Source organism: Blastomyces gilchristii (genome assembly GCF_000003855.2).
Source record: "Blastomyces gilchristii SLH14081 genomic scaffold supercont1.12, whole genome shotgun sequence".
In the NCBI taxonomy this organism is placed as follows: domain Eukaryota; kingdom Fungi; phylum Ascomycota; class Eurotiomycetes; order Onygenales; family Ajellomycetaceae; genus Blastomyces; species Blastomyces gilchristii.
In genome coordinates, this window is record NW_003101671.1 from 10,361 (window position 1) to 74,638 (window position 64,278).

A 64,278-nucleotide genomic window follows, 5' to 3' on the forward strand; every position below is an offset into this window, starting at 1 on the left:
TTTCAAATTTTTCAGTTGATCAGAAATCTCACATCACTACTGATAATAATCTTATCAGATTCAGAATGTCATAGACATATATTATATATCACTGAATTCAATGATATGATAGAAATCAGCATATGAAGAGAGCTTATTCATGAGCTTCTGAGATTCATGTAAGTGAATAAAAACCTCTGTACTTAATCAGTGAAAATGCCTCATATTCAGCAGAGTATTCATAAGTGCATATCAAGAAATCTTATATAAACTTGAAATCATGAGAGTCTCTGCAGTAGAGAGTCAAAATTTCAAGTTATAAAGAACTGTAGATGTGAGAGTATTATTAATTATTGTAATCACTGTCTCTAGAACATCTGTTCAGAACTTCTTAGTGAGATTATCTTTCAAAAGAGCAGCTCTAACCTGTCTTATAATAGTGCAGATCTCATGTTCAGAAACATTATTCTGATGTAATAAAAATAATGCTGTTGATTCTCATTTAATATTATATGAATTCATAACTGTGTGTATACATGTGAATTGAAAAACATCATCAATATCAGTCTGTAGAAAAGCAGAGACTGTATATTCAAGATTACTCATGAATCTGAGTCATAACTCAAAATATTGAACAGCCTCATTCATGAACTTTAAAAAATATATTTAACAGTAGTGAGTTGCATTACAGATGATAAGTATTCAGTATTTAATTCTCTGATGAGACTCTAAGAGATGATCAGAGAGATCTTTCAATATATATTCATTATCTGTAAGATTAATATGAATCTTCTCAATGAGTTAAATAGATCTAGATATCAGTGTTTTCAAATAATCTTGTATTATATCTGTCTTGACACATTCTTTATAAAAGAACTTAGTCTTAGAATCTTTAATAATGACTTCAGTATGAGAATTCTTGATCATAGTAATTATAGTATCAGTGTGAATGTGACTGAGATTGTAGTATCAATTTAAAAGAGTCTTTGATATCTTTGATATCTGTGTTCTTATGTCTGTAGAATCAATATTATTAACAGTAGTAGCAGCAGTCACAGAAAGATCAACTTTTCAGTCAAAATCATACTTATAAGACATTATTGCAATATACTTAACTGCCTTGTTCAGATAATTGAAATTCTTATTGAACTTCTACTTATCAATCTGTAAGAGGCCTACGCCGAATAGATCGGTATTATATTAATAGATCTTATATAACAAAGAGAAAAATGTTAGAGAAGGAAAGAAAGAGAAAGTATGAGAATCAGCAATCAGAGTGAATATTTATACATGTATGTAATGATGTATGCAGTGGTGCTTCGAGACGGAAGAATATACCCGTGTTCATAGCAGCCGAGGATCAGCGATCAGAACATACACATTTGTTGCAGCTGAGAATCAGTGATCAGGAATGAGACAGTAGAGATCTATGAAGTGTACAGAATAGTCTATATAATTGATCAGGCACAGCCTGCTACATTAATTCTCTCTTTTCAGAAGCAGTTCTTATCAGTTAAGAGCTGCTGTTTCAGATAACACAGAACTCAGAGTTCAGATCAGTTGATCATAGTCAACTTATTTTATAAGATATTATTAACTGCAGCTGCATAATCTCTTATTGAGAATATCTTCAATCTCTCACTCAAGCTCATTATCTTCTTCTATGATCCCTGGCAGTTGTCAGTCAGAAGTTAGTTGAGAAGAGAACAGATCAGTGATAACACAGTAGAGTAAGCTTGTATAAAAGACATTATAAATCTCTGATAATATGTCAAGATAGTAGTTATGACTATCTAGAACTTCTATCACTTTATACTTAATATAGCAGTAATCTAGTATATGAGATGAATGTGTGATTCATATATTCTTAAGATTCAATCATACTAGATCTTCTATCTTATATTATTCAGTGAGGTCTCAGTGAACATTGATTTGATTCTCTTGATCTTGTTTCACAGTTATTATAGAGACCTCTACTCAATCACAGACATCTCAGAGTTTTATTACTATATTATTAGCAATCTGAATTGAACTGCAGAGATTCAGTGTGAACTGTGTGATCTCTAGAAGATTCAACATCTTCATGTGATAATTATGTGTAAGAAAGAACAGACTTATATCTGTTGAAACAGCATCTTATTCATTAATAGTAATCTCTGTGTATAGAAGCAGGTTATATCAATCATCTTGTAAGTAATTACAGAACTTATAGAGATAGTTCTTTACAGTCTGAATTATCTGTTCTGATGTATTCATTGATCTCAGAGTGATAGATAGTTGACAGACAGTATATAATCTTAAGAACTTGACATATTCTTGTTCAGAGAGTACTCATGAATTGACAGCTCTGATTCAATACTATAGATCTCAGTAATTCATATATCTGATAGAACAGACTTCTTAGAAAAGCTTCAGTAACTTATTCAGTATTCATCTTATCACAGAGTTTCAATATAACATTCTTACTCAATCAGTTCACAATGATCAGAACATTTCTACAGTTCTTACTCTCAGAGAGATTAATAGTAAAGTTAATAGCTATATCTTATCAGATTCTATCAGAGATATCAAGTGATTTCAGCAGGCCTTTTCTATAGTTCTTTCACAAGATGATGAAGAAATAATAGTTACAGTTTCAGACAAAACATCTGATGCTGTTTAATATCTCAGATTAGTAGAACTTCTGAGAGATTATTTAATACAGTTATTCACAATCTGAATGACTAATTATATCTGAATCATGCATCTCTTACATTATCTGAGTGTGTAAGAGTTCAGAGTAGAGAACTCAATGTCACTTGCAGAATCATAGAGTATTATTGTCATTAATTAAGCATTCTGAGATGTCAGTTCTTATATGTAGTTCTGAGGAAAATCAGAGTGCTTCTTGATATACTGCTTCAGTGAGTGCTTGAAGAAGTTCATCAGTTTAAGCTGTTACATATCATAATTCATTCAGTGTAGATTCAGAAGAAGTCAAGATATCAGTATCAGTATCAGTGTCAGTTCAGAGAGAGAGTGATCTAATTAAAGAAGTATATATAGTATCATGAGTTGTTTCATCTTAATTAACTAGTATCTTTGAATTCAAGAGTCAGTACTCTCTAGACTGGCCGCCGGGACCATGAATTTCACGTTTGGTCTCATTTGGTCTGGTCCCATACATTTCTTGGTGTGAATCCCGCTGGGACTGGCTATTAAAAAAACATGTAAAGTGACTATATATCAGATCTTAAAATGAAACTATGACTTGAAAAAAATGAGAAAGTGGTTCCATTTGGTTTCATTTAGTCTCATTCTTGGCATAAAGTTACTATTTTTAGACATTTTAAGGTTTTTTTTAGACTATTTTTAATTTTTTAAAAAGTAACGCTTTTTGGTAACACTCAAATGAGATTTAAAGTCATTTAAAGCAATAAAAATAATTTAAATTGAGAAGTGGAAATCATGGTTCCATTTGAAAAATGTGACAAGAGTAGACAGTAAGTCCCACTGGGACAGTATGGAACTACTATCTAATGTTAAAACCATGTAATGGGATCAGTCGAATTGGTAATGAGACTATCAAAAAATCTGGTCCTGGTCCCAGACACGGTCACACGGTCAGTCTAGTAAACTCAGTTTATTCAGCAAGTATCTGTTACATTGAATAATATATCTTACTCTCATTGTGAGAGAGCATCTGTCATCAAGTTCTGACTGCCAGAACAGTAGTGTATTGTAAAATGAAAGTGACTTAAGAACTCAGATCATTGCATCTATTATTCAGTGAGTTTATAAGTAGTTATAAAGTATTTAAGATTCTTATAATCTGTGACTATCTTAAATTCAGAGACAGTTCAGAGTTCAGAGTCTCATTCTTCTAAACAGTGTATAATTATGAGAAGTTTCTTATCATAGATCTCATAATTGTATTCAGCAGAACTCAGTTTCTTAAACATGAATATACATGATTATAGAATATCTTCATCATCATATTATAATATCACTTCTTCTATTACATAGTCAGAGAAATCAGCTTCAATAACTATCTCACAATCAGAATTGAATATTATTAGCAGAGAAGTATTAATGAACATCTTCTTCATCTGTATAAATGCAGCTTCAGTGTCTGCTGATCATTGAAATACTGTATCTTTCTTAGTAAGTTCTGTAAGTGATCTCACAATATCTGAGAAGTTTTGTATAAATCACTGATAAAAGTTAGTAAATTCAATGAAGCTTTGTACATCTTTCACAGTGTATAGAATCTCTCATTCAAGAATAGCAGAGATCTTCTCAGAATTCATTCAGATTTTCTTATCAGCTTCTATGATGAAATCTAAGTATTTAGTACTCTTGACTTTAAAATCACACTTATCAATATCAATTAATAGTCTTACTTCTTGTAGTTATTGTAATACTCTTTGCACATACTCTTGATATTTCATTCTGAATTCATCAGTGAAGATGAGAATGTTATCTAGATAAGCAGATACAAATTTATCAAGAAAGTCTCAGAGTGCTCAGTTAATATACTTCTGAAATGTACTGAGAACATTGATCAGTTCAAAGAGTGTAACTACTCATTCAAAGAGATTATATCATGTTCAGAATACTGTAAGTCACTCATCTTCTTCAGTGATATAGATCTTATGAAATACAGTGATGACATCTAACTTTGTAAATTATTAAGCTTGTTCAATACAAGCTAGAGTTTCATTGATAAGAGATAAAGAATAACAGTCTTTCTTTATTAATCTGTTTAATTCTTAATAATTCACATAGAATCAGAGTTCTTTATCTGATTTCTTTGTAAAGAGAATAGAGGCTGCAGCAGAAGAGTTGCTAATATATATAAATTCTTTATTTAACAGATTATTATGTGTCTTTCAAAGAAGAAGAAGTTCATCTCAGAATATATTATAAAGAGAGTATTATAATGATTCAGAATTCTTATCATTCTTTTTCTCTAACTTGATACTGTGATTCACTTCAGAATCTTGTAAGAGAGATATATTTATAATATTATTTTATCAGAAGATATCTAGATATTCATAATAGTATTAAGAGAGTTTTATACAAGAATCTGTTATTATAATACAGAATAACTTTTCTAGAGTCTTTTTAATAATAGTCAGACTGACAGAATAGATTGATATATGATTCTACTGTCAGTGAACTTATCAGTGACTCTATCAGTGATTTTAATAATGACTTCTTTTTCAGAGTATTTTATAAGTATTGACAGAGATCTGTGTAAGATTCATAGTCTTATGAATATCATCTTCATGAATTCTGTCATTATTAGAGAATATCAAGCTTCTGTTTCAAGCATTCAGTAAGATACCTTGTTCAGATAGTTGAATAAGTTCTAATATAAGATTATAATCAAGATTATTAACTTTATATGTGTAGATATCTTCACATTGATGTTCTCTCACATCTATGTTTAGTTTCACTATATAACAGATACAAACATTCTTCAGATCATCAAATTCTGTGAGAAGTTAGAATTTTGATAAAGAAATATACTGAAGATTATAATATCTTATAACTGAAGATTTTATCATTGCATAGTGACATAGATCACTGTCTATTATGACTTTTATATTATATATATTATCAATCACAGTAGATATAAGAATTGTATTCATTATCATTTTCTCTTTAAATCATTGTTATCTGACCTCTTTAAGCTTCTGTTTATGAATTTGAATAGAAGTTAATCTTTTCTCTGTTTCACTGAGATATTCTTATAGTTATCTTCAGAATCTTTCTTCACTGTAATATGATTAACACAGACAGACACTGATTTATCTTTTAAATAAGAAAGCACTGATCTTTCTCTTGATTAAGAAGGTATATAGATTGATTAGTAGTTGAAAGCAATATACTCTGATCAGTTACAGTTGATATATACTTCTTATTAACATTGATCAGTAACTTCTTCAGAAGTGATACTAGAAACTCAGAAGCCTGTTCAGATAGTGAAGATTCTTGCTTATATATAGACATTTGAATCTACTCAATTTATAACATCTGCATCATTGTTATTCTTTAACACAGATATATAAGTTACTAAGATATAACATCTTCTATCACTGTTCTATATACTCTTGAGCTTGATAAGACAGTTATTCAATGTCTGAAGCTGTATGTAGAAGTCTTTATAAGTCTAGTCTTCATCTACACTTATAAGAGTCTGTAAGAGTTTGAAAGTTAATGTTTTCTTAAGTATACTAATCTTCATTCAATTCTCTCAAGATTAATCTCCTACTTCTAGAATTTTAATATTGAAGTCAGGAATAAATGTTGTAAGAGAAGTGTTTCTCTGTCAGATACTCTGTAATTCATCTAATACTTTCTATTATATGATAGTATCTTAGAACAGAATATCAAGATATTGAATAATATTATCAGATATTTGTAATACTGATTCATATACTTTCATTCATGAATGAAACTTCTGTTTCATGTAATTCTTCAATTATTCATTGATATATCAATCTTGATTAATTAGTGAATTAATGACATCTTTATCTATACTCAGTTTCATAAGTATTTTCATTCTTCATGATGAGTAGAGAGTGAGATTAAAAGTATTGAAATATATAAGAGTATCTAAGTATTCTTTCAGTGCTTTTGTATTTAATTCTGTAGATATTGAAATTATCTGAGTTCTTTATTATGATAATTGTTGAATCTCTTTATATTGATGTTATTGAGTTGTATATATATCAGCTATTTATTACTGTTGTAATTTCAATATTACTCAGAGTCAATGTAATATCACTTCTATACTCATGTTTAAGAGTTCTCTCATATTATTATTAGATATGATTATCAATTATTAAATGTGTAATTATATGAATATCTTATATATCTGAGTGTTAGAACTCTCAGATCTTTCACTGATATTCTCTTATAAGATCTTACTCTCTTTATAAGATCTTGTTATAAGGTCAGAGTGACTGATGAGCAAGCTTCTATCTGAGAACTCAGTGTCTGCTTTAACTGATTATTTCTCTTTTCTTATGTATTATTACATGTTCAGATATCTCTCAATAAATAATTGTTTCTAATAAGAAGACAATGAATGTTTTTCTAGTGTAAGAGGCCTACACTGAATAGATCAGTATTATATTGATAGATCTTATATAACAAAGAGAAAAACATTAAAGAAGAAAAGAAAGAGAAAGTGTGAGAATCAGCAATTGAAGTGGATATTTATATGTGTATGTGGTAGTGTATGCGGTGGTGCTTCAGGGTGGAAGGATATACGCGCGTTCGTAGTGGCCGAGGATCGGCGATCGGAACATACACGTTCGTGGCGGCCGAGGATTGGCGATCAGGAATGGGGCGGTAGAGATCTATGAAGTGTACGGAATAGTCTATATGATTGATCGGGCGCAGCCCGCCACACAATCTTATATATGTTGTTCTGAGCAGTCTGAACTGTATGAAAAATAACACTGTTTAAGACTCTGCAAATGAAAAATAAGAGAATTGTGAAAGATAATATAAATTGAAATTCCTGATCTTCAAGCTTCATAAATAAGAGCAGGTTAACTGTAATATTAGAAATATAGTGAATATTCTATAAGTTAATATCACTACTCTCAATCTTTAAGATAACAGTTCTAATCTTCTTAATAAACTCAGTTTTCTCAGTTGCAGAATTGACAGAGTAACCTGTAGAATAGTTGAAGATCATATTGATAGATCTATCTACAAGAACATAATATAGTGGTGGGTCACGTGATCTAGTGAATCGCTAACCGCAACGGCCGTAACGGCCAACAGTTTTCTGTATACACTATTCTTGCGAGATGTTAAAAACTAAGCGGATGGCGTAGTTAGGCATAGCCTATAGTTACGTCCGGTCTTAAATGTGAGCTCACGATTCCAGTAATTGATTTTAACAACTACGCCGTAGGCGGGTCAGCTGCAAGGAAACAGGATTGATTAATGCCGTTAACTCCAAGAACCACGTTGGGATCAAACATTGTTATGGAAAGGGGGGCTAACTATTTTATGCAAACGCTCTAGCATTAGAAGAAATACAACCAACATAACTGATGTGTTCAAGCCTCGAACCCCTTGTTGATGCAATCTTTCAAGAACTGCTCCAGCATTAGCGGCTATAAATATTCAAACAAGGCCTCTACTGACTTTTATTTTGCGAATAAGAGTCTTCCTCTCGTCTCCATGCTTAGTTAGAGATCAATGGGGCTACTAGGATCGTGAAATTTTGAGCAATTTGAAACAAAAAGATCTCTTCCATACACACAATAGTACTCTTGCTAATGTTCTTGATCGAATAGTGACTGGTTTATTTTTTGATTGCTCTTTTGACACACGAAACCAAAATTAGAATTAGATGTAGTCGATGGCAGTATAACACGTGGGGAGCTGAGCCTGACCCTGAGGCTCCAGAAAAGCCAATTTGCAAAGGCTAAAATGAAGTCTTGAAGGGAAGTAGTTTAAAAAACATTGCCTGTTGTCTGAGAACCTTCCTCTTCCTCCTGCTTCTTAATATTGACATTCTTCCAAATGACAATGGAAGCCAGGACCAGCGGCATCATGCAGACACCAGCAATAACCATTTTTCGTTGAACGTCTGCATACGCTCCAACTATAGCGTCCCGTTCGGGTGTGCCATCGAGATAGGATATCTGCAGCTCCAAATCTCTGAAAATTTGAGCGGCCAAGGACTTGCTTTCCTCCGGGAGTCGCTGATATAGCTGGCTGGGAAGAATGTTATTCCACATAGCACCTGCAATTGCGAGACCAACAGAGGCACCGATGGAGCCGAACAGGCCCCAAATTGCGAGCACGACTGCAACTTCCTGGTGACTGACGACTGACATGACGGCAAGCTGGCCGCAGACAGAGAAGAAGCTGGTACCAATACCAACAAGGACTTGAGTGATGGTTACAGGGCCGATATGAGTGTCAGGCTGCCGGAAAGGGATCAGGAGTGCAGTTCCGAGAAGCATAAATGGGACACCTATGTACGCGGCCCATTTGAAGTTTCCGGTATATCGAATCAAGCTACAACAAAGAGATAAGTAGCTTCCTGGCAGGGTAAACTCATGGTTGCGTGTCGTAGGAAGTACTCACAAGCCAATCCACGGCGCTAAGATAGCGGACGAGAGCGAGAACGAGTTGAGAACGTAGCCAGCAGTAGTGATGCTTAGCCTATGGACAACGATAAGGTAAGAGTTGAAATAGGCATTCCAACAACTAAATGGAGTGTTTAGCGTTCAATTATTAGAACTGTCAACTGGAATTTCTGATATTAATTATGAAGACGTTAGGGGAGACTAACAAAGCTGACGCGAACATAACACCGTATAGCAAGCAGGAGCCAACGATAGTAGGTTGCTTGAGATAGTGGAAGGGAAGAAATTGCACAGGGGCAAGAAATCTTTCCCAGCAGACGAATAGGGCCAAGCAGACAACCCCAACGACCTCCATGGCAATGATATACCCAGTCGCCCAACCTTTTGGGGCATAAACCACAATACTAAAAGGGAGGAGAATCAAGGCGAACGCAGCCGTAATAAGGACAATCCCCACGACTAGATATAATCCTCTGATCAGACTTCGACATGGCTGAAATAGCGTTAGGGACGAGGACATGCAAAAGAAATAGAAACATACCATCAAACTGAACGAAATGATATTTGATCGATTCCCACAGGGTGCGGCCAGATTTTTCTTTATTAAGAAACCCCGCCTTTACGGATTTTCGCTCCATGAATATCATGATAACTACGACTGGAAGGCTGACTCCAACAATCATAATAGAAAAGGCTCCAAAAGCCCACCGGAAGTTCAGGTTGGTATAAAACAGGTCGGCGATCTTGGGACCAGCAAATGTACTCGCGATAGTGGGAGTATTGTTAATGCTGAACATAATCATTCGGTTTCTCAGTGTAGTCATATCGGCCAACATGACATCGACACAATAGATCATACCGATGTGCCCAGTCCAATAAAGAGTATGGGCGCCGACATACGCTTCCATGTTTTGGCAAGTTGCCTTCATGATCAAGCCGACAATAACAAGGACAAGCATGAAAAGGTAACCTTCGATGCGGCCCCAGATGTCGACAATCTTGGCCAGCGTGAGTGTTGAACAGCCACTAAGGATTGTGGAGACGATGCTGACACTGGCAAGGAGTCCATGTTTCTCAAACGAAGAGGTGATGAACGGGTTGAGTGCGAATTGAACGGAAGTCAAGAGCATGTCAACAAAAGACACCATATAGAGCCTAATCATCGCGAGAATCAGTCAACACGGTCACACAAGCAGAGGCTACTCGGAAGGGAACAGGCTCACAGGGAGAAGGTGAGCCATAGAGTCTTCTTCGACCAAACAGAAGCGACAGCCCGAACCCGCTCAACACCGGGTTGAAAGTCCGCAGAAGACTTGTCTGAGTCATGTAAAGGATGAACATTTGCCCCAGGAACTCCCTTGACACAATTCTCGTGCGCACTGTTCTTCTCCATGTCGGGGGTTTCTTTTGAGACGGCCACCATGATGATCAAACCTGCGCAAAGAGTAGAAAGACAAAAAAGGTGTAGAGTGCGTCGAATGAATGTGGGAGAGCATTTTTCCTCCAGCACCTGGGTATTATTCTCTGCTATTAAAGCACGAAGAGAGCGGGGACCGCACTGAGACGAAAAAATCGAATATCACCAATCGGAAGATTCAAAGGAGCCAAACTCCCACTAAGGTTGATACCAGGAGAAGAAGCGGGAAGTATTTTGACTACAAAATAGTCTAGAGTTGGGGGAAACCAGTAGAAAAGCTCCGACTCATCAGATAATTCGCGCAGTGGTCATCAGATAAGATGAGGTGGGCCCATCTTATCTGATGGTATTCGCTTATGACAGCGGCTAGGCTCGCCGAAAACGCCAGCGGAACTGAGATTTATTCTCGTATAAGTGGGGGTGTCGGGGACTCGGGGCAGGCAAAAGCCTCTTCCGCGTGGTGGCATGAGCAGGAATTCATTATCCGAGGCACCATTTCATTGAAAATTGAAAATTTATATCTGTAGACAATACTACAGACATTCATCTCAAAAGTTCTTTCTTATATTGTGGTTCGGAAGAACGTGCGACTGCCGGATAATAACGCGGCCGCTTCTGAACATGCTTACGAACATAAAGGGGCCATAGCAGCCACTAATTAATTTAGTATAATGTATATAAGAAGCTGGTGTACACCTGTAATTGTATGCTGACTCACACAACCTTTGAATTATATCTGATAGTATGTCTAAAAACCAGTGAGAAGTGCAGACTTCTTCAGAATGTGATAATTTCATCTACAAAGTAATTCATAGTTATCATGTCAGAGTGGTTCTAAACATCTCAAAAGATAGTGTATAAAGAAGTGATAAGTGAAAGAGCATCTGATTGATACTGCTCTACTTGTTGAAGAAAAACTTCATACTCAGATGTAGACTAGTCACTGAGATAATAAATTTTCATTTAATCTCATTTAATCTGAGCTCATTCATTTCTTAGTATGAATCTCACTGAGACTAGTAGTTAAAAAAATATGTAAAGTGACTATATATCAGATCTTAAAATAGAATCATAACTTGAAAAAAATGAGAAAATGATCTCATTTAATCTTATTTAATTTCATTCTTAGTATAAAGTTACTAGTTTTAAATATTTTAAGGTTTTTTTTAGACTATTTTTAATTTTTTAAAAAGTAACACTTTTTAATAATACTTAAATAAGATTTAAAATCATTTAAAGTAATAAAAATAATTTAAATTGAGAAGTGAAAATTATAATCTTATTTGAAAAATGTAATAAGAGTAGATAGTATGTCTCACTGAGATAGTATAAGACTACTATCTAATGTTAAAACTGTGTAATGAGATGTAAGAAATCCCGCTTCTCACAGATTCTTTACCTCTATTTCTATCTCTTATGTAATCAATAGAGTTAGCAGCTCTTGACTACATACAACTATATAGAATGAAGTTCAGAAATACTATTTATAACTCAGCTTAAATACTATTATATATTTAATCTCTACATTTTATCTTTCTACTGTGAATACTTCTAGTAGTTAACTGTATATATTATATCAAGCTGTAAATACCTGAATAATTATCTATAAGCACTTATTCTTATATTTTAAGCTCAGTGAGTCAGTAATTACTTATTATAACTAAAAGAACTAGAAATTAATATACTTTAACATCTGTGAAGTCTACTATAGATACTCAGAAGCAGTTACTTAAATCATGAATAATCTTTATAAAAAAAGTCTTAGAGAACTTATTAATTATTTACAGATTATTATTCTCTACATTTATAATAGAGAAACTCTCTGAACTTATAAATAAATCAATCTCAGTGAAGAACATTCTTGAGCATTTTCTACAGAATCAAGCTATTTTTCTATAAGAAATACTTACTGTCTGTAAACACTCTTAAACTGAGTCTCTAAATATAATCTTCAGAGATATTTATAAACTGAAAAGAAACTTTCTTAAGCTGTGACTACTTAAGATTACTTACTGAACTACAATCTATAAAAGCTTTTATAAGTTTGTATTTGAAATTGACTCCCTAGTCTGACTATATAATATAAAAGATAAAGAAGCTGTTATTTATATAATAATAGATCTCTACTACACTAAAGTCAAGAACTGGTTGAATTATTTAGAAAATAATTATATAAGATCTCACTAATCTGTTCTCAAGATCTATCTAAAGAATAAGTTGAGAGACTCTGTAAATCAGACAGAGAATATCTAAACTGTAATTATTAATATTAGAAAAAGAGATGAGAAATCTGATAAAGATTACTTACAGTAGATTATAAAAATATAATATGAATTAGAGTCTGTGAAAACAGAACTCTGAAACAAGACCTGAATAATAATATTTATAAAGAGACTGAATAAAGATATACAGAATAAGCTTATTAAGTAAGACTCTAAGTTCTTAACTCTGAATAAACTGATAACTCTTATTTATCACTTACAGATCACTGTAAGAGTCACAGATCTGTAAAGAGTAAATCACTGATCAGCTCTGTAAGAGTTAGAATAATAGAGAACAGATTTACTGAGAAAAGATAATAAGATATAGAGAGATTCATATTTAACTACTAAGTAGAGAGAGAGAGCTTTATAAGCTTCTATAAACAGACTATATAATAGAGAAATTAAGAAAAACAGTCTTTACTTTATCTATTCTAAATCAGAACATCTCTGTACAAACTGTCTGAATAAATCAAAATAGAAATTTAAGAAGTGACAGACAGAGTCAGCAACAGTCTTCTAAAAAGTCTTAAAGCTAATACCTGAATCTGTTACTTCTTCAATGAAAATATATGATTACAGAGAGAGATTACACTGCAGTACTACTATCTTATCAGTATAAGAAGTATTGATAAACTCAGAATCTCAGATCACTGTAGTGTTTCTAAAGCTTATAAAATGAATAAGCTAAGTGATGAAAACTGAGAATCTGCTCTTATAATAAGCAGAGTGTGAGAACTCAGATCTGAGAGCTGAGAGACTTATAAGAGTGATCTTTGAATTACAAGATCTCTCTGAAATCTGGAGAAGATTTATAGAAACTGTGATTATCACAGACATCACAGATAATATATACTTGAAACTTGTATAACTTCAAAGACATAATTCATACATAGCTGTTTATGAGTCAGGTTTATACTTTCAATCAGTGTTAATAGACTTACTTATGAAGATAGAATCAGTTAATACTGCAGAGTTGATTAGAGAAAATAAGTCTATCTATATAATAACTTTATAAATGTCTGAGAACTTTATAATCATGAAAACTGAGCTTCAGATATCAGAGAAATACTGAGATCTTAGATATTCAGCTCAGTAAAGACAGCTGAGCTTTCTTCTCATTATAAGAAGAATCTAATAATAGATTTGATAGAAGAGTAGAAATTCTTCTAAGAATCAATCTATAAGCTCTCTCATTATGAGACAGAGATCTTATAAGTCTATGTAAAGAAGAATCTGAAGAATGACTTTATCTGATCTTCACAGATCTTCACAGAAGCCTCTGTGATATTTATGAAGAAGAAGAATAAAGATTTCAGATTATGTGTAGACTACTGTGACCTGAACTTCAAGATAATAAAGAGTCACTATTTTCTATCTCTGATTGAGAATGAAATCAACTGTCTTACAGAAGCTGTTATATTCATATAACTGAATATAATTAATATATATACACAGCTGTGAATACAGTCTGAGAATAAATGAAAGACTGTCTTTAGAACTGTACTGAGATTATTTAAATATCTAGTGATATCTTTTAGTTTGACTAATATCTCTACAGCATTTCAGTCTTTTATTAATAAAATACTTTGTGTATATCTGAATATCTTTGTGATAATATATCTGTATAATGGAATAATGTACTCTGTGAAGAAGAAAGAACACACTGAGTATATATAAAGTATGTTAAAGATCTTAGATGAGACAGAACTGTATATTAAGCTTATAAAGTGTAACTTCAGTATCTATTGAATTAATTTTCTAGAATATGTAATTATCACAGATAATATTCAGATGAAATCTTCACAGATTGAGACTACTCTATTATAATCAGAGTTAACTAGTATTCATGAGATTCAGATCTTTCTGAACTTTGTGAATTTCTATAGATATACTGAAGAGTGAAAATAAGAAGAAGTCATTCTATAAATAAAGAATGAAAAGATTGTTGAGAAGAAAGAACTGTGTAAGAGACCTACGCCGAATAGATCGGTATTATATTGATAGGTCTTATATAACAAAGAGAAAAACATTAGAGAAGGAAAAGAAAGAGAAAGTGTGAGAATCAGTGATTAAAGTGAATATTTATATTCATATGTGATAATGTATGCAGTGGAGCTTCGGAGCGGAAGAATCTACACATGTTCATGGCAGCTGTGAATCAGTGATTGAGAATGAGCAAGAATCAGAGCATACATGTTCAAGAATGAAGCAGTTGAAATCTGTGAAGTGTAACAGAATAGTCTATATAATTGATCAGGCACAGCTCATCACATTAGTCTCTTCTTTTCAGAAGCAGTTCTCATCAGTCAAGAGCCTCTGTTTCAGATAATATGAAACTCAGAGTTCAGGTCAGATAATTATATCTAACTCATTTTACAAGATATTGTCAGCTGCAGCTGCAGAGTCTCTCATTGAGAATATTCTCAATCTCTGACTCAAGCTCATTATCTTCTTCTATGATGTCTGATGACTGTTAGTTGAAAGTCAGTTGAGAAGAGAATGAGTCAGTGACAGTGTGATAAAGCAAGCTTGTGTGCAAGATATCATGAATTTCTGATAATGTGTTAAAACAGTAGTTGTGACTATCTAGAACTTCTATCACTTTATACTTGATATGATAGTAATTCAGTATATGAGATGAACATGTGATCTGTATATTCTTAAGATTCAATCCTATCAGATCTTCTATCTTATATTGTTCAGTGAAATCTCAGTGAACATTGATTCAATCTTCTTAATTCTGTTTAATACTTGTCATGAAGGCTTCTGCTCAATCACAGACATCTCAGAGTTTCATTACTATATTGTTGATAATCTGAATCAGACTGCAGAGATTCAGTGTGAAATGTATGATTTCTAAAAGATTCAGTACTTTCATGTGATATTCATGTATGAGAAAGAATGAGCTTATATCTGTTAAAATAATATCTTGATCATTGATAGCAACCTCTGCATGTAGAAGAAGATCATGTCAATCATCTTGTAAGTAATTGTAGAACTTACAAAGATAATTCTTCATAGTCTGAATTATTCATTCTGACATATCATCAGTCTTGAGATGATAGACAGTTGACAGAGAGTGTGTAATCTTGAGAACTTGACAGATTCTTATTCAGAGAGCACTTATAAATTGACAGCTCTTATCTGATACTATAGATCTCAGTAATTCATACATTTAATAGAATAGACTCTGTAGAAAAGCTTCAGTGACTTATTCAGTATTCATTTTATTACAAGGTTTTAATATTATATCTTTGCTCAATCAATTCATGATAATCAGAATATTTCTACAACTCTTACTCTCAGAGAGATTGACAGTGAAGTTAATTGTCACATCTTATCAGATTCTATTGAGAATATCAAGTGATTTCAGCAGATCTTTTCTACAGTTCTTTCATAAAATGATGAAAGAACAATGATTGCAGTTTCAGATGAAGTGTCTGATGCTGTTTAATATCTCAGATCAGTAGAATTCTCAGAAGATCATTCTATACAGTTGTTCACAGCCTGAATAATCAGTTATATATAAATCATGTATCTCTTGTATTATCTGAGTGTGTAAGAGTTTGAAGTGAGAGACTCAGCATTGTTTACAGAATTGTAGAGTGTTATTATTATTGATTGAATATTCTGAGATGTCAGTTTTTATACATAGTTCTGAGGAGAATTGAGATGCTTCTTGTTATACTGCTTCAGTGAGTGCTTGAAGAAGTTGATCAGTTTAAGCTGTTATATGTCATAATTCATCTAGTGTAGGTTCAGAAGAAGTTGAGATATCAGTATCAGTATCAGTATCAGTGTCAGTTCAGAGAGGGAGTATTCTAATCAGAGAAGTATGTATAGTGTTATAAGTTGTTTCATCTTAATCAACTAATATCTTCAGATCTAGAAGCTGATGTTCTTAGTTCATTCAACAGGTGTCTGCTACATTGAAAGGCATATCTTACTCTCATTATGAGAGGGCATCTGTTATCAAGTTCTGACTGCCAGAATAGTAGTGTATTATAAAATGAAAGCAGCTTAATAACTCAGACTATTATATCTATTATTTAATAAGTTTACAGATAGTTATGAAGTATTTGAGATTTTTATAATCTATGATTATCTCAAATTCAGAGACACTTCAGAGTTCAGAGTCTCATTCTTCTAAACAGTGTATTATTATGTGAAGTTTCTTATTATAGATCTCATAATTGCATTCAGTGAGACTCAGTTTCTTAGATATGAAGACACATGATTATAGAATATTTTTATTATTATATTACAATATCACTTCTTCTGTTATATAGTCAGAGAAATCAGTCTTAATAACTGTTTCATGATCAGAATTGAATATTATCAGTAGAGAAGTATTAATGAACATCTTCTTCATCTGTATAAATACTGCTTCAGTGTCTGCTGATTATTGAAATACTGAGTCTTTCTTAGTAAGATCTGTAAGTGATCTCATAATATCTGAGAAGTTTCATATAAATTGCTGATAGAAGTTAGTGAATTCAATGAAACTTCATATATCTTTCACAGTACATGGAGCTTTTCATTTAAGAATAACAGAGATCTTCTCAGAATTCATTCAAATCTTCTTATCAGCTTCTATGATGAAATCTAAGTATTTAGTACTCTTAACTTTGAAATCACACTTGTTAATATCAATTGATAGTTCTGCTTCTTATAGTTATTGTAATACTCTTTACACATGCTCTTGATACTCTTTTCTGAATTAATCAGTGAAGATGAGAATGTCATCTAGATAAGTAAATACAAACTTATCAAGAAAATCTCAGAGTGCTTAGTTGATATACTTCTGAAATATACTGAAAGCATTAGTCAGTTCAAAGAGTGTGACTATTCATTCAAAGAGATCATAATGTGTTTGAAATACTGTAAGTCATTCATCTTCTTCAGTGATACAAATCTTATGAAATTCAGTGATGATATCTAGCTTTGTAAATCATTGAGCTCACTCAATTCATGCTAGAGTTTCATTAATGAGAGATAAGAGATATCAATCTTTCTTTATCAATCTGTGCAGATCTCAGTAGTTCACACAGAATCAGAGTTCTTCATCTGACTTCTTTGCAAAGAGAATAGAAGCAGCAGTGAAAGAGTTACTAACACACATAAATTTCTTATCTAACAGATCATTGAGTGTCTTCTGAGGAAGAAGAAGTTCATCTTGAGACATATTATAAAGAAGATCTCACAGTGACTTAAGATTCTTATCATTCTTCTTTTCTAACTTGATACTGTGATTCACTTCTGAGCCTTGTAAAGAAGATATATTTATAATATTATCTTGTTGAAAGATATCTAGATATTCATGATATTATTGAGGAAGTTTTATGTGAGAATCTGTTATTATAGTACAGAATAACTTTTCTAGAGCTTTCTTGATATTAATCAGACTGGCAGAATAGATTAATACATAGTTCTGCTATTAGTAACTTTATCAGTGACTCTGTTGATGATTTTAATGACTTCTTTTTCAGAGTATTTCATAAGTATTGACAGAGATCTGTGTCAGGTTCATAGTCTTGTGAATATCATTTTCATGAATTCTATCATTATTAGGAAATATTAAACTGCTGTTTCAAGCATTTAATAAGATATCTTATTCAGATAGTCAGACAAGTTCTAACATCAGATTATAATCAAGATTATCAACTTTATATGCATAGATGTCTTATTATTATTATTATTATTCTTCAATTATATATGTTTACAGTCAGAGACTATGACATCTACCGGAGAACTTTTAGTTCCCAGGGTTTTTCCTATATCTGTAAAGTGAACTATTATACATTCATCAATTTCAGATATGCAAAATCAGAAAATTCCAGCTCAGAATATAAAAACTGTTCACAAATTGCAGTGTTTTAACATCTTCTGATACTTTGAAATCATTTAACAATATCATGACAAAAGAAAAGAGAACACAGTCTTAAAGATAGACATATTAAATAGAATAGAAAGGAATTGAAAGAAAAAGATAAAGTAAAGAGAGACTGTAACAAAACAAATTATTAAAAGATAGTATATAGCTGTTTTAACAGACTATATCTGATTGATTTCCTTCTCTTCATATTCAGATATTTCTGAATTTAGCCATTTTCTTATAGCTGCTTGAGTTTCTGATAGAAAGTCTATTAAGTATTTAATTCCTGTCTCAGTTGAGAATAAGAATCTCATATTTAATTGATTTAGATCATACTTCTCTTTCAATCTGACTCTGAGATTGTTGTATAATGCACAGTGTATTACAATATACTCAGAATTTTCATTTATATTGCAGAATGAGCATTCTATTGAGTCAAATCTATCATCAAATCTTTGTATGTAAGATTTGAAATAGCCATGTCCTAGTTTCAGCTGTATTATAGATGAGAATATTTTCTTTTTACATTTAATTGAACAAGATTTTCACTTGAGTTTTGTTTCAAATCTTGAATAATGTACACTCTTCTTTTGTTTCTGCCAGCTTTCATTTCACTTGTCTAAACAAGATTCTTTTATTTTTCTCTTTATAAAAGATCAGGACATAATTTTTTGAATAGATCTGCTTAATTCTGCACTCTTTTTTACAGCTGAATCAGTCAATTCATTATCATGAATATTCATATGAGCAGGAACTCAGTGTAGATGAATTATTAGCTTTGATATTCTTCTCTTTTGAATTTTCAAAACAGAGGTTAAGATCAGTTCAAGAATTATTTAATCATTATGAATCTGACTATTTCTAAGTCTTTTTAAAGCAGCTTGACTATCAGAGAATATCTATATCTCTTTCAAACTATTTTCTCTTTTATAAGATTTTATTTCAATGAGTTTGAAAGCTTTCACTATTACAAATAGTTCAGCATCAAAGACTTCAGATTCACAGTCTAAATTTCAGAAATCTGAGATAAAATTGATATTATCTTCAGAATAAGCAATGTCTGTATCTAATCTATTCAAATTCTCATTTTTTAAGCCATCTGAATAAATCAGAATAGAGTCTTTTATATTAATTGTAGAAATTCTCTTCAAATGCTGTTCATATTCTTTCTCTTTAGATAGTTCACTTATTTGTAAATCTATAAGAGATTCAAGCTTTTCTCTTCAGAGAGATAACTTCTCATGATCAACTTTTTCAACATTTAAAGAAGAAAATTGATTTTTAATCAGAGAGTATAGTCTGTACAGTTAAGAAAATATTTTCCTTGAAGAATTATTTTCATTTCAATCAAGAAATCTATTTCAACCCAGTTCATTTCCAGAGTTAATTGATGAAAATAAAGAAGAGACTCTTTCTCTGATTATATGATTTGAGCTCATCTTTATAACTCTCTGAGCATAGTTCATACAGGCCTTTTCAAATCTAATAGTAGAAGAAGAAATTAAAGCTTCAATTTTCATTGCTTTAATAGAAGATGATTTAAATACTCTCAGAATTCTTCTCAAGACTCTGTTTTACAGACTGTGAAAGAGTTCAGTGAAATTCTCTTGATTATTTCATCAAACTTGATCTTTATAATGAACTACTGATGTAATACAGGCTATATATAACTATCTCATAGCCTGAAAGAATAGACCTCTCTCTGTATTTGATAGTGTGATTATGTTGTTAATAGTCTTTCTGCCTTGACAGTTCTTTGTTCAATGTGATATTTAAAATTCAACTTAAAGTTTAATCATACTTCTAATCATTTGACATTTACACTGAGTTTAATCTCTCTATTTAAAAGAGGTAGAGATAGTTCTTTCTCATTGAATCTAGAAAAGAAATGAATTAACTCAGTTTTATTCATATTAAATTGAATTTGATTGATATCTACTCTAACAAAGATTTTCTTTACAGCTTCTTCAATCACTTTCAAATTCTCTTTGATTGTTTTTAAGCTGTAGACTAGATCAATATTATTCATATAACTCAGAGATCACACTATTCTCATATTTCTATTTTTGAATACATATGCAGTGTATATTATAAATAAAATAAGTGAGATTGAAGATTCTTGCAGTACTTCTATTTTTATCTCAGTCTTATCTTATTTCATTTCATTAAAGAAAAGTTGTATAATTCTTTTAGATATAAAACAGTTAACTCATTTTATTAGAGAAAGTGACAGTTTTAACATCTTCAATATCTGAATTAACTTTGACTTTGAAACATGATTAAATGCTTCTTTTATATCAATAAAAACTGCAGTTGAGACCAGATCTTCATGCTTTGCTATTTGAATATTATGAATAACTGAGAGAACAGTGTCAATTGCAGAACACTGTTTTCTATCTCTCATTTATTCACTGAATAAAAGAGAATTACTGATAGAGCTTATAAAAGATAGTTGAGTAGCTATTATCTTTTCTAAAATCTTTTCTAGACAGTTCAATAGAGATATTACTCTATATGACTTAGAAATTGAAGTTTTTCTATTAGATTTTATAAGAATAACTTCAGTGGCTTCTCTTCAGTATTCAGAATGATATTCATTTTTCAAGAGATTGAAAAAGAGCTCAAAATATTCATTCTTTAAGTAGAAGTATGTATTTTGAATAATTAAGTGATTAATTGACTCAGGCTCTGCAGCAGTTTTGACTGAACTTGAGAAGACAGCTGACTCTAATTCATCTTGAGTAAGATCAGGCCATTCCCAGTCATTTTCATTAATATAGTTGAGAAGTGATATATTCTCTTTCTCTTTCTCTGAATCTGATAAGTTTTGAAAGAGAGTTCTTATAAAAGCTTGACATTTTTTCTCAAAAGAGTTTGCTGTATATGAGTCATTCTGAAACTCATATTCTAAGAATGAAAGTTTTGCTACACTTCTTATTTTAGTATAATTAAAAGCTTTAAAAACTTTCTTTTCTTATACTTCTTTAAGAAATTTATTCCAGCAGTCTGTTTTAGCTCTTGTAATATCTGAAAAATATTCATTTCTGACAGCTTTGAACTCTTTATCAGAAATTATATCATTCTTTCAATCTCTTCTAGTAGTAGTCAATTGTTTTCTTTTAGATGTGATATTCTCATTTCATCAAGATTTTAAATACTCAGAAGACTTTCTCTTTAAAATATTATCTTTAACACTTGCTAGAATAATAGATGTAATGAGCTTCACTCTATTCTCAAGCATTTCATTTAAGATATCTTGACCAGGATTTCAATATAGCTCACTCTGTCTTTCAGATTTTAACAGTTTTATGCTTTCTTCAACTGCCTTTCAGTCAGCTTTTTCAAAGTTAAACTAATTAGAGAGAAGAGAGTTTTCACTCATTTATTCTTCACTCAGTTCAATATTAAATTGAATAATCTTATGACCTGATTCTGATGTCTCATTTAAATCAATAAATCAGTTTACAAGTCTTTTTTTCATTAGATTTTATGATATGAAGATTAGATCTATAATACATTTCTGTTTCATGTCTTTTCTAAAGAATGTTTGTTAATGGGACTTGTTAACTAAATCTATTAAATGCTTAAAGATTCATTCAATCAGATTATCAGCTCTTACTGCTCTTTTACATTCTGAATTTCATCAGAAATGATGTGTATTGAAATTTTCTGCAATTATAGAGTTTCTTGATGAAGTTATGTTCAGAAACTCTCTATTAATTGTTCAGATATTATTATTTTTCTTCAATGACTTTTCATTATAGATATTTATAAGCTGTATAGTATTAAACTCATTCTCTTTATCTATAATATCACTCATCAGAATATCAAAGTCAGACATGATATTAAATCTTAGATTAAATTAATATCTTGATCTCTTTCTTTCATAGATCACTACTCTTGACTTTATCTCAGACTTTTGAGATATAAAGCAGTAGTAGCTTAAATGAGAAATAACATATTTTTACTCAGCATCAAAATTCAGCTTCTGAAGCAGTATAAAATCAACTTTTTATTTAAATACAATTTGAAGATAAGAATAAATACAATTTGAGTTTCTATTTATATTATTTTGAATAAATGTGATTTTTGAAGAGTTTTTAAACTTTTTTGATTATTTTTGTTATATATTTATACTAAAAGAGAGTAGAGTAGAATCTAATCACTATTATCAGACAGTAGATTATAACTATTCTGAAAAGTAGAAATCTCAACTGCTTGTATTATATCTAGTTTATTATCAGAGTCATTTCTCAATTCTCTAATCTTAACAGAAGTTTGAGAATTCAAATTCTATTTACATTTAGCTGAAGAATTAAAGTTTGAAGATTTAGATAGTTAAGAGTTTCTTCTTTTTAAGCTTACAGTTATGAGTTTACTGATTTAACTATTCTCTTCAGTTCTAGATTTACTTTGAGCTTTATCTTTTCTCCAGTTCTTTTGAGTTCTTGAAGTAAATATACATTCTTTTGAGCTAGATGCATGTTTTTCTTTGCAATTAGAGTATTTAAGCAGAGTATATTGACATATTTCATCTCTTTTTGAGTATGTTTCACATTTATACTCACTAGTTTTGTGATCTCTGATACAGAATGTACATTTTAAGTCTCTGAAATAGAAGATTGTAAAGTATTCATATCTCTGACAGTTTGAATACTGTGTTTGAGCTTTGAGATTCATTCTTAAGTCTTTGTATTCATGAACTCTCATTTTCAAATCTGCTACTCTTACTTCAGAAATCTTTGACTGTTTAAGTATCTTTATATATACTAGAACAGAGACATTTCTTCTGCTTTGTCTAAACTCAATTGAATTTAGTTATACAGGCTCTTTTCTCAGTTGAATAGAGTTGTATTCTTCTAATTCATTTTTGAGAAGTAGTATTTCTTCTTCACAGTCAAAAATCTCAACTGAAATATTATAAAGAATGAATTTGTTCCACTTTTCATCTCTCTCAGATAGAATTATTGTGTTTAATAAAGATTCTACTACTGAATTTCAGAGATTCTCATTCTGAATAAGGAATTCTGCACTGAATTCAGACATTGTAGTCAGAATAATAGAGTTTTCAAAGAAGAATGGCTCAATTGAAGCTATAACTGATTTTTGAACTTCAATATCAGCTATCAACTGAGAAAAGAACTGCTGATTAATTTCATTTCTAATTCTGAAAATGAGATTTAAGTTTAGCTTGTTTCTTTGTAAGATATTCTGATTTGAGACTTTGAGAATAAGTCTTCTATTTCTGAAGATTTGAAAGTTTTTCTTCTTTTGTATTTTTTTCTTCACTTTTCTATGAATAGAAGTATGAGCATTATTCTTCTCAGTTTTCTCAGGATTTTAAGCATGTTTTAAGATAGCAGGTTTAGAGACAGCAGATTCAGCTGCTTAAGTATATGTTTTCTTCTGATTTAAAGAAAAAGAAGAAGTAGAAAAAGAGAAAGAAGAGTAAGATAAGAAGTCAGTGATTGTACTAGAAATTTTCAATGTTTTTTGAACTGTGTTTGAAATTCTAAGTTTGAACTTGATCATCTTCTGTAGTTATCTAGCCTGAGCATGAAGAATTAACAGAACTTCTTCATTCATCTTACTCAGATACTGCTTTTCAAGACTCTTGCTTACTTTTTCAAGTTTCTGTATTTCAAGAACTTGTTATTTCTTCATTTCTTCTTTCTTTCTTCTCTTCAGAATTTCAATCTCAGAAATAGCATTTGAGAAAGCATCTTTTTTCATATCAACTCAGTGTATTTTTGAACTCAATATTCTCACTCAATGAAAAGTTGATCAGACTGTTTTAATTGAGATATATATTGAACTCTTTTGAAAGCTTGATCAGACTACTTCAATTAAGAGGTTTCTAAGTCTGTTTTCAATTGAAAAGTTGGTTAGACTGTTTCAAAAGAAGAATATAAGACTTTTATATATAAAATATCTGATTTTTTTCACACTACTTCAGTAACTAGGTTAGATTTTTGAAGAGAATCTAATAAACTAAAATTGATTTTTGAGATAAATCAATAAAATCTTTATAATCTCTTTCTTGAGATACAGTGAGAAAAAGTATGATATCAATTGATAATAAATCAGATAATATGACAGTTTTTGAGAGAAAAACTGACAAAAAATAAGTCAATTTTTTACAGAGAAATTGATTAAAACTATTCAATTTTATTTTAAATCATTCAATTCTTCTCACACAACAAGTGTGCAACTCAAATCAGTTAATAAAGAGTATAGAAAAGAATTAAGTATTAATAAAAGCTCTTCAGTCACTGAAAAAGTAATTCTTACTTAAAAGAATATGAAATTATGACAGAAAACAGCCCTGTTTTCAATTCTTTGTAAGAATATTGTATAAAACTCAGAGAAAAACATCTTACTTTTTTAAGAGAAGTAAAAAACTATTTCTAAGATCTTTTTTTTTTTTGTATTAACTGCTGCAGAAGAATGAGATAGAAACTGCTAAGATATACACTACTGTATATCTTCTATCAAGACTTTCTCTCTTCAGAGTCTTGATATTATAGAGAATATAAGTCTGTTTCTATATAATAATATAAATATTGTCAGCAGAATGTAGAGAAACTGATTATTTATATCTTAAAATAGAAGACTTTGTCAATGATTATATCAATATAGAGTTAATTCTCAAATTCAATAGAAATCTAGTGTTGCTGTTCTCAATCTCTTACAGAATCTATTGAATATTGAGATATTAAAACTAGATTTAATATATCTCACTGTGCAGGGATTAAAGACTCAGTCAGATCTTGAGATATACTGAATTTATAGTTGTTGATGTGCTGTTAACTTGTTCTGTTGACTTATTGTTTACTGATTATGTATCAAATACTGTTGCTGAGATATCTTTTTGTATTATTCTGTCAGGGATGAGCCAGATTGAGAGAAATAGTATGAGAGTGAGACTTGATGTTGATGTCTAGATACACTGAAGACAGACTGTGAAGATTGCACTTCAGAAGTGTCTGTTGATTATATGCTTGATATTATTGCTGAGGTATCTTTTTGTATTTTTCTGCTGGGGATGAGCCAGATTGAGAGAAATAGTATGAGGGTGAGACTTGGTGTTGATGTCTAGATACACTGAAGACAGACTGTGAAGGTTGCACTTCAGAAGTGTCTGTTGATTATGTGCTTGATATTATTGCTGAGGTATCTTTTTGTATTTTTCTGCTGGGGATGAGCCAGGTTGAGAAGGGCGGTACAAGAGTGGGACTTGGTGTTGGTGTTTTGAAACATCAAAGATGGATAGGGTTTTTGCAGAGATCGCTCCTCAGATATCTCCACAACTACAGATTGGGGGTCTTCCAAAATCGAGAAGATTGGCGCATATGGCTAGGTCTCTTCACCTTACAATTTGTATGGCAATTTGGCCCGGGGTTGTGGTGTGGTAGGGGAGAATGGGGGATAATCCCACACAGGAGTTTCAAACAACGTCTGGTTCATGTTTGGCTGGATAACTCCACCACCACATGGGGTATGCAGTCGGCGATGGGGTCAAAATGCTCGTATCATCGAGGGCTTTTCGATGGATCTATCGGCGGGTTCTTATTCGAAGAATCGAGCGAGTTCGTGGTGGAGCGGTTGAGTCCTTACTGCTTGGCATAGATGTCTTCACACTGATGTTCTTCAATATCTATGTTTAGTTTCATCATGTAACAGGTGCAAACATCTTTTAAATCATTGAATTCTGTGAGAAGTCAGGGTTTTAATAAGAGAATACACTGAAGATTATGATATCTTACAACTGAAGATTTTATCATTGTATAGTGACATAGACCGCTGTCTATCATGACTTTCATATTATATATATTATCAATCACAAGTAGATACAAGAATCACATTCATTGTCATTTTCTCTTCAAATTATTATTATCTGATCTCTTCAAGCTTCTATTTATAAATTTGAACAGAAGCTAATCTTTTTCCTGTTTCATCAGAGCATTTTGATAGTTATCTTCTGAATCTTCTTCTAATGTAATGTGATTGATATGAACAGGTATTGATTTATTCTTCAAACAAGAAGACACTGATCTTTCTCTCAAGTATGAAGATACATAGGTTGATCAGCAGTTGAAAGCAATATGTTCTAATCAGTTACAGTTGATATATACTTCACATTGATGTCAATCAGCAACTTCTTCAGAAGTGATCCCAGGAACTCAGAAGCCTGTTCAAATGATGAAAACTCTTGCTTATGTATAGATATTTAAGTCTATTCAGTTCATAGCATCTATATCATTGCTGTTACTTCTCTTCAGTGCAGATGTACAAGTTGCTGAGATGTAATATCTTCTATCACTATTCTGTATACTCTTAAGCTTGATAAGATGATCATTCAATATTCAGAGCTGTGTGCAGAAATCTTCATAAGTCTCATCTTCATCTACACTTACAAGAGTCTGCAAGAGTTTGAAAGTTAATGTCTTTTTAAGCATACTAATCTTCATTTGATTCTCTCAAGATTTATCACCTACTTCTAGAATCTTGGTGTTAAAGTCAGAAATAACTGTTGTAAGAGAAGTGTTTCTCTGTCAGACACTTTATAATCAATCTAACACTTTCTGTTACATGACAGTGTCTTAGAACAGAATATCAAGATATTTGATGATGTTGTCAGATGTTCACAACACTGATTTACATGCTTTTATTAATGAATGAAACTTCTGTTTCACACAATTCTTTAATTGTTCATTGATATACTAATTTTGATTGATTAATAGACTGATGACATCTTCATCTACACTCAGTTTCACAAGCATTTTCATTCTTCATAATGAGTAAAGAGTGAGATCAGAAGCATTAAAATATGCAGAAGCATCTAAGTGTTCTTTCAGTGCTTTTATATTTGATTCTGTAGATATTGAAATTGCATGAGTTTCTTGTTGTGCTAATTATTGAATCTCTTCATATTAACATTATTGAGTTGCATGCATATCAGCTATTTATTGTTGTTGTAATTTCAACATTGCTCAGAGTCACTGTGACATCATGTCTATGCTCGCGTTCGAGGGTTTCATATTATTATTAGACATGATTATATCGATTATCAGATGTGTAATTGTATGAATATCTCATACATCTGAGGTCAGAACTCTCAGATCTTTCACTAACATTATCTTTGTAAGATCTTATTGCAGAGCCAGAGCGACTGGCAAGTAAGCTTCTATCTGGAAACTCAGTGTTCACTTAACTGTTTGACTATTTCTCTATTTCTTACACATTATTACATGTTTGAATATCTCAGTGAGTAATCATTTCTAATAAGGAGACAATGAATGTTTTTCTAGTATAAGAGGCCTACACTGAATAGATCAGTATTATATTGATAGGTCTTATATAACAAAGAGAAAAACATTAGAGAAGAAAAAGAAAGAGAAAGTGCAAGAATTAGTGATTGAAGTGAATATTTATACATGTATGTAGTGATGTATACAGTGAAGCTTCAGAGCGGAAGAATCTATACGCATTCATAGCAGCCGAGAATCGGTGATTGAGAATGGCTGAGAATCGGAGCATATGCATTTGAGAATGAAGAGGTTGAAATCTGTGAAGTGTAATGGAATAGTCTATATGATTGATCGGGCGCAGCCTGTCACAAACTGTGAGAACTTTCTTATCTCAGAAGCTCACAGAGTTTTTATAAGATTGAAGCAGATATTTATAAATACAGTAATACTGTTTTACTTTAATTTCTTACTCTTAATCAGATTAAAGATAGATATCTTCTTCTTTATAATTTCAGAAATAGTCTTATAACTACAGTTAAATAAGAACTGAGTTTCAGTGATCTTTTTCTCATAGAAGATGCAATCTGTGAAGATTAACTATGACATTTATAATCAGAAGCTTCTTATAATAGTGAAATTCTTTCATTACTGATATCACTACTTTGAGAGTCTTGTAACAGTGATTACTGTTAGAACTGATCATGACAGTATATAATAGTTTACTTCAATCAAGACACTTTCACAGTGATAGATCTGCTAAGCTCAGAGACTGAGTGAGATCTGATTCAAGATAGAGTATATTAAGAAAACTAAGAACTTGACAGACAGACTCTCTCACAGATCTGACTATATTAAGAAGACTAGAATAATAGATACAGAGAGACTAGAGAAGATAGAAAAGCTTCACAGAATGCTCAGACTGAGTGTTACAAAGAGATTAACTGAAGAGTCTCTCAATTCTCTGTGAGAGAAGAGAAAGAAGAGACAAAAGAAATCTGTATAACTACTCTCTATAACACTGAGAGTTAACACTCTGAGAATCTCTGTAAGAATTCTTAAAGAGAGTATCTATAATCTGAAAAGTTTGCAGACTTTAAGAAGTACTGTGAAAAACCTGATATAAGAAAAAACAGAGTATAAGTTTTTATAAGATCTTCTGTTCAGATTATCTGAACTGTAACTAAAGAATGAATATACTCAGTATATTCAGAAAGTGCTCACAGCAGAGATTAATTCTGCAGAATTAAAGAATTGAAAAGACTTAAATAATTTCTTATAAAGAGAGAGTCAGATTTATGTATCTATAAATGAGTTTCTATATATAGAACTTATTAAAAGATATCATGACTCTTCTCTAATAAGTTATTTTATAGATATTAGAACACATGAGTTATTTATAAGAAAATACTTCAGATCAAAGATATAAGAACTTATAAAGAATATAGTAAATTCTTATACTATTTATCAGAATTCACAGATAGTGTAGTTCAGATTATATACAGAGCTTACTTCTCTATTCATTCTATAGAAATCTTGAAAACAGCTAGAAATAAATATTCTTATAAGTCTCTCTGAAAGTAAGAACATATATAATATCTGCTTCAACAGTATGCTAATAATAGTAGATTACTTTATCAAGATAATATACTTTATACTTACTTATAAGAACTTAAAGTCAAAGAATTTAACTCATATCTTTATTCATAATATAATTTAATTGCATGAATTGCCTGTAAATATTATCTCAGATAGAGAATTAATCTTTATAGAGAAGTTCTAATTTAATCTGATAACTATACTAAAGATTTTATAAGATCTAAGTATAGCTTTTCATCAATAGACAGATAATTAGATAGAATATCTAATAAGTATATTAAAACAGTATCTGCAGTGCTTTGTTAATTACAATCAGAATAACTGAGTGTATTGATTATTGCTTATAAAGTTTATATATAACAACTTAAAACATCTTAGTATACATAAAACCTTCTTTGAGATACTTACTGAGACTTATTTATGAATAATCTTAATAAATCTATAAGAGTACACTATAGAGTGTGATGATATCTGTGAACAGACTGAGAGAATTCAGAATATTCAGAAGAAAGCCTGTGAATTCTTGAGAAAGATATAAGAGTATTAGAAGAGATACTATGACTTCAAGCATATTATAAAGAGTTTTAAGAAAGATAATAAAGTCTGACTGAGTGTAGAACATATTATTATATAGAGATCTAGTAAGAAGCTGAATCTCTTACAGACAGAGTTTTAAAAAATTATAAAGAAAATTAGCTTATAGTTCTATAAATTAAAACTGTTATCTGAGTTATAAATATATAATATTTTTTATATCTCTTTACTCTGTGAATATAAGGAATTCTCAGAAGAGAACTCTATGACTTATTACTCTATTTATAAAGTACTAGAGAGTGAAAGAAAATATCAGATTAAAGAGATCATTAACTCAGAGAAGTGAGATCATGAGCTTTGATTCAAGATTCAGTGATAAGAGTATTCTGATAAGATGAATATGTTCATTTAAGAATTATCTGAGTAGATAAGATATCTGCAGAAGCTGAGACATAACTTTTATACTAGAAATTCTGATAAGTTAGAATAATATAATTTTCACTAAGAATCTAATTATAATAAAAATATTAACACTATTATTTATAAACTCTAGTCTATAAGATAATAAGTTTCTACTGAGATGAACAGTCTGTGATGTATATAAAGAGAAGAAGAAATCATATTCTTATTTAAGCTAAAAAAATAAAGAGAATAAAAACAGAGTCATGAACACAATTTAGAGATTAATAACAAAAAAATAAAGAAAACTCTCACTTATATTCTTAATATCTGTAACACTTAATTTCTTCATAACTATTAATTCTTCTCTTCAAAGAAGTAGAGAGTATTATATCTGTGATACAGATAATTATTTCATTTGATACAAAGACTGTCAGAAATGCACAGACTTCAGAGAAGCTGAATATCAGAGTATACACAGTTGCAGCAGAATCTTAAGAGCTGATTATCTGTATATATAATCAGATATTTCTCACAAAGCTATGTCTGCTCTCTCAGTTATGCTAAAGTATTCAGTCTGAAAATAATTGAGATGTAGAGAGAGAACTTATCTGTTCAGACTAACTTATATTATAAATTTATAATATTCACATTGTCTTGATTATCTGAATTTTACAGGTACTTAGAAACTTATCTCTCATTGATAATAAGATTGTAAAAATGCACTGCAGTGTGAGAACTGTTGATAGAAAATCTAGACATATTTGTATATACCTGGTCAGAGATTGCACAGGCAGAGAGAGAATGATCATAGACTCACAGAGTCATAGAAGACACTGACAGCAATGAGAGCTTTACAGAAACTGTCAGCTAGAATCTGTAAGAAATTACTTATAGAGAGACTTATAGCAAAGAGTGAGACTATACTACTTAAAGTCAGAGACTAATCTGAGAGAGGTACAGAGTTAGCTGCTGATCTGAAGATCAGATGCAGGCTGAGAGAGATGAAGATACTGTTGTAAGTAATAATGTCTCTGCTTCATCAACTGATAAAAAGTAATCAGAGAAGTTACAGAGATACTTATAAAAAGCTCAGCAGTAATTAAACATTATTTACAAAGATATTGAAATTGAAAAAAAATTTTATTCTTAAGAAGTTCTTGAATTGATATACAGACATTGTTAGAAACACTCTCTCTCTATTATCTGAGTGAAAACACTTCACAGATGAATCAGAATACTCACAGTTTATAAAAATAAGAGCTTTTATTCAAAAAGAAAAAAGAAGATGAGATTTTATAGAAAGATTTAAGATATTTATACTACTCTAGAGAGATGTGTTTATACTGTAAGTAATTCTATAAAACAGTCAGATTACTCTAGTATATAAAGAGTGATTATAAATTACAGATCTGAATCTTTCTATATAATTATAAAGAGTGATTATAGATTACAGATATCTTGATTCTACAATTCTATAGAGTTAGTGAAAGAATGAAAAATTCCTCACAATTCTACAGTGTTAAAGAATGATGAGTCATGAGAATAAGTGAAAGATTAACTTGTGAATACTTCTCTTTAATAAGAGTAATCTTATAGAGAGTGATTCATCTGTGAGATGAATCTGTGTAATAATCATATAAGAATCTCATAAAAATAATTGAGAGTTAACTGAAATTCTTCTGTATGAAAGATGTGAGATAAATCTGTATAATAGTCAGAGAAGAATCTGTAGATTATAAAGAATCTCATAGAATAAGAAACTGAGTGACAGACTCTTTTCTCTTTATAATAATAAGAGATTTTTTCTCACTGAGGGTTTTTTTATAGATGTAAAGAGTTTTTAGTGAGTATCACTACAGTGCTGAGCTGATTCTATGAAGTCACTCAGTGAAAGACTTCACAGATGAAGTCTTAGAGAGAAGAGAGTATGTAAGAAATCTCACTTCTCATGAATTCTTTATCTCTATTTCTATCTCTTATATAATCAATAGGGTTAGCAGCCCTTGACTACATACAACTATATAGACTGAAGTTTGGAAATACTATTCACAACTCAGCTTGAATGCTATTATACATTTGATTTCTACATTTTATCTTTCTACTGCAAATACTTCTAGTAGTTAACAGTATATATCACGCCAAGCTGCAAACACCTGAATAATCACCTGCGAGTACTTATTCCTACATGAGATCAGTCAAATTGATAATAAGACTATCAAAAAATCTGGTCCTGGTCTCAGACACGGTCACACAGTCAGTCTACTCAGATAAATATCATATATTCAAATAGATGAGATATGAGAAAGAAGATGTAAGTAATAAATCAGATTCAAAGAAGACTGCTCTCTACTTAGAAGAATAAAAGAGAGATAATTATTATCAGAGTTATACAATAATAACAGAAAATAAAAATCAGAAATAATATAATTATATAATGATATAATAATATAATAATATAATAATAGATATTGTATAATTAATAAGAAATCAGAAATAAACATCTCTTTTAATTAATATAAATAACACTCTTCTCTGCTATCTGAATTGAAAGATATATAGAATCTCTTAAAGAATTTACTCAAAGCAGTAAGAAAAGCAGCTGAGACTACTGAACTGAAAGTGAAACTCTTTTCATATATAAGAATTCTGAACAAGATTAAGGTCTTGTATATATAGTGACAGACTGAGACAGAAGTTAAGCAATAAAAAGTATTCATTATAAATTAAGTATTCACTATAAAGAGCTTTGCTGACACAATTATTATCATTAATAAAAATAGAGAAAATGAGATTGTAGACCTGCTGTAGAAGATTAAATACTTATATAAACAGATAACTGCACTGAATCTGAAGATCTTGTCATGATTATTTATAATCTCTTGAGAAGTATACATATTATCTGAGACTACTGTATAGAATGAGAATCTGAATATAAAATATATTAAGTCAGAAGATCTGCTGAAGTTATTAAACTTTAATAATAACTGAAAAAATGATGCTGTAATCAGCTGACTAAGTCAGATGTAATTATATTATTGAATTAAATATGAACTTATACACAGACAGTTAATAGAATTTCAACAAGTTTTAAGATCTGCTACATTTCTATGAGAAAAAGTGAAGTCATTATAAATAACTAATGAAAAGATAAATCTCACAGATCTGAAGTGATATTCATTCTTATAAATATAAAATAAGTTTTTCAAATAAATCTTATACAACTTTGAGAAAGTGAATATATAAAATAAGTATTATAAATACTTCACTGAGTATAGATAAGTAAGTAATCTTATATTATACTTCACATACTTCAGCTTATACTATCTTATATTAAATGAAGAGCTTTTAATATCTTTCTATTTACAGATCTTTATTCATAATCTTATATCTAAGTTAAGAGTGAAATGAAAATGCTTAATCTTGCAATTAAATACAGTGAAAGAAGTATATAATATTCTTATTATATAGAAATAAGTAAGTTAATTATAATAGAAAATACTGCAATTCAGTATATCTCAGCAGAGAATAAGTAATCAGACTTTTATAATATAAGTCACACACTCAGATATAATAAATCTAGATTTAAATATTATTATTAAAGCACTGAATTCTCTGAAAAAGAAGTTCTCTGAGTGAAAATCTTAATATTATGAGTATTAAGATTGCTTCAACTATAAATACTAAAATCATGATATAAAAGATTACACACAGTGTGTACAGTTCAGAGAGTTAAAAAACTAGTAGAATTAGTAAGCTCAGAGATACTTACTAATATTCTATAAAAAGTCTTCAAAGTGAAAGAGATTTCTGTGTTAGATAATTCTCTGAATTTTATAAATATTAAGAGAAAGCAGGCTTCTGAATGAGATGTAAGTAAGAATAAAGAAGTAGATACTCATCTTAATATCTTAAGATCTGAAATGTTAATATATAGAGAGTATTATTATTATTATTATTGTTCAATTATAGATGTATGCAGTCAGAGACTATGACATCTACCTGAGAACTTTTAGTTCCCAGGGTTTTTCCTATCTGTAAAGTTAACTATTAAACATTCATCAATTTCAGATATGCAAAATCAGAAAATTCCAGCTCAGAATACAAAAACTGTTTATAAATTACAGTGTTTTAACATCTTCTGATACTTTGAAACCATTTAACAATATCATGACAAAGGAAAAGAGAAGACAGTCTTAAAGATAGACACATTAAATAGATAGATAGAAAGAAATTGAAAGGAAAAGATAAAGTAAAGAGAGACTGTAACAAAACTGTAAGAGGCCTACGCCGAATAGATCGGTATAATATTATAGGTCTTATGTAACAAAGATAAAAATGTTAAAGAAGGAAAGAAAGAGAAAGTGCGAGAATTAGTGATTGAGATGAATATTTATACATGTATGTGGTGGTGTACACAGTGAAGCTTTGAGATGGAAGAATATGCACGCGTCTGTAGCAGCTGAGAATCAGTGATTGAGAATGGCTGAGAATTGAAGTGTACACTACACACGTTCATAGCGGCTGTGAATCAGTGATCAGAAATGAAAGAATCTATGAAGTATAATGAAATAGTCTATGTGATTGATCAGGCGCAGCCTGCTACATTAGTCTCTTCTTTTCAGAAGCAGTTCTCATCAGTCAAGGACTGCTGTTTCAGATAACATGAAACTCAGAGTTCAGATCAGTTAATCATAGCTGACTCATTTCACAAGATATTATCAGTCACAGCTGTGAGATCTCTCATTGAGAATATCTTTAATCTCTCACTCAAGCTCATTATCTTCTTCTATGATGCCTGGTAGTTATCAGTCAGAAGTCAGCTAAGAAGAGAACAGATCAGTGACAGTGCAGCAGAGCAAGCTTGTATGAAATACATTATAAATCTCTGATAATGTGTTAAGATGATAGTTATAACTATCTAGAACTTCTATCACTTTATACCTGATGTGATGATAGTCTAGTGTATAAGATGAATATGTAGTTTGTATGTTCTTGAGATTCAATTATACAAGATCTTCTATCTTATACTGCTCTGCAGAATCTTATCAGATGTTGATTTAATCTTCTTAATCTTATTTCACAGTTGTCATGAAGACTTCTACTCAGTCACAGATATCTCAGAGCTTTATTACTATATTATCAGTGATCTGAATTAAACTGTGAAGATTCAGTATGAACTGTGTAATCTCTAGAAGATTCAACACTTTCATGTGATATCTGTGTGTAAGAAAGAACAGGCTTATATCTGTTAAAATAGCATCTTAACTGTTGATAGTGATCTCTGTGTGTAGAAGAAGATTATATCAATTATCTTATAAGTAGTTGCAGAACTTATAAAGATAATTCTTTACAGTCTGAATTATCTGTTCTGATATATCATCAGTCTCAGAGTGATAGATAGTTGACAGACAGTGTATAATCTTGATAACTTGACAGATTCTTGTTCAGAGAGGACTCACAAATTGATAATCTTAATTTAATACTATTGATCTCAGCAATTCATGCATCTGATAGAATGAACTTTATAAGAAGACTTCAACAACTTGTTCAGTGTTCATCTTATCACAAGATTTCAATATTACATTCTTACTTAGTCAGTCAATAATAACCAGAATGTTTCTACAATTCTTGCTCTCAGATAGATTAACAGTGAAGTCAATCACTACATCTTATCAGATTCTATCAGAGATATTGAGTGATTTCAGTAGATCTTTTCTACAGTTCTTCTATAAGATAACAGAAGAACAGTAATTGCAGTTTCAGATAAAGTGTCTGATACTGTTTAATATCTCAGATCAGTAGAATTCTCAGAAGATTATTTGATACAGTTATTCACAGTCTGAATGACTGATTATATATGAATCATACATCTCTTGCATTATTCAAGTGTGTAAGAATTTGAAGTGAGAGACTCAGTGTTATTCACAGAATTATAGAGTGTTATTATCATTGATTGAACATTCTGAGATATCAGTTCTTATATATAGTTCTGAGAAGAATCAGAGTGCTTCTTAACATACTGCTTCAGTGAGAGTCTGAAGAAGTTCATCATTCTGAACTACTGTATATCACAGTTCATTCAGTGTAGAGAAAGTGAAGATATCAATATCAGTTCTAATCAGAGAAGCACATATGATGCTGTGAGCTATTTCATCTTAATTAACTAGTATCTTCAGATTCAAGAGTCAGTGCTCTCAGTTCATTCAGTAAGTATCTGTTATATTGAATGATATATCTTACTCTCATTATGAGAGAGCATCTGTCATCAAGTTATAACTGCTAGAATGATAGTGTATTATAAAATGAAAGCAGCTTAGAAACTCAGATCATTGCATCTATTATTTAGAAAGTTTATAGATAGTTGTGAAGTATTTAAGATTCTTATAATCTGTGACTATCTCAAATTCAGAGATACTTCAGAGTTCAGAGTTTCATTCTTTTAAACAGTATATAATTGTGAGAAGTTTCTTATCATAGATCTCATAATTGCATTCAGCAGGACTCAGTTTCTTAGATATAAAGATACATGATTGTAGAATATCTTTATTATCATATTATAATATTGCTTCTTCTGTTATATAGTCAGAGAAATCAGCTTTAACAACTGTTTTATAATCAGAATCCAATATTATCAGCAGAGAGATATTAATGAATATCTTCTTTATCTGTGTAAATGCAGCTTCAGTGTCTGCTGATCATTGAAATACTGAGTCTTTCTTAGTAAGATCTGTAAGTGGTCTTATAATATCTGAGAAGTTTCATATAAATTGCTGATAGAAGTTAGTAAATCTGATAAAGCTTTGTATATCTTTCACAGTACATGGAGCTTCTCATTCAAGAATGACAGAGACTTTCTCAGAATTCATTCAAATTCTCTTATCAGCTTCTATAATAAAACTCAGATACTTAGTACTCTTGACTTCAAAATCATACTTATCAATATCTATTAGTAGTTCTGCTTCTCATAGCTGTTATAATATCTTTTACACATATTCTTGATATTCTTTTCTGAATTCATCAGTGAAGATGAGAAGGTCATTCAGATAAGCAGATACAAACTCATTAAGAAAATCTTAAAGCACTCAGTTAATATACTTCTGAAATGTACTGAGAATGTTAGTCAGTTCAAAGAGTGTGACTATTCATTCAAAGAGATCATAACATGTTCAGAATGCTGTAAGCTATTCATCTTCTTCAGTGATATGAATCTTATGAAACACAGTGATAATATCTAGTTTTATAAATCATTGAGCTCATCTGATTCATGCTAGGATTTCATTGATAAGAGATAAAGAATATCAATCTTTCTTTATCAATCTGTTCAGATCTCAGTAGTTCACACAGAATCAGAGTTCTTTATCTGATTTCTTTGCAAAGAGAATGAGAGCTGTGGTGAAAGAGTTACTAATGTATATGAATTCTTTATTCAACAGATCATTGAGTGTCTTTTGAAGAAGAAGAAGTTCATCTCAGAACATGTTATAAAGAGAGTCTTATAACAGTTCAGAGTTCTTATTATTCTTTTTCTCTAACTTAATACTGTGATTCACTTCAGAATCTTGTAAGAAGAATATGTTCATAATATTATCTTGTCAGAAGACATCTAGATATTCATGATATTATTGAGAAAGTTTTATACAAGAATCTATTATTGTAACACAGGATAATTTTTCTAGAGTCTTTTTAATATCAGTCAGACTGATGAAATAGATTGACATATGATTCTGCTGTCAGTGAACTTGTTAATGACTCTATCAGTGATTTTAATAATGACTTCTTTTTCAGAGTATTTTGTACACATTGACAGAGATCTGTGTCAGATCTATGATCTTGTGAATGTCATCTTTGTGAACTCTATCATTGTTAGGAAATATCAAGCTTCTGTTTCAAGTGTTTAACAAAATGCCTTGTTCAGATAGTCAGGCAAGTTCTAATATAAGATTATAATCAAGATTATCAACTTCATATGCATAGGCATCTTCATACTGATGTTCTTTCATATCTATGGTCAGCTTTATCATGTAACAGATACAAATGTTCTTTGAATCATCAAATTCTGTGAGAAGTCAGGGTTTTAATAGAGGGATATACTGAAGGTTATAATATCTTACAACTGAAGATTTTATCATTGTATAGTGATATAGATCACTGTCTATCATGGCTTTCATATTATATATGTTATCAATCACAGTAGATATAAGAATCATATTCATTATTATCTTCTCTTTAAATTATTATCATCTGACCTCTTCAAGCTCCTGTTTACAAATTTGAATAGAAGCTAATCTTTTCTCTGTTTCACTGAGACATTCTTGTAGTTATCTTTCAAATCTTTCTTCACTGCAATGTGATTGGCGCGGACAGGTGCTGATCTTTCTCTTAAGTGTGAAGACACATAGGTTGGTCAGCAGTTGAAAGTTATATATTCTGATCAGTTACAGTTGATGCACATTTCATGTTAACATCAATCAGCGACTTCTTCAGAAGTGATCTCAGAAACTCAGCAGCCTGTTTGAACAGTGAAAACTCTTGCTTATGTATAGATATTTGAATCTATTCAGTTCATGACATCTGCATCATTGCTGTTACTCCTCTTTGACATGAGTGTATAAGTGACTGAGATGTAACATCTTCTGCCACTATTCTGTATACTCTTAAGCTTGATAAGACAGTCATTCAATGTTTAGAGCTATGTGCAGAAGTCTTCATAAGTCTGATCTTCATCTACACTTACAAGAGTCTGTAAGAGTTTGAAAGTTAATATCTTCTTAAGCATGTTAATCTTCATTCAATTCTCTCAAGATTGATCATCTGCTTCTAGAATCTTGATGTTAAAGTCAGAGATGAATGTTGTAAGAGAAGTGTTTCTCTATTAAGTACTCTGTAATCAATCTAATGCTTTCTGTTGCATGGCAGTATCTTGAATCAGAATATCAAGATGTTTCATGATGTTATCAGATGTTCTCAATGCTGGTTCACATACTTTCATTCATGAATGAAACTTCTGTTTCACATAATCTTTCAATTATTCATTGATATATTAATCTTGATTGATTAATGAACTGATGGCATCTTCATCTACACTCAGTTTCATGAGTATTTTCATTCTTCATGATGAGTAGAGAGTGAGATTAGAAGTATCAAAATATATAAGAGTATCTAAGTGTTCTTTCAAATCTGTTGTATTTGATTCTGTAGATGTTGAAATCATGTGAGTTAATTATTGAATCTCTTCATATTGACATTGTTGAGTTACATGCATATCAGCTATTTATTGTTGTTATAGTTTCAACATTGCTCAGAGTCACTGTGACACTGTATCTATACTTATGTTCAGAGGTTCTCTCATATTATTATTAGACATGATTATATTGTTTGTTGAATGTGTGATATCTGTGAAATCTGAAGAAGTGTAATTATATGAATATCTCATACATCTGAGTGTCAGAACTCTCAGGTCTTTCACTGACATTCTCTTTGTAGAATCTTATTATGAGGTCAGAGTGACTGATGAGCAAGCTTCTATCTGAGAACTCAGTGTTCACTTAACTGTTTAACTGTTTCTCTATTTCTTACATGTTGTTACATGTTCAGATATCTCTTGATGAATAATTGTTTCTGATAAGCAGATAATGTGTGAATAATTATTTTCTAATAAGAAGACAATGAACATTTTTATAGTGTAAGAGGTCTACACTGAATAGATCAGTATAATATTATAGGTCTTATATAACAAAGATAAAAATGTTAAAGAAGGAAAGAAAGAGAAAGTGTGAGAATTAGCAATCAAGGTGAATATTTATACACATATGTGGTGATGTATGCGGTGGAGCTTCAGGGTGGAAGAATATGCATGTGTCTGTAGCAGCCGAGGATCAGCGATCGGGAATGGCTGAGAATCGGAGTGTACGCTACGCGCGTTCGTAGCGGCCGCGGATCGGCGATCGGGAATGGAAGAATCTATGGAGTGTAATGGAATAGTCTATATGATTGATCGGCGCAGCCCGCCACAAAAACAAATTATTAAAAGATAGTATATAGCTGTTTTAACAGACTATATCTGATTGATTTCCTCCTCTTCATATTCAGATAATTCTGAATTTAGCTATTTTCTTGTAGCTGCTTGAGTTTCTGATAGAAAGTCTATTAAGTATTTAATTCCTGTCTCAGTTGAGATTAAGAATCTTATATTTAATTGATTTAAATCATACTTCTCTTTCAATCTGGCTCTGAGACTATTATATAATGCACAGTGTATTACACTATACTAAGAATTCTTATTTCCATTGCAGAATGAGCATTCTATTGAGTCAAATCTATCATCAAATCTTTATATATAAGATTTGAAATAGCCATGTTCTAGTTTCAGCTGTATTATAGATGAGAATATTTTCTTTTTACATTTAATTGAACAAGATTTTCACTTGAGTTTTATTTCAAATCTTGAATAATGTATACTCTTCTTTTATTTCTATCAGCTTTCATTTCACTTGTCTAAATAAGATTCTTTTATTTTTCTCTTTATAAAAGATCAGAACACAATTTTTTGAATAGATCTGCTTAATTCTGAACTCTTTTTTACAGCTGAATCAGTCAATTTATTACTATGAATATTCATATGAGTAGAAACTCAGTGTAGATAAATTATCAGCTTTGATATTCTTCTCTTTTGAATTTTTAAAACAGAGTTTAAGATCAGTTCAAGATTCATTTGATCATTATAAATCTGACTATTTCTAAGTCTTTTTAACACAGTTTAACTATCAGAGAATATTTATATCTCTTTCAAACTATTTCCTTTTTTATAAGATTTTATTTCAATGAGTTTGAAAGCTTTCACTATTGCAAATAGTTTAGCATTAAAGACTTCAGATTTACAGTCTAGATTTCAGAAATCTGAGATAAGATTGATATTATCTTCAGTATAAGCAATGTCTGTATTTAATCTATTCAAATTCTTATTTTTTGAGTCATCTGAATAAATCAGAGTAGAGTCTTTTATATTAATTATAGAAATTCTCTTTAAATACTGTTTATATTCTTTCTCTTTTAATAGTTCACTTATTTGTAAGTCTATAAGAGATTCAAGCTTTTCTCTTCAGAGAGATAACTTCTCATGATTAACTTTTTCAACATTTAAAGAAGAAAATTAATTTTTAATCAGAGAGCATAGTCTGTACAGTTGAGAAGACATTTTCTTTGAAGAATTATTTTCATTTCAATTAAGAAATCTATTTCAATTCAGTTCATTTCCAGAGTTAATTGATGAAAAAGAAGAAGAGACTCTTTCTCTGATTATATAATTTAAGCTCATCTTTATAACTCTCAGAGCATAGTTTATACAGATCTTTTCAAATCTAATAGCAGAAGAAGAAATTAAAGCTTCAATTTTCATTGTTTTAATAGAAGATGATTTGAATACTCTCATAATTCTTCTCAAAGCTCTGTTTTACAGACTTTGAAACAGTTCAGTGAAATTTTCTTAATTATTTCATTAAACTTGAACTTCATAATCAGCTACTGAGATAATGCAGGCTATATATAACTGTCTCATAGTCTGGAAGAATAGACCTCTCTCTGTATTTAATAGTCTGATAATGTTGTTTAATAGTCTTTCTGCCTTGACAGTTCTTTGTTAAAGATAATATTTAAAATTCAACTTGAAGTTTAATCATACTTCTAATCATTTAACATTTAAACTGTGTTTAATCTCTATATTTAAAAGAGTTAGAGATAGTTCTTTCTCATTGAATCTAGAAAAGAAATGAATTAACTCAGTTTTATTTATATTAAATTGAATTTGATTGATATCTGCTCTAAAAAAGATTTTCTTTACCACTTTTTCAATCATTTTCAAATTCTCTTTGATAGTTTTTGAGCTGTACTCTAGATTAATATCATCTACATAACTTGAAGATTGTACTATTTTCATATTTCTATCTTTGAATAGATATACAGTGTATATTACAAATAAAATGAGTGAGATTGAAGATTCTTACAGCACTTCTAATTTTATCTCAATCTTGTTTTATTTCATTTCATCAAAGAAAAGTGGTATGATTCTGTTAGATATAAAATAGTTAACTCATTTTATTAGAGAAAGTGACAGTTTTAACATCTTCAAAGTCTGAATTAACTTTGACTTTGAAACATGATTAAATGCTTCTTTTATATCAATAAAAACTGCAGTTGAGACCAGATCTTTATACTTTGCTATTTGAATATCATGAACAACTGAGAGACTACTATTAATTATAGAAGATTGTTTTCTATCTCTCATTTATTCACTGAATAAAAGAGAGTTATTAATAGAGCTTATAAAAGATAGTTGAGTAGCTATTATCTTTTTTAAAACCTTTTCTAGACAGTTTAATAGAGATATTACTCTATATCACTTAGAAATTGAAGTTTTTCTATTAGATTTTATAAGAATTACTTCAGTGACTTCTCTTCAGCATTCAGAATGATAGTCATTTTTCAAGAGATTGAAAAAGAGCTTAAAATGTTCATTCTTTAAGTAGGAATATGTATTTTGAATAATTAAGTGATTAATTGAATCAGGCTCTGCAGCAGTTTTAACAGAACTTGAGAAGATAACTGACTCTAATTCATCTTATGCAAAATCAGGCCATTCTCAGTCATTTTCATTAATATAGTTGAGAAGTAATATTTTCTCTTTCTCTGAATCTGAATCTGATCAGTTTTGAAAGAGAATTCTCATAAAAGCTTGACATTTTTTCTTAAAAGAGTTTGCTATATATGATTCATTCTGAAACTCATATTCTAAGACTGAAAGTTTTGCTACACTTCTTGTTTTAGTATAGTTAAAAGCTTTAAAAACTTTCTTTTCTTATGCTTCTTTAAGAAATTTATTTCAGTAGTCTGTTTTAACTCTTTTAATATCTGAAAAATATTCATTTCTGACAGCTTTGAACTCGTTATCAGATATTATATCATTCATTTGATCTCTTTTAGTAGTAGCTATTTCTTTTCTTCTAGATAAGACATTTTCATTTCATCAAGATTTTAAATACTCAGAAGATTTTCTCCTTGAAATATTATCTCTAACACTTGTTAGAATAATAGATGTAATGAGCTTCATGTAAGAATAAGTGCTCGCAGGCGATTATTCGGGTGTTTGCAGCTTGGCGTGATATGTACTGTTAACTACTAGAAGTATTCACAGTAGGAAGATAAAATATAGAGATCAAATGTGTAATAGCATTCAAGCTGAGTTGTGAATAGTATTCATGAACTTCAGTCTATATAGTTGTGTGTAGTTAAGAGCTGCTAATCATATTCATTACACAAGAGATAGAAATAGAGATAAAGAATCTGTGAGAAGTGAGATTTCTTATATACTTCTCCCTCTCTAAGACTTCATCTGTGAAGCCTTTCACTGAGTGACTTCATAGAATCAGCTCAGCACTGCAGTGATACTCACTAAAAACTCTTTATATCTATAAAAAACCTCAGTGAGAAAAAATCCCTTATTACTGTGAAGAGAAAAGAGTCTTACTCAGTTTCTTATTTTATAAGATTCTTTATAATCTATAGATTCTTCTTTGACTATCACACAGATTCATCTTACATCTTTTATATAGAAGTATTTCAGTTGACTCTTAATCATTTTCATAAGATTCTTATGTAATTATTACACAGATTCATCTCACAGATGAATTACTCTCTATAAGATTATTCTTATCAAAGAGAAGTATTTATGAGTTGATCTTTCACTCATTCTTGTGAATCATTGTTCTTTGACACTGTAGAATTGTGAGGAATTTTCCATTGTTTCATCAACTCTGTAGAATTGTAGAATCAAGATATTCACAGTCTATGATTACTCTTTATAGTTATATAGAAAGATTCAGGCCTGTAATTCATAATCACTCTTTATTTATTAGAGTGATCTGACTGTTCTGTGAGATTATTCACAGTGTAAGCAAACCTCTCTAGAGTAGTATAAATATCCCAGATCTGTTTATGAAATCTTATCTTCTTTTCTCTTTTTCTGTAACAGCTCTCATTCTTATAAACTGTGAGTATTCTCATTCATCTGCAAAGTATTTTCACTCAGATAACAGAGAGAGAGTGTTTCTAACAATGTCTGTATATTGATTCAAGAACTTCTCAAGAATAAAAAAATTTTTTAATTTCAATATCTTATAAATAATATCTGACTGCTGCTGAGCTTCTTGTGAGTATCTCTGTGACTTCTCTGATCACTTTTTATCAGCTGATGAAGCAGAAATGTCACTGTTTACAACAGCATCTTCATTCTCTTCAGTTCTGTCACTGTATCTGATCTTCAGATCAGTGATCAATCTCATATCTCTTTCAGATCAGCTTCTGACTCTAAGCAGTGCAGTCTTCTTCTTTACTGTAAGTCTTCTTATAAGTAATTTCTTACAGATTCTAGCTGATAGTTCTTATAAAGCTTCTGATTTTATCAGTGTCTTCTGCAGCTCTGTAGATCTATGATCACCTCTCTTCTGCCTGCACAATCTCTGATCAGGTATATGCAAATATGCCTAGATTCTCTATCAATGATCCTCACGCCATGGTGTATTTCTGCAATCTCATTGTCAATGAGAGATGAGTCTCTGAGTACTTACAAAATCTGAGTAATCAAGGCAATGTGAATACTATGAATTCATGATGAGTGTTGATCTGAGCAGATGAGCTCTCTCTTCATATCTCAATTGATTTCAGGCTGAATACTTCAGTATAACTGAGGAAGTGAACACAGCTTCATAAGAGATATCTGATCACATGCACAGGCAGTCAGCTCTCAAGCTTCTGTTACAACTGCATGTGCTCTGATATTCAGCTTCTCTGAAGTCTGTGTATTTCTGATGATCTTCATGCTAAATACAACAATTATCTGTATTACAGACATGATACTCTCTGCTTCTTTGAAGACAAAAATTGATAGTTGTGAGAGAGTTGAGTGTTGCAGATATTAAGAATATGAGTGTGAATTTTCTTTGTTTTTTCTTTATTAATCTCTAAATTGTGTTCACAGCCCTGTTTTTATTTTCTTGTTTTTTTTTAGCTTTAATGAGAGTATGATTTCTTCTTTTCTTTACTTACACTATAGACTGTTCATCTCAGTAGAAACTTATTATCTTATAGACTAGAATTTATAAATAACAGTGTTAATATCTTTATTATAATCAGATTCTTAGTGAAGATTATATTATTCTGACTTATCAGAATTCACAGTATGAAAGTTATGTCTCAGCTTCTACAGATGTCTTATCTGCTCAGATGATTCTTAAGTGAACTCATTCATCTTATCAGAATATTCTTGTCACTGAACCTTGAATCAGAGCTTATGATCTTGCTTCTCTGAGTTAATAAATTCTTTGATCTGATATTCTCTTTTACTCTCTAGTACTTTATAAACAGAGTGATAAGTCACAGAGTTCTCTTCTAAGAATTTCTTATATTTATGAAGTAAAGAGATATGAAAAATATTATATATCTATAACTCAGATGACAGTTTCAATCTATAGAACTGTAAACTAATTTTCTTCATAATCTTATAAGACTCTGTCTGTAAGAGATTCAGCTTCTTACTAGATCTTCATATAATGATGTTTTCTAGACTCAGTCAGACTCTATTATCTTTCTTAAAACTCTTTATAATATACTTAAAGTCATAGTATCTCTTCTGATATGCTTGAGTCTTTCTCAAGAATTCACAGACTTTCTTCTGAATCTTCTGAATTCTCTCAGCCTGTTTATGAGCATCATCACACTCTATAGTGTACTCTTATAAGTTCATCAAGATCATTCACAGATAAGTCTCAGTGAGTATCTCAAAGAGAGTTTTATCTGTGCTAATATGTTTTGAGTTATTATATATGAATTCTGTGAGTGATAATTAATACACTCAGTCATTCTGATTGTAATTGATAAAGCACTGCAGATACTGTTTCAATATACTTATCAGACATTCTATCTAATCATCTGTCTGTTAATGAAAAGCTGTGCTTAGATCTCAGGAGATCTTCAGTATAGTTATCAGATCAGACTAGAACTCTTCTGTGAAGATTGATTCTCTATCTGAGATAATATTCATAGATAATTCATACAACTGAATCACATTATAGACAAAGATATGAGTCAAATTCTTTGACTTCAAGTTCTTATAAGTGAGTATAAAGTGTGTTATCTTGATGAAGTGATTCACTATCATCAGCACACTGTTAAAGCAGGCATCATATATATTCTTACTTTCAGAGAGGCTCATAAGAGTATTTATTTCTAGCTGTTCTCAAGATTTCTGTGAAATGAGTAGAGAAGTAAGTTCTTCATATAATCTGAACTACACTATTCATGAACTCTGATAAACAGTATAAGAAATCCCTATCTTCTTCATAAGTTCTTGTATCTTCAGTCAGAAGTATTTTCTTAGAAGCAACTTATGAGTTCTAGTATCTGTAAAATGATCTATTAGAGAAGAGTCATGATATCTTTTAATAAGTTCTATACATAGAAACTCATTCATAGATACATAAATTCAGTTCTCTCTTTACAAGAGGTTATTTAAGTCTCTTCAATTCTTTATTTCTGCAGAGTTGATCTCTGTCATGAGCAGTTTCTGAATATACTGAGTATATTTATTCTTGAGTTACAGTTCAGACAATCTGAATAGAAGATCTTATAAAGACTTATACTCTGTTTCTTCTTACATCAGATCTTCTATAGTGCTACTCAAAGCCTGTAAATTCTTCAGATTATAGATACTCTCTTCAAGAATTCTCATAGAGATTCTCAGAGTGTTGACTCTCAGTGTTGTAGAGAGTAGTTGTACAGACTTCTTCTCTCTCTCTTTTCTCTTCTCTTATGAGGGATTGAAAGACTCTTCAGTTAATCTCTTTATAACACTCAGTCTGAGCATTCTATAAAGCCTTTCTGTCTTCTCTAGTCTCTCTGTGTCTGTCATTCTGATCTTCTTAACATATTCTGATCTGTGAGAGAGTCTGTCTGCTGAGTTCTTAGTTTTCTTAATATATTCTATCTTGAATCAGAACTCACTCAGTCTCTGAGCTCAGTGAATCTGTCACTATAAGAGTTTCTTGATTAAGATAAACTGTTGTAAGCTGTTATAATCAGTTCTAACAGTAATCACTGTTATAAGACTTTTAAAGTAATGATATCAGTGATGAAAGAATTTCACTATTATAAGAAGCTTCTGATTATGAATATCATAGTTGATCTCTGTAAGTTACATCTTTCATAAGAAAAAGATCACTGAAACTCAGTTCTCATTTAACTGTAGTTACAAGACTATTTCTGAAATTATAAAGAAGAAGATATCTGTCTTCAATCTCATTAAGAGTAAGAGATTAAAGTGAAATAGTATCACTGTGTCTGTAAATATCTATTTTAATCTTACAAAGACTCTGTGAGCTTCTGAGATAAGAAAGTTCTTACAGTTCTCTCTTCTTAATAATCTTTTCATTCTCTGTTCATAGAATGACTTCTTCTTATTTTCATTCTTCAGCATATCTGTCAGAGTCAAGAAGATTCTTGTGAATATAAAGATAAATTATCTCTAGAAATTCACAAAGCTCAGAAAGATCTGAATCTCATGAATACTAGTTAGCTTCAGTTATGATAGAATAGTCTCAACTCACAAAGATTTCATCTGAATATCATCTGTGATAATTACATATTCTAGAAAATTAATCTGACAGGCACTGAAGTTACACTTCATAAGCTTAATATACAGTTCTGCCTCATCTAAGATCTTCAACACACTTCACACATGCTCAGTGTGTTCTTTCTTCTTTGTAGAGTACATCATCACATCATTCAGATATATTATTATGAAGACATTCAGATATACATAAAGTGTTTTATTAATAAAAGACTGAAATACTGTGAGAGTATTAGTCAGATCAAAAGACATCACTAGATATTTAAACAATTTCAGTGCAGTTCTAAAGACAGTCTTTTATTTATTCTCAGATTATATTCACAGCTGTGTATATATATTGATTATATTCAGTTGTGTGAATATAACAGCTTCTGTAAGACAGTTGATCACATTCTCAATCAGAGACAGAGAATAGTGACTCTTTATTATCTTGAAGTTCAGATTACAGTAGTCTACATATAATTTGAGATCTTCATTCTTATTCTTTATGAATATCACAGAGGCTTTCACAGAGATCTGTGAAGATCAGATAAAGTTATTCTTCAGATTCTTCTTTATATAGATCTGTAAGACCTCTGTCTCATAATGAGAGAGCTTATAGATTAATTCTCAGAAGAGTTTCTACTCTTCTATTAAATCTATTATCAGATTCTTATCACAGTGAGAAGAAAGCTCAGCTGTCTTTACTGAGCTGAATATCTCTGTGAGATCTTAATATTTCTCTGATATCTGAAGCTCAGTTTTCATGACTGAGATTCTCAGACATTTGTAAAGTTATTATATAGATAATCTTGTCTTCTCTAACTAACTCTATAGCATCAACTGATTCTATCTCTATAAGTAAGTCTATTAACACTGATCAGAAGTATAAACCTGACTCATGAACAGCTATGTATGAATTGTGTCTTTGAAGTCATATAAGTCTCAAGTACATGTTATCTGTGATGTCTATAATAATCACAGTTTCTGCAAATCTTCTTCAGATTTCAGAGAGATCTTGTAATTCAAAGATAATTCTTACAAGTTTCTCAGTTCTCAGATCTGAGTTCTCATACTCTGCTTATTACAAGAGCAGATTCTCAGTTTTCATCATTCAGCTCATTCACTCTGTGAGCTTTAGAGACACTACAGTGACCTGAGATCCTGAGTTCATCAATGCTTTTCATACTTGTGAGGCAGCAGCACTGTGATGTGATCTCTTTTCATAAGCAAGTATTTTCATTGAGAGAGTAACAGATTCAGATGTCAGCTTCAAGACTTTTAAGAAGGCTGTTACTGACTCTGTTCACAACTTCTCAAATTTCTATTTTGATTTATTCAGACAGTTTGTATGAAGATGTTCTGATTTAGAATAGATAAAGCAGAGTCTCTTTTTCTTGATCTCTCTGTTGTATACTCTGTTTATAAAGGCTTATAAAGCTCTCTCTCTCTACTTAGCAGTCAGATGTAAATCTCTCTGTATCTTGTTATCTTTTTCTGACAAATCTGTTCTCTGTTATTCTGACTCTCACAGAGCTGATTAGTAATTCACTCTTCACAGATCTGTGACTCTCACAGTGATCTGTAAGTGATAAATGAGAGTCATCAGTTTCTTCAGAATTAAGAACTTAGAGTCTTACTCAATGAGCTTATTCTGTATATTCTTATTCAGCTTCTTTATAAATATTATTATTCAGGTCTTGTTTCAGAGCTCTGTTTTCACAGATCTCAATTCATATCATAATTCTATAAAGTACTTTGAGTAGTCTTCATCAGATTTCTCACCTCTTTTTCTAATATTGATAATCACAGTTCAGGTGTTCTCTGTTCAGCTCATAAAGTCTCTCAACTTATTCTCTAGATAGGTCTTGAGAACAGATCAGCAGAATCTCTTGTAATCATTCTTTAGATAATTCAGCCAGTTCTTGACTTCAGTGTAGTAGAGATCTGTCATTGTGTAGATGACAGGTTCTTCATCTTTTATATCACACAGCTAGGCTTGTAAGTCAATTTCAAATGCAAACTTGTAAACACTTTTATAGATTGTGATTCAATAAGTGACCTTAAGTGATGACAGCTTAAGAAAGTTTCTTTTCAGTTCATGAGTGTCTCTGAAGATCATGTCTAGAGACTCAGTTCAAGAGTGTTTGTGAGCAGTAAGCATTTCTTGTAGAAAAATAGCTTGATTCTGCAGAAGATGCTCAAGAATGTTCTTCACTAAGATTGATTTATTTATGAGTTCAGAGAGTTCTTCTGTCACAGATGCAGAGAATGATGTTCTGTAAGTGATTGATAAGTTCTCTGAAACTTCTTTTATAAGAGTTATTCATAATTTAAGTGACTGCTTCTGAGTGTCTGCAGTAGAGTTTGCAGAGGTTGAAGTATATAAGTTTCTAGTCATTTCAGTCATAACAGATAGTTGCTGACTGACTGAGCTTGAAATGTAAGAATAAGTGCTTACAGGTGATTATTCAGGTGTTTACAGCTTGATGTGATATGTACTGTTAACTACTAGAAGTATTTGTGATAGAAAGATAAAATGTAGAGATTAAATATATAATAGCATTCAAGCTGAGTTGTGAATAGTATTCGCGAACTTCAGTCTATATAGTTGTGTGTAGTCAAGGGCTGCTAACTCTATTCATTATGTGAGAGATAGAAATAGAGGTAAAGAATCTGTGAGAAGTGAGATTTCTTACACTTCACTCTATTCTTAAGCATTTCATTTGAGACATCTTGATCAGAATTTCAATATAGCTCACTCTGTCATTCAGATTTTAACAGTTTTATACTTTCTTCAACTGCTTTCTAATCAGCTTTTTCAAAGTTATACTGATTAGAGAGAAGAGAATTTTCACTTATTTATTTTTCACTCAGTTTAATATTAAATTAAATAATCTCATGATCTGATTCTGATGTCTCATTTATATTAATAAATCAGTTTACAAGTCTTTTTTTTATTAGATTTTATAATATGAAGATTAGATCTATAATAGATTTCTGTTTCATGTCTTTTCTAAAGAATGTTTATTAATTAGACTTATTAACTAAATCTATTGAATGCTCAAAGATTTATTCAATTAGATTATCAGCTCTTACTACTCTCTTGCATTCTGAATTTCATCAGAGATGATGTGTATTGAAATCTTTGATAATTATAGACTTTCTTAATGAAGTTATATTCAGAAATTCTCTATAAATTATTCAGATATTGTTGTTTTTCTTCAATGACTTTTTATTATAGATATTTATAAGCTGTATAGTATTAAACTCATTCTCTTTATATAAAATATCACTCATCAGAATATCAGGGTCAGACATGATATTAAATCTTAGATTAAATTAATATCTTGATCTCTTTCTTTCAGTGATCACTACTCTTGACTTTATCTCAGACTTTTAAGATATCAAGCAGTAGTAGCTTGAATGAGAAATGATGTATTTTTACTCAGTATCAAAATTCAGTTCCTGAAGTAGTATAAAATCAATCTTTTATTCAAATATAATTTAAAGATAAGAATAAATACAATTTGAGTTTCTATTTACATTATTTCAAATAAATGTGATTTTGAAAGAGTGTTTAAACTTTTTTGATTGTTTTTATTGTATATTCATACTAAAAGAGAGTAGAGATAGAGTAGAATCTAATCACTATCATCAGATAGTAAATTATAACTATTTTGAAAAGTAGAAATCTCAACTGCTTATATTATATCTAGTTTATTATCAGAGTTATTTCTCAATTCTCTAATCTTAACAGAAGTTTGAGAATTTGAATTGTATTTATATTTAGCTGAAGAATTGAAGTTTGAAGATTTAGATAGTTAAGAGTTTCTTCTTTTTAAGCTTATAGTTATAAGTTTACTGCCTTGACTCTTCTCTTCAGTTCTAGATTGACTTTGAGCTTAATCTTTTCTTCAGTTCTTTTAAGTTCTTGAAGTAAATATACATTCTTTTAAGCTAGATGCATGTTTTTCTTTGTAATTAGAGCACTTAAACAGAGTATGTTAACATATTTCATCTCTTTTTGAACATGTTTCACATTTATACTTACTAGTTTTATAATCTCTGACACAGAATACACATTTTAAGTCTCTAAAATATGAGATTATAAAGTGTTCATATCTTTGACAGTTTGAACACTGTGTTTGAGCTTTGAGATTCATTCTTGAGTCTTTGTATTCATGAACTCTCATTTTCAAATCTACTACTCTTACTTCAGAGATCTTTCACTGTTCAAGTATCTTTACATATACTAGAACAGAGGCATTTCTTCTACTTTGTCTGAACTCAATTGAATTTAGTTATACAGGCTCTTTTCTCAGTTGAATAGAGTTATATTCTTCTAATTCATTTTTGAGAAGTAGTATTCTTTCTTCACAGTCAAAAATTTCAACTGAAATATTATAAAGAATGAATTTATCTCACTTTTCATCTCTCTCAGATAGAATTATTATGTTTAGCAAAGATTTTACTACTGATTTTCAGAGATTCTTATTCTGAATGAGGGATTCTGCACTGAATTCAGACATTGTAGTCAGAATAATGAAGTTTTCAAAGAATGATAGCTCAATTGAAGCTATAACTGATTTTTGAACTTCAATATCAGTTATCAACTGAGAAAAGAACTGCTGCTTAATTTTATTTCTGATTCTGAAAATGAGATTTAAGTTTAGCTTATTTCTTTGCAAGATATTCTGATTTAAGACTTTGAGAATAAGTCTTCTATTTCTGAAGATTTGAAAGTTTTTCTCTTTTTACATTTTTTCTTCACTTTTTTATGAATAGAAGTATGAGCAGTATTCTTCTCAGTTCTCTCAGAATTTTGAGCAGATTTTGCAGTAGCAGATTTAGAGACAGCAGATTCAGCTGCTTAAGCATATGTTTTCTTCTGATTTAAAGAAGAAGAAGAAGTAGAAAAAGAAGAAGAGTAAGATAATAAATCAGTAATTATACTAGGAATTTTCAATGTTTTTTGAACTGTGTTTGAAATTTCAAGTTTGAACTTGATCATCTTCTCTAGTTGTCTAGTCTGAGTATGAAGAATTAATAAAACTTCTTCATTTATCTCACTCAGACACTGTTTTTCAAGAATCTTGCTTACTTTTTCAAGTTTCTATATTTTAAGAACTTATTATTTCTCTATTTCTTCTTTCTTTCTTCTCTTCAGAATTTCAATCTCAGGAATAGTATTTGAGAAACCATCTTTTTTCATATCAACTGAGTGTATTTTTAAACTCATTATTCTCACTCAATGAAAAGTTGATCAGACTGTTTCAATTGAGATATTTATTATACTCTTTTCAAAAGTTAATCAGACTGTTTTAATTAAGAGATTTCTAAGTCTGTTTTTAATTGAAAAGTTAGTCAGACTGTTTCAAAAGAAGAATAAAAGACTTTTATATATAAAATATCTGATTTTTTTTCACACTAGTTTAGTAACTAGATTAGATTTTTGAAGAGAATCTAATAAATTAAAATTGATTTTTAAGATAAATCAATAAAATCTTTACAATCTCTTTCTTAAGATATAGTGAGAAAAAGTATGATATCAATTGATAATAAATCACATAATATAACAGTTTTTGAGAGAAAAACTGATAAAAAATAAATCAATTTTTTGCAGAGAAATTGATTAAAACTATTCACTTTTATTCTAAATCATTCAATTCTTCTCACACAACAAGTGTGCAACTCAAATCAGTTAATTAAGAGTGTAAAAAAGAATTAAGTATTAATAAAAGCTCTTCAGTCACTGAAAAAGTAATTCTTACTTAAAAGAATATAAAATTATGACAGAAAATAACTCTGTTTTTAATTCTTTATAAGAATATTATATAAAACTCAGAGAAAAACATCTTACTTTTTTAAGAGAAGTAAAAAACTATTTCTAAGATCTTTTTTTTTTGTATTAACTGCTGCAGAAGAATGAGATAGAAACTGCTAAAATATGCACTTCTGTATATCTTTCATCAAGACTTTTCCTCTTCAGAGTCTTGATATTATAGAGAATATAAGTTTGTTTCTATATAATAATGTAAATATTATCAGTGAGATGTAGAGAAACTGATTATTTATATCTCAAAATACAAGACTTTGTCAATGATTATATTAATATAGAGTTAATTCTCAAATTCAATAGAAATCTAGTATTGCTGTTCTCAATCTCTTGCAGAATCTATTTAATATTGAGATATTAAAACTAGATTTAATATATCTCACTGTGCAGAGATCAAAGGCTCAGTCAGACCTTGAGATATACTAATTTTATAGTTATTATGTCTGCTGATTATGTATTGAGTACAGTTGCTGAGGTCTCTCTTTGTATTATTCTGCTGAAGTGAGCCAGATTGAAAGAGGTGGTACAAGGGTGAGACTTGGTGTTGATGTCTTAGTACATCAAAGACACAGAGGGTTTTTCACAGAGAATGCACTTCAGATGTGTCTGTTAATTATGTGCTTGATACTATTATCAAGGTATCTTTTTGTATTTTTCTGCTGGAGGTGGGCCAGATTGGGAAGAGCAGTATGTGAATGAGACTTGGCATTGATGTTTTGAAACATCAAAGATTGACAGGGTTTTCATGGAATTTATGTCTCAGATATCTTCACAATTACAGATCAAGGATCTTTCAAAATCAAGAAGATTGATGTATATGACTAGGTCTCTTCACCTTACAATTTGTATGGCAATTTGGCCCGGGGTTGTGGTGTGATAGGGGTGAACAGGAGATAATCCCACACAGGAGTTTTGAACAATGTCTGGTTCATATTTGGCTAGATAACTTCACCACCACACGGGGTATGCAGTCGGCGATGGGGTCAAAATGCTCATATGATCGAGGGCTTTTTGATGGATCTATCGCCGGGTTCTTATTCGAAAAATTGAGCGAGTTCATGGTGGAGCGCTTTGAGAGAATGACTTTAATACTATGTTTTTAATATCTGATAAGATTCTGCAGAGCAGTATTAGATAGAAGATCTTATATAATTAAATCCTAGAAATATATGAATCAGATACTCATTTCATACATTGAATTATCATTATATGAAATATATAGTGACAGAAGTTCTAGACAGTTATAACTACTGTCTTAATACTCTATCAGAAATCTATGATATGTTTCACATGAGCTTGCTCTGCTGTATCATCACTGACTCATTCTCTTCTTAACTGACTTTCAACTGACAGCTGCCAGGGATTATAAAAGAAGATCATACACTTAAGTAAGACATTGAGAATGTTCTTGATAAGAGATTTCACAGCTGTGACTGATAATATCTTGTAAAATGAGTTGACTATAATTATCTGACCTGAACTCTGAGTTTCATGTTATCTGAGACCGCGGCTCTTGACTAATAAGAACTACACACAATCAGAGAAGAAAGAGTCTAATGTGACAAGCTGTGTCTGATCAATTATATAGACTATTTTATTACACTTCACAGATTTCTACTGAGACTCTGATTCTCAGTTATCAATTCTCTGCTGAAGCTCTAATTCTCAGTTGCTGATTCTCAGCTGAAAACTCATGAAATTTCTATTCTTCCGCCCTGAAGCTCCACTGTGTATGCATATAAATATTTACTTTGATTGCTCATTTCTGCACTTTCTTTTCCTTTTCCTTTTCTAATGTTTTTCACTTTGCTATATAAGACCTATACATATTATACCGATCTATTCGGCGTAAGCCTCTTACAGATCTCATTACACAGTTTTAAGATTAAATAGTAGTCTCATACTATCTTAGTGAGACTTACTGTCTACTCTTGTCACATTTTTCAAATGAGATCATGATTTTCACTTCTTAATTTAAATTCTTTTTATTCGTTTAAATTTCTTCAAATCTCATGAGTCTTATACTCATGAGTGTAAAAGAGTACAATATTCACATTCTTATTTCTGAAAACACAGATATTCTTTATCTGCATTATGAAGTTGAATAACAAATATTAGAGAATAGGCTGATATGAGTTAATCATTCTAAAGATATTCATCAGAGCAGATATACCTGTAATATTAAATTTAAAATTTGTAAAAAGTTTCTTGATATCTGTAGATATCATGACTTTATGTATGATAAGACTTATAATGACCTTCTCTAGAAAAATTAGCATTAGAAGAGAAGATTAAAAAGAAAAGACTTACACTCTTAATACTGTTGAGAAGAGAAGTAATTCTCTGATATGAATACATAATTATCTTATTATAAATACTTATAATGAATGCAATAATCAGTGTCTGTGACTGAGCTTCAGATAGTTGTTTTATATACAGTCTTTATACAATAAATTATTCTAGAGATTAGTACAAAGAGGAGAAGTGTATACACTGAGAAATGTGATTTATCAAGCATATGCAACATCTTCTTGAAATAAGAAGAGCTGACAACAGTAGCAGAAGTTATAGCAGAGATAGCAGAGACAGAAGTAGCAGAAGCAGAAATACCAGAAGTGAGAGAATCAGATACAGAGACAAGTGTAGAAGATTGAAAGAGAGTAACAGAGAAAGAAACAGAGAGAGCAGAAGAGAATATAAGAGACTCAGTCACATATAACACTGATAATTTCTTTATTATTTTATTCTTTCAGTTTCTGATCAATGATTCAATATTGAGTTCATCATTATCAGTGAATATAAATCTGTTAATACATGAAGTGTGGCGGGCTGCGCCCGATCAATCATATAGACTATTTCATTACACTCCATAGATTCTTCCATTCCTGATCGCCGATCCGCGGCCGCTACGAATGCGCGTAGCGTATACTCCGATTCTCGGCCATTCCTGATCACCGATCCTCAGCTGCTATGAACGCGTGTATATTCTTCCACTCTGAAGCTCCACTGCATACATCACCACATACATGTATAAATATTCATCTCAATTGCTGATTCTTGCACTTTCTCTTTCTTTCCTTCTTTAACATTTTTATCTTTGTTAAATAAGACCTATCAATATAATACTGATCTATTCAGTGTAGGCCTCTTACACTATAAAAATATTCCTTATCTTCTCATTAGAAATGATTATTCATTGAGAGATATCTGAATGTGTAACAATGCATAAGAAATAGAGAAACAGTTAAACAGTTAAGTGAATACTGAGTTCTCAGATAGAAGCTTGCTCACCAGTCACTCTGATCTCATAACAAGATCTTATGAAGAGAATAAAATCTTATAAGAGAATATCAGTGAAAGATCTGAGAGTTCTGACACTCAGATGTATGAGAATATAATTACACTTCTTCAGATTTCACAGATATCACATATCTGACAATTGATATAATCATGTCTAATGATAATATGAAACTCTCAAATGTGAGCATAGATGTGATGTCACAGTGACTTCAAGCAATGTTGAAATTACAACAGTAACAGATAGCAGATATGCATGCAACTTAAGAACTTCAATATGAAGAGATTCAATAATTAACTCATGCAATTTCAACATCTATAGAATCAAATATAAAAGTGCTGAAAGAATACTTAGATACTTCTGTATATTTCAATACTTCTGATCTCACTCTCTACTCATCATGAAGAATGAAAATCCTTGTAAAACTGAGTGTAGATGAAGATTTCATCAGTTCATTAATCAATCAAGATTGATATATCAATGAATAATTGAAGAATCACATGAAACAGAAGTTTCATTCATGAATGAAAGCATGTGAACCAGCATTGTGAATATCTGATAATATTATGAAATATCTTAATATTCTGTTCTGAGACACTGCCATGTAATAGAAAGTATTGAATTAATTACAGAGTGCTCAACAGAGAAACACTTCTCTCACAACATTCATCTCTGATTTCAATACTAAGATTCTAGAAGCAGATGATCAATCTTGAGAGAATCAAATGAACATTAGCATACTTAAGAAGACATTAACTTTCAAACTCTTACAGGCTCTTATAAGCATAAATGAAGACTTAACTTATGAAGACTTCTGCACACAGCTTCAGACATTGAATGATCATCTTATCAAGCTCAAGAGTATATAGAATAGTGGTAGAAGATGTAACATCTCAGTCACTCATACATCTGCACTAAAGAACAACAATGATGCAGATGCTATGAACTGAATAGATTCAAATGTCTATGCATAAGCAAGAGTTTTCACTGTTTAAACAGGCTTCTGAGTCCCTGAGATCACTTCTGAAGAAGTTGCTGATCAACATCAATGTGAAGTATACATCAACTGTAATTAATCAGAACACATTGCTTTCAACTGCTGATCAATCTATGTGTCTTCATACTTGAGAGAAAGATCAGTGTCTTCTTGTTTGAAGAATGAATCAGTGTCTGTTCATATCAATCACATTACATTAGAGAAAGATTCAGAGAATAACTATGAGAATGTCTCAGTGAAACAGAGAAAAGATTAGCTTCTGTTCAAATTTGTAAAGAGAAGCTTGAAGAGGTCAGATGATAACAATTTGAAGAGAAGATAATAATAAATGTAATTCTTGTATCTACTGTGATTGATAACATGTATAATATGAAAGCCATGATAGACAGCAGTCTATGTCACTATGCAATGATAAAATCTTCAGTTATAAGACATTATAATCTTCACTGTATTTAGACTGGCCGCCGGGACCATGAATTTCACATTTGGTCCCATTTGGTCTGATCTCATACATTTCTTGGCGTGAATCCGCTGGGACTGGCTATCAAAAAAACATGTAAAGTGACTATATATCAGATCTTAAAATGGAATCATGACTTGAAAAAAATGAGAAAGTGGTCCCATTTGGTCTCATTTAGTCCCATTCTTGGCATAAAGTTACTATTTTTAGACATTTTAAGGTTTTCTTTGGACTATTTTTAATTTTTTAAAAAGTAACACTTTTTGATAACACTCAAATGAGATTTAAAGTCATTTAAAGCAATAAAAATAATTTAAATTGAGAAGTGGAAATCATGATCTCATTTGGAAAATGTGACAAGAGTAGACAGTAAGTCCCACTGAAACAGTATGAAACTACTATCTAATGTTAAAACCGTGTAATGGGATCAGTCGAATTGGTAATGGAACTATCAAAAAATCTGGTCCTGGTCCCAGACACGGTCACACGGTCAGTCTAAGTGTATTCCTCTATTAAAACCCTGACTCCTCACAGAATTTGATAATTCAAAAGACATTTGTACTTATTACATAATGAAGCTGATCATAGATGTGAGAGAACATCAGCATGAAGATGCCTATGTATATGAAGTTGATAATCTTGATTATAATCTTATGTTAGAACTTACCTGACTATCTGAACAAGGCATCTTAGTGAATGCTTGAAACAGAAGCTTGATATTTTCTAACAATGATAGAGTTCATGAAGATAATATTCTTAAGATCATGAATCTGACACAGATCTCTGTCAACATGTATAAAATACTCTAAAAAAGAAGTCATTATCAAAATCACTGACAGAGTTACTGATAAGTTCACTGATAGCAGAATTATATATCAATCTATTCTATCAGTCTGACTGATATTAAAAAGGTTCTAGAAAAGTTATTTCACATTATAATAACAGATTCTTGTACAAAACTCTCTTAATAATATCATGAATATCTAGATATCTTCTGATAAGAAAATATTACAAACATATCTCTCTTACAAGATTCTGAAGTGAATCACAGTATCAAGTTAGAGAAAAAGACTGATAAGAACTCTGAATCATCATAAGACTCTCTTTATAACATATTCTGAGATGAACTTCTTCTTCTTCAAAAGACACTCAATGATCTGTTGAATAAAGAATTCATACTCATTAGTAACTCTTTCATCACAGCCTCTATTCTTTTTGCAAAGAAATCAGATGAAGGACTCTGATTCTGTGTGAACTACTGAGATCTGAACAGATTAACAAAGAAAGATTGATATTCTTTATCTCTTATCAATGACACTCTAGCTTGCATTGAATAAGCTCAATGATTTACAAAACTACATGTCATTACTGCATTTCATAAAATCTGTATCACTGAAGAAGATGAATGACTTACAGCATTCTAAACATATTATAATCTCTTTGAATGAATAGTTACACTCTTTGAACTGATCAATGCTCTCAGTACATTTCAGAAGTATATTAATTGAACACTCTGAGATTTCCTTAATGAGTTTGTATCTGTATATCTTAATAACATTCTCATCTTCACTGATGAGTTCAGAAAAGAATATCAAGAACATGTATAAAGAATATTACAATAATTATGAGAAGCAGAACTATCAATAGATATTGACAAGTATGACTTTGAAGTCAGAAGTACCAAATATCTAGGTTTTATCATAGAAGCTGATAAGAGAATTTGAATGAATTCTGAGAAAGTCTCTGTCATTCTTGAATGAGAAGCTTCATATACTGTGAAAGATGTATGAAGCTTCATCAGATTTGCTAACTTCTATCAATGATTTATATGAGACTTCTCAGATATCACAAGACCACTTACAGAACTTATTAAGAAGAACTCAGTATTTCAGTAATCAGCAGACACTGAAGCTGCATTCACACAGATAAAGAAGATATTCATTAACATCTCTCTACTAATGATATTTAATCCTGACTGTGAAACAGTTATTGAAGCTGACTTCTCTGACTATGTTACAGAGAAAGCTATATTACAATATAATAATGAAGATATCTTACAATCATGTGTCTTCATGTCTAAGAAACTGAGTCTCACTGAATGCTATTATGAGATCTATAATAAGAAACTTCTTATAATTATACACTGTTTAGAAGAATGAGACTCTGAACTCTGAAGTATCTCTGAATTTGAGATAGTCACAGATCATAAGAATCTCAAATACTTCATAACTATCTGTAAACTTACTGAATGATAGATGTGATGATCTGAGTATTTAAGCTGCTTTCATTTCATAATACACTATCATCTCAGCAGTCAGAACTTGATAACAGATATTCTCTTATAACAAGAGTAAGATATATCTTCAGATGTAACAGACACCTGTTGAATAAACTGAGAACATCAGCTTCTAGATCTGAAGATATTAGTTGATCAAGATAAAACAACTCATGACACTATACACACTTCTCTGATTAGAACACCCTCTCTTCAAATCATCACTGACACTGATATCTTGACTTCTTCTGAATCTACACTGAATAAATTATGACATGTAACAGTTCAAACTGATGAACTTCTTCAAGTACTTGCTGAAGCAGTATGTCAAGAAATATTCTGATTCTCTTCAGAACTATGTATAAGAACTGATGTCTCAGAATATTCAATTAATGATAATAACACTCTATAATTCTGTGAACAATACTAAGTTTCTCACTTCAAATTCTTATGCACTCAGATAATGCAAGAGATACATGATTTATATATAACTAACTATTCAGACTGTGAATAACTGTATAGAATAATCTCTCAAGAGTTTTACTGATCTGAAATATTAAACAGTATCAGATACTTTATCTGAAACTGCAATCACTGTTCTTCTATTATCTTATAAAAGAACTGTAGAAAAGATCTATTGAAATCACTCAATATCTCTGATAGAATCTGATGAGATATAGTAATTGACTTCACTGTTAATCTATTTAAGAGCAAGAATTATAGAAACATTCTGATTATTGTGAATTGATTGAGCAAAGATATAATATTGAAATCTTGTAATAAGATAAATACTGAACAAGTTACTGAAGCTTTTCTATGAAGCTCATTCTATCAGATGCATGAATTACTGAGATTCATAGTATTGAATTAAGACTGTCAATTTGTGAGTGCTCTCTGAACAAGAATCTGTCAAGTTCTCAAGATTATACACTGTCTGTTAACTGTCTATCACTCTGAGACTGATAATACATCAGAACAGATAATTCAGACTGTAAAGAATTATCTTTATAAGTTCTACAATTACTTATAAGATGATTGATATGATCTTCTTCTATATACAGAGATTGCTATTAACAGTTGAGATGCTGTTTTGATAGATATAAGCTCATTCTTTCTTATATACAGATATTACATGAAAGTGTTAAATCTTCTAGAGATTACACAGTTCACACTGAATCTCTGCAGTTCAATTCACATTACTGATAATATAGTAACAAAGCTCTGAGATACCTGCAACTGAGCAGAGGCCTTCATAACAACTATGAAACAAGACTAAGAAGATTAGATCAATATTCAATGAGATTTCACAGAGCAGTATAAGATAGAAGATCTTATATAATTGAATCTCAAAAATATACAAATCACACATTTATCTTGTATACTAGACTATCATCACATCAGATATAAAGTGATAGAAGTTCTAGATAGTTATAACTACTGTCTTGACACATCATCAGAAATTCATGATGTATTTCATACAAGCTTGCTCTGCTGCACTATCACTGATTCATTCTCTTCTCAGCTGACTTCTGACTGACAGCTGTCAGATATTATAGAAGAAGATAATAAGCTTAAGTAAGAGATTGAAGATATTCTCAATGAGAGATCTCACAGCTGCAGCTGACAATATCTTGTGAAATGAGTCAGCTATAATCAATCAATCTGAACTCTGAGTTTCATGTTATCTGAAACAGCGGCTCTTGACAGATGAGAACTGCTTCTGAAAAGAAGGAACTAATGTGATGAGCTGTGCCTAATCAATTATATAGACTATTTCATTACACTTCATAGATTCTTTCATTTCTGATTACTGATCCGCGGCTGCTATAAACACACATAGTATATGCTCTGATTCTCAGTCATTTCTGATCACTGATCCTCAGCTGCTATGAATGTGTGTATATTCTTCCACCTCAAAGCTCCACCGCGTACATCATCACATATGTGTATAAATATTCATCTTAATGACTGATTCTCACACTTTCTCTTTCTTTCCTTTTTTAACATTTTTATCTTTGTTAAATAAGATCTATCAATATAATACTGATCTATTCAGTGTAGGCCTCTTACATGAAGATTTTATATGAATAAAAACAAACATATTAGCATCTGTATTCATGTAAAATCACAATAGAAAACATGATCAGATACTCACTGAGAAGAAAAGAGTCAAGAGTGTATAAGAAGAAGAAAATGTGTTATTTATGATAAGATGTTCTGACAATTATTAGAAGAAAAACAAGTTCTGATCACATTTCACAACATATTACACTTACTGCTAATAAACTGCTCAGTATGAGTACTATGATAACACTTGCTATAAGAACAGAGAGCCATTGCCAGAAATGTATATAATGTGATAGATGAACAGATTGAAAAGAGCTTGATAAAGAGAGAGAGTGCAGAAATCTTGTATAAGATAATAGTATTTAATAATGACAATGACAGAAATAATGATTGAAGAATGAAAATATTAGTGAATAAGTAATGAAAAGTAGTAGAAGCTTCTTTGAGAAGCAGCTTACATTATAATTATATGAATGTGACTGAATCTGATGAGGGAGAATGTAGTTTAGAAGAATGTACAACTGTCAGATAATAACACAGTCACTTCTGAACACACTTATGAATGTAAAAAGGTCATAGCAGCCACTAATTAATTTAGTATAATGTATATAAGAAGCTGGCGTATGTCTGTAATCGTACACTGACTTAAGCAACCTTTGAATTACAGAGTTAAGTAGACTGACCGTGTGACCATGTCTGGGACCAGAACCAGATTTTTTGATAGTTTCATTACCAATTTGACTGATCTCATTACACAGTTTTAACATTAGATAGTAGTCTTATACTGTTTCAGTAAGACTTACTGTCTACTCTTGTCACATTTTTCAAATGAGATCATGATTTTCACTTCTTAATTTAAATTATTTTTATTGCTTTAAATGACTTTAAATCTCATTTGAGTGTTATCAAAAAGTGTTACTTTTTAAAAAATTAAATATAGTCTAAAAAAACCTTAAAATGTCTAAAAATAGTAACTTTATACCAAGAATGAAACTAAATGAGACTAAATGAGACTACTTTCTCATTTTTTTCAAGTCATGGTTTCATTTGAAGATCTGATATATAGTCACTTTGCATGTTTTTTTAATGGCTAGTCCCAGCGGGATTCATGCTAAGAAATGTATGAGACCAGACCAAATGAAATCAAATATGAAATTCATGGTCCCGGCGGCTAGTCTAGAGTTAAGTGTGATATCATTTCAGCAATCTCAACTTAAGATTATTTTAAGTGAGTGTAGAGTGTTCTATGAGAGAAAATCTGTGG

General features: G+C 30.8%; 2 protein-coding genes across 2 annotated transcripts; one reads left to right on the plus strand and one right to left on the minus strand.

Moving 5' to 3' along the window:
• Window positions 1-8,473: 8,473 nt before the first annotated feature.
• BDBG_05798 (siderophore iron transporter mirB) lies at window positions 8,474-10,509 on the minus strand (the record flags this gene model as incomplete). Its single annotated transcript, XM_002623578.2, has 5 exons — window positions 8,474-9,015; window positions 9,085-9,207; window positions 9,293-9,545; window positions 9,628-10,241; window positions 10,310-10,509. Coding segments are annotated over 5 exons (1,731 nt in total), but the record flags the coding sequence as incomplete, so codon positions are not given.
• A 15,333-nt stretch (window positions 10,510-25,842) lies between these two features.
• On the plus strand, window positions 25,843-26,271 carry BDBG_05799 (uncharacterized protein; the record flags this gene model as incomplete). The annotated part of the gene is made up of 1 exon (XM_002623579.1): window positions 25,843-26,271. The coding sequence occupies one exon, from the start codon at window positions 25,843-25,845 to the stop codon at window positions 26,269-26,271; it is 429 nt and encodes a 142-aa protein (XP_002623625.1).
• Between the last annotated feature and the right edge of the window lie 38,007 nt (window positions 26,272-64,278).